The 72,089-nt window shown below is 42.7% G+C and overlaps 1 protein-coding gene across 1 annotated transcript; it reads right to left on the reverse strand.

Moving 5' to 3' along the window:
• Positions 1–3,142: 3,142 nt before the first annotated feature.
• On the reverse strand, positions 3,143–31,948 carry TRIB2 (tribbles pseudokinase 2). Its single transcript, XM_056124201.1, has 3 exons — positions 31,121–31,948; positions 25,911–26,203; positions 3,143–5,579 (listed from the first exon to the last, which is right to left on the reverse strand). The coding sequence occupies exons 1-3, from the start codon at positions 31,388–31,390 to the stop codon at positions 5,111–5,113; spliced, it is 1,032 nt and encodes a 343-aa protein (XP_055980176.1). The 5' UTR covers positions 31,391–31,948; the 3' UTR covers positions 3,143–5,110.
• Between the last annotated feature and the right edge of the window lie 40,141 nt (positions 31,949–72,089).

Raw genomic sequence — 72,089 nt, forward strand, 5'->3', positions numbered from 1 at the left:
TCTCCAAAGGAAGATGCATTAGCATTTTTCTTTAGAAACAGGGAAAAGTTTTGAAGATGTGCAACCAGGATTAAAACAGAACACTAACACATTAGACAGAGTCCTTCAATTTGTTCAGTATCTGTGAAGTTTACTTCATTCCTTTATAAGTCTTGCTATATACTTTGAAAGACTGTGCAGTAGATTGAAAATGAAAATAGTGAGTCCTATTTCCTCCTCTTCTCTTAGAACTCCAGAACTCTGTTTCAAAAGTCTGATTTTCTACAGTAGTAGAATGTGAACCCAGGAGGGTCAAAACCCAGAAATGCCAGATCTGACAGGGTTGTCCTAGTTGGCCCCATTTCTGCTATTGGAACACTCACTAGTCAATTATCCAACTGTTATAAATGGAAACATATGAAAGGCACAGATACAGAGTACAAACACTTTGGATTAGACATTCGATGTGTTGACATCTAAAAATCATAGCTACTGCTGATCAGCATCAGATACCTTCTAAAAATTAGTGACTAAACAAGTCAAAAAGAATGAACTGGGTCAGGGAAGACCACCATGAAAAGGACTCAAGATCAAAATGAGAGCACCTAAGTGAATGATGAGACTCATCAAGTTCATGTAAAGCCACCGAATTTCAAACCCGTACATACCTTGCTCTGCCTGTTCAATCCTTTACTACTTTTGGGGTGACTTCAGTAGTGCTCATCACTTCTCCGGACCTTATCAGTTCCTAATACATGGATGAATTTGATCAGAAGTTTCAAAATTCATCCAGCAGCATATTTTTTTCTCCTTCTCTCTGCAAATCTACATTTGATCTCACGTGAAGAACTGTTAAGGGCTGGAGCAATAGCACAGCAGTAAGGCGTTTGCCTTGCAAGCAGCCAACCTGGACAGCCCAGGTTCAATTCCTTCGCCCCTCTCGGAGAGCCCAGCTAGCTATTGAGAGTATCTTGCCCATATGGCAAAGCCTGGTAAGTTTCCTGTGACATATTCGATATTACAAACACAGTAACAACAAGTCTCACACAATGGAGACGTTACTGGGCCCCCTTGAGCAAATCGATGAACAATGGGAGGACAGTGCCACAAAAGAATTGTAGAAGTGAAACTTCTGTTGTGAGTGCAGAAGTCTCAGGGTCCTGTTTACCATTTTTTGAGGGCCATTGATAAGTTCTCAACTTTAGTATATTTGCCTTCTAGAGAGGTCTGCCCTAATAGGCCCTGCCTTTGAGACAGTTATTACTCCAGTCTAGTATAAAACTAGACCCTTGACATGCCCTCAGTCAATATTCACAATACCCTTGGTTTTTAAAATCTAAAAGTGATCCACTGAATCCATTTATAGGATAAAAGTAGAGTTATCTCCCTCACCCCTACCCATCATAACCCCTGTCCCAAGTCCCCAGGCCTCTTGTCCTGACCTAGGTCTAGAATAAGCAGCAAAGGGAAGTAGCTATTCCCAAAGGGATTATAAACTTGAAGACATTTCCTGGCGTAGTTTAGAAATGTTCAGGGTTGGAAGGGGGGCTGGCAGATTCTGGTCTCCTACCAAGGTGGAAGCTCATTAGATAGAGGATAGGAATGTGTGTGCCAGCTCTCTCCCCACAGCAAGCACACATGCGGAGGTTTGACAGAACGTTATTTGAGCAGGCATTCATTAGGCAGCAGGCCCGTTTCTTCTTAATCACAGGCAGCTAAAGAGCAAAGAAATTGGATCGGGCAATATGAACCTTCGCAAAAAGCTACAGGTAGGCTTGATATGTGCAAAACTGTTTTCTCAAGATGCACCTTTTGGAAGCCTGAAGTTGTAAGGACATTTAGCAGCAATTTCCTCTGGAAAAGATGGTACATCAATTTAAAGCTGCAGAACAGCTTCCAAATGCTAGGTCCTGGATAAGGAAACTCAGGGCTACTGGGGTGACATCTCTGGAGGAAAAGATATTTGTGAATTAAAAAGATGGCCCAATTAGCTCTACAAATCTGTGTCAACCGACTCTCCTATCACCACACGTAGACCTGTCTTTGCAAGGGCTTTGAGGGATCCGTCCCCACCGACAGTGTTCTCTTGCCTAACCCACAGACACATCTTACCTCTGATTCCCTCTGTGAAGACTATAGATGCTGTTTCTCTTAACTCTTCACCTTAGACTATTTCTTTCTGATTTGGGTGTCACAGATTCTGAAACTCCTGATGAGTAGAGAGTTGGAAACCCTGTTTCATGCACTCCCAGGTTTCCTTTATTTTTTTACCCATCTTGTTCTGATATTCTGTGCATTTTAGACTAAAGAGATGATCTGCTGTGGAAACAGTTTCTAAGAGTCCAGGAATGTCTGTCATGTCCATTTCCAATCAGATTACGAATAGATGCCACTTAGTTTGGGGAATTCCTGTGAGGTTCTAGGTCCTGAGAACCCAAGGTTAGCCTGGTTACTTCAGAGACATCATTATATTCTCACTGAGAATCTCTGGCTAGAAACAAGATAGTCTGGGGTTCATTTCTGATTCTATTGCCTCCAGGTTGCTTAACCTCAGGCAAGTTACCCACTTGTTGCACTTATTTCTCAATCTTTAAAACGAATGTGATTGTCCCCTTTCCTGGTCAGGGTGGCAATTAATTCAGTGAGATTTTGTATCGAAATTGACTGGCATGAAATGCATGAGAGGGTGGAGATCAAAGAGAATACAGGAGTGCCCAATTGGTGTGCAAAATACAGAGGACTTGAAAAGGCAGCTCAGATAGAGAAGGGAACACCAAGTATGGGGTGCTTGGAGGGCCCGCTTGGGATGAGAGATGCGTGCTGAAAGTAGACTATCGATCAAATGATGGCCATTCAATACCTCTATTGCAAACCACAAGACCCATAAGGAAAGAGAGACAGACAAACAGAGAGAGAGATAGAAAGAGAGAGAGCAAAAGGGAATGCCCTGCCACAGGGCAGGGTGGGGTGGGGGATGGGATGGTGGTGGTGGGAGGGATACTGGGATCATTGGTGGTTGAGTATGGGCTCTGGTGAAGGGATGGGTACTTGATCATTGTATGACTGAAATGTAAGCATGAAAGTTTGTAGGTCTGTAACTGTAAATCATGGTGATTCATTTAAAAAATTACAGAAGAGTAGAAATCCATCATTTACCACAGCATCTTAGTTAAATACGCACAATTTTATTGATTGAAGAGATTAGGACAAAAACATTAAACCAAATACAGGACAAAGCACCAGAGGCCATAGATTCCCGCCATGCATGTCACCAATCTTTCCTCCTTTGGGGTACTGAAAAAATAGGGAAAAGGGAAGAAGAAAAGGTCCTTCTTGACACAGCACCGTCTTCAGAATGTCAAAAACCTCTCTCCTTCATATCTTCCATTATCAAAATAGAATCAAGGGCAAATCCATGGCCGCCTTGTCTTGTGACTATGAACGTGGAGGCCGCCCTCCTAGGAACACGAGGGTCGGGGTCCTGCTGGACAGGCATAAAGCATCCAAGATCTGCACATACATGCCACATACTCTAATGAAGCACAGATTCAAGTAACATTTACACACTAGAGTCCACGTGTTACCTACCCAAAAACATGACCATTTCACAAAACATATACAGGCAGTAAAATTCAAACAACTGAGGTACTGGGAACACAAATATTTATGCCAAAAGAGTTCTGCATCATACAGCAATAGAAAAGCCGTAATAAAAAAAAACCAAAACATTTGCCACTCGAAATCAAATAAAGCTATCTAGAGAAGCCAAATAAAAGGTTATTTCAGGGACGGAAATACTCAAACAAGAAAAAAAATAGATATAAATGTTAACTACAGCATGTAACATGTTATCCCAAGTCAACCCGTAATTGAAGTACTGGCTTAATACATCACAATGTGACATTTTCCTTAATAAATAGAAGAGTTTTTGAAAATACAAAGGTGCGTATTGGGATAGAGAGCTGCTTTTATTTATATCATCCTAGCTTTCAGCTTAGTATCCTTCTTGCTTGTCTCTACTGAGGGTTTTTGTCCAAACCAGAGGGCCTTCCAAGTCACAAGGATCATTCTTCATCTAGAAAATGAAATAGCTGCCCTGTTTTCATACATGTGGGACAACCTGCTTTGCTTCACCGGTTTTCAATCAAAGATCAGTGTTGCAAAAGCTTCAGCTTCCCAGGCCTTCCTGCTCTCTTAAGCCGTTGCTGTCATCTCAGCAAATAGGAATGCCTGTAATGCAGCCTCATCATCATTCAAGAGAAAAAATGAAGGAGTTGAATTTCTCTTTCCCTGGCCCCCTTCCCCCTTTCTTTAAACTATGATAGCAGTAATGCATCTGGAAGTTTGACTTCTAATAGCTTCCTGCCAGAAACCAATTGACACAAAACAGAATAGCTTGTTAAAGGACAGATTTTTTTTTTTTTCCCTTCAGGGAACAAAGCATTACCATGCTATTTCCTGACCAGGATAGTAAATAGTTTATTTAGAAGAAATGAGTTGAAGAAAGTGATTAAGAGACACAAAATGGACTTTTAATTTTCTTTTAGTTTAGCACCCAGGTTTCGTATCAGTCTGTGTGCACCGAATTGTTTTAAGTGAACCCCGTTAACTATCAGATAGGTGGTTGGCTTGTTCAAAAGAAAAAAAAAGAAGAAGAAAGAAAGAAAGTAAGAAAATCCTTGGCCAATTGTACCTTCCCTGAATCGTGACAAGAAGTTAAATGCTAACAGTGCGATGCCAAGATGTGTGTCTGAGGCAGAGTTTCGATTCTGTCAGGATCTGAGACTAGTTTTGAACCAAATGAAAAGTGGGTTAGGTGGAAGTGGCCCAATTGATGGGGATGATCTTCGGGGCCTACACCAAGGGAGAGAAACTCCAGGGGGTCTCCTCTACTCTGCTCACCAGTCCACAGAGCTAGACCCCCATCCCACCTCTCTTGCCCCCGTGCTACATGTTTACATCAGCTCCTTGAAGGTTTTTCTTCTTTGAACAAAGAAACGTGTGAGTGTAAGTGTCTTTCTTGCTACCGAGCCAGGCGATGTGGTGTGTTTCCTGGAAGAATGCCTTTCCTTGCCCTCTCTCTCTCTCACTCCTGGTACCTGTTAAGTCTCTGTGTGTGGGGGGCGTGAGCTCAGTTAAAGAATGGGTCCAAGTTCTCTTCCATATTGACATCCGGCACAAGCTGATCAGACACTTCCTTAGCACCATAGCCTGAATTCGACACACTAAAATCTGTAGAAAACCAAGGATGGTCCAGAATTTCCTGGGAGGTCAGCCTCTCTGAGGGCTCCCGCCGCAGGATGCTTCGGATGAGGCACTTGGCCTTGGGTGACAGAGTCTCTGGAATGTTGAACTGGCCACGCCGGATCTTGCTGAAGAGGGAACTGGGCTCAATGTCATGGAAAGGGTACCGCCCTACCAACATGGTGTAGAGCATCACTCCCAGGCTCCACACATCGGCGGCTTTGCCCGAGTAGCTGCCACTGGTGTTCAAGATCTCCGGACTTACATACGCTGGGCAGCCGTGCTTGTCAGAAAGGGAATCATCATCTCCCCGCAGAATATATGCATCTTCCAAGCTTTCCAGCTTGACCCGAGTCCTGCAAGAGATGGAAGTAAACATAGCTTCAAAGGGCACCGAGACCTATCAAGCCCATTCTCCCACAACAAGAACAATATTTCCAACGAGTCTTCATTCACGTACTCAATCACTCAGCTACCCCTGACTGAGTGCCCAAATACCTTTCCAAGAAAGAGAACACAGGAATGCAGAGCATGGACAAGAACCCTGCCTGGGGCTTAGGATTTATTGGGGGAACTCAAACCTACAACATGTAAGCAAGTCCTAATACTATCATTCTCATCCCATGTTAATGATAAGGCAACAGCAGTGCAAGCAATTTCCTCAGAGCTACATCTAAGTTAGTCAGGGGGTCCAGGAAACTTAAAATTCTGATCCATCCTACGGAGGAGCTAATAGAAGTTGTGCCTGGCACTTGTGGCACCCATAATAATATAGCCCAGTTCCCAGAGATCTTTTGCATTCTTAGTTGCAGTTTGGACTCATGGCAATGCCTTTTGATTTTAGTATGATAAAATTACATGGAAAAATTATACCATTCCATAGTACATATAATTCTGAGAGCTTGACCAATTTGCTCCATAGTTGTTGTTTTTTTTTTTTCCTGTTGGAAATTAGAGATTTGATCTCCTTTTTAATGTCATTTCTGTTGCTTCTTCCAGTCACCAGTCACTATTCTTTAGGGCACAAGGAATGTTGCGATGGGAGCCACCCCATCCACCTGCACCCCCCCCACCACCAGTTTAAGCAAGTCTTTTCCTGGAATTTCCTATTCAAGTTTTCTCCTGTCCATCAAACTATCAGGGCCTATCTAACTTAGGTTATCTGCTCCTGTTTGTGAATCGCCATGTCTGTAATTCTGATTTCTCAACTATATATATATGCCCATGTGTGTGGGCCCAAATATGTCCTCCCATATCAGCAGGAAGGAGTCCAGTATACTTTTCTTTATTGAATCACTGTGAGATTCACACTTATAAAGCTGTTTTTGATTGGGGTTCAGTCATACAATGTTTCAACACCCATCCCTCCACCAGTGTACATTTCCCAGCACCAGTGTCCTGAGTCTCCTTCCCACCCCACCCCTACCCTGTCTCTTTTGGGAATTATGACTTTCAATACAGACACTGAGAGGTTATCATGTTAATTCCTTTACCTACTTTCAGCATGCAGCTCTTATCCAGAGTGATCATTTCCAACTATCACTGTGATAGTGGCCCCTTCTGTCTTGTTCCCAGCACTTGAGGCAGGCTTCCAACTGTTGAGCAATCCTCCTGACCCTTGTTTCTACTTTCCTTGGGTATTAGTCTCATGCTTTTTTAATATCCCACAAAAGAGTACAATCACTTTATGTCTGTCCCTCTCCTCTGACTCATTTCACTCAGCATGATACTCTCCATGTCCATCTACTTGTAAGCGAATTTCATGACTTCATTCTTCCTAACGCTGTGTTGTATTCTATTGTGTAGGACAACATCCTTCTTAAACCCATCACTCTGTTCCGAATCTTCCCCTGCCACTGTGTTGGATGATGGAAATGTAGGATTCTCCTGGGTACACTGAAGAAAAGAGGCATTTAGTGAGCCCCCTGAACCTTTATTTCCACAGCACGGTGTGATAACATTATTGGATTTAAAGTAGAGCTCAGGGAAAATGGGTCAGGAAGACTGGTCAATGGTTGGAAATTACAAGGGTGTCGGAGTAGAGGATAGTTAAGACAAAGGAGGGTCCATTATAACAACATTAGTTGGCAATGATTGCTCTGGACAAGAACTGAATGTTGAAAGCAGGTAAAAGAATACAACTTTACAGATGCTGATAACCTTTCAGCATCTGTATTGCAAACTATAATGCCTAAAATGAGAGAGAGAGAGAGAGAGAGAGAAGGAGGGAGAGAGAGGTGGTGAGAGAGAGTGAGAGAGGTTCCTGCTATAGGGGCAATTGGGGGTGGGGGTTGGCTTGGAGGGGTGAAAGGGAAACTGGGAACACTGGTGCTGGGAAATTACACTGGTAGAGGGATGGGTGTTGGAACATTGTAAGAATGAAACCCAATCATGAACAGCTTTGTAATGCTCTCACAGTGATTCAATTAAAAATAAATAAATAAAAATAAAAATAAATAAAAAATAAAGTAGAGGCTCGAAAAATGAGTAGAATTCTTATAATTACACCTGATTTCTAGTGGACAAAGTTGAGGACAGGAGGCAAAGTGACTGGTACAAGTCTGGGAGTTGGCCATCAACAAATGCCCAGCTCAGCTTTCTCTGAAGCCCAGCAGGGAATTCCTGTTTCCCAACCCAGTGGTCTTCCTTTTTCCAAACCTCCCCACCCTTTCCTGCAATATCTTTCCCCCCCTTCTTTTCAGTCCAGTTTTTTTCCCTACTATATCTTATCGTCCTCCCTCTTCCCTCTTCTCAGACAACCTTAGTTCTCTTGTCAGTATTCACTGGTTTGGTTTCTAATTTTGTCTTGCCTGTTCCTCAATTTTATGTACTCAGAGATCATGGTCATTCAAGACATCTTTTCCTTCCCACAAATTTTGTTTGCATAATTCCCTCAAGCACCTTTTATTTTGCTGTAAATGGCAACATTTTAATCTTGTTTATAGATAAATAGTATCCCATTGTTTGAATGTTCATATCTTGTGTATATTGGCATCAATGAACAGGCATTTAAGTTGCTTCCTTTGAGCATCACTTGCATTCTCACCAGCCAGAACAGGAGTTGCAGAAGATGTGGAGTGAAAAAACTCCTTTTGCATTGCTGTTGGGAATGCAAATTGGTGCAAACATTTTCGAAATCACTAATGGGGGTCCTTTAAACAGTGAAATACAGAGCTACCCTATGGTTCAGCAACTTCACTTTGAGTATCTAATGAAGAACATCAGGTCTCCACTGTCACTGTCCTCCCGTTGTTCATTGATTTGCTCGAGCGGGCCCAGTAACATTGTGAGACTTGTTACTGTGTTTGGCATATCAAATACGTCAAGGGTAGATTGCCAGGCTTTGTGGTGGGGGCGAGATACTCTCAGAGACTTGCCGGGTTCTCTGAAAGGGGCGGAGGAATCAAACTCGGGTCGGCCATGTCAGCAGCATGCAAGGCAAATGCCCTACCCGCTGATGAACATAAAAAAGATGAACAGACAAGGCTATACCTACCCAAGTGTTTATTGCAACATTGTTCACTAGTGCTGCCTTGATATCCTTTGAGTAGAAAGTTAGCAGTGGCTATCTTTTACTGCTTTAAACTCAAGTTCTCCTCTTCTGGCAGAACCATTCCAGTAGTTCCCAGAACTCAATAACTCATCAATTCCCATTTCATCATGCTAATGAAGGCTTGTCATGAAGATGACATGGGGCAGCTGTAGGGGCTAGTGTTAGAGGTTAGGATCTCATGGCTACCACAAGGGTTGCATCATTCACAGTGTTGCATTTTTTATCAAAAAAAGGGCACATCCAAATATCACTCCACTGGGCAAATGAGTAGAAGACAAGAGAACATTAGAAAGACCACAGCTGAACCCTTAAATTGGAACTTGTGACACTGGTTCATCCACTGCTTCTTCTCATCCTCCTTCTGCAGCTTAGACTTTCATGGTGTTCCCCTTCTCAAAGAGACCCAGAAGTGAGAAAGGTTCAAATTAAGCAAAAGAGAAGCACTGGGAGTTCTCCAAGGCCAAAGAGCCTAGCAAAAGTTCTTTTCTTTGGAGGCAAGGGTTTCAAAGAGCAAGGAATAAATACTTTCCTGCGCTCATTTCCACCAGTGAAAAAGAAATGCTTGTGGTCACTGAAAAAGATGTGGGATCGGAGCTAGGAGAGTGATTTCAAAGCCAGACTAGATCCCTTACCTGCTGGGTAGCTGTATGAATGAGTCACTCAGCCTGAAAGAAGAGAGTTTGGACAAGGGAGTCTATTTTTAATATTTTTTGTTGTTGTGGCGAACTATGTATGACATGCAACTTAGCATCTTAATTCTTCGGTGGACTGACTGTCAAGCAGAGTTGAGTCCATTCACACTGTGGTACAACTATCAGGATAAGAGTCTTCAAGACTCTGCAGCCTGGAGCTCTCTGAATTGCTACCTCTAGCCACGTATCATTTTCATTTGCTCATGCAGTCTCAAGCACATCTGCAGTCTACATGTGCTTCTCCTCTCCCTAGAACTTACGCTCTATAAAAATAGGAAGGATCTACAATTAATCTGGAATTAAGCTGATTAAAAACAAAGCTCTTTCCTTCCTTTGGCTTCAACTAATTGAAGGTGGCAGGCAGAGCTGATCCACACCAGCCTCACAGATGGCCCCGAGATTGCAGGAGAGTCCATGAAACCCAACGGGGCAGAGGGCAGGGAGCTGCAAACCACAGGCACCAGAGAATGCTGTCAGTAGCTTCCTCCCCACCCCTTCCCCTTCCGACAGCAGCTCTACCCCAAGAGCCAGAAGCCTCGCTTCTGAGTTCCATGTCTTGGTAGCACAGTAGCTACAGGAATAATGAGAGCAGTGCAAATAATAATAATAATAATAATAATAATAATAATAACAATAACAATAATAATAATAAGGAAGAGCCTTCCAATCTGTGAGAAGGACTTATCTGTGAGAAGGACTGAATCAAAGAATTCAGCTTAAGCAGGGATCTTGGCACGCTCCGGCCCCAGGTGTCAAGGCACCCTTAAGGGTGTCTCAGCTCCTCCAAGTGGCAGGCTGAGGTCTCTGCCATGGCCCCCTGGTGGCACCCTCCCTCTCAACCACATGTTAGTCACACTCCCTGTCCCTACTACAGCCTCTTCACTGTTCCTACAACATATTGACTTACCACAGTCCTTCTAGGCTCTGGACACATGCTCCAACCACCCGCACCTGCTACCTTCTTCCCTGTTTGCTCCCACCAGCTCCTTCCCGCGTGCTTTTTCAAATCTCTGCTCCCAGGAACTCTTTTCAAGAGGTGGGACTGGACAGCGGGTAGGGCTTTGCCTTGCACGGGGTGACCTGGGTTCGATTCATAGAATCCCGTATGTTCCCCCAGCACCGCCAAGAGTAATTTCTGAGTGCAGAGCTAGGAACAACCCCTAAGCATCAGTGGTGTGACCCAAAAAGCAATAAAACAAAACAAAACAAAACAAAAAACAAGAGGCATTGCCAGGGCGATTGCAACAAAGTAGCCCCCCCCCCCACTTCCCAGCAATCCAGCTGACCCTTGTTACCCCCTAGAGTACCAGGCACTCAGCGGCAGACAGTCGCACCTTCACAGTGCCTGTGTCACTGCAGTGGGTTTTTCAGGGTGATAGCCTCATTCCACAGCTACAGAAACTTCTCAGGACCCGAGGCCACTGTGCCTGCAACCAGTCAGAGCTTCCCTGCGATCCTGCATTGGAAACATGCTTAGCTTCCAAGGCGACCCGGGTTCGATTCGGCTCCTCTGAGCTGGCCATGGATTCCAAGGAAGGCCCCCGGGACAGAGACTTTGAAAATGACTGTGTTTCAGGCACTTGTTCCGTGAGGACAGGGAGATGGATCTCTATGAGGTTAACTGCTACTGGTTCAGCTCTTGTGGTCCACAGGCTACATCACCTCAAGCTTGTTAGGGAAAGCCTCACCCACTGCCTTATTTTTGTTGTTGTTACCTCCTATCCATGCCCCCAGTCTCTCCTTTATCCCCATAGCCCAGGGGCTCCTTACCTTGAGGCAGCAATGGCCCTACTTTGCTCACCACCAGTCTCCCCAAATTCTTCTAAAATGGCATTAAAACTGGTTGAGCTCTCAAACTTATTTGGCCTACCATCCCCCTTGTGAAAGAAAATCACTACAACATTCCCCTGGAGAGTTCTGCCTTCAGCCCAACAGAAAGCATGGCTCCCCCAATACAGCTGAGGCTTCAATGGTGCCCCCCAGGCTCCAGCACCCCTGAGGAAGTGTTGCCCACTCTGAGAAAGACTAGTCTATCGTGCCATTAACCCCCTTCGTCCCTGTTCCCCCTTTCTCCTCCACACCTCAGGGTCCCAGAGCAATGCCGCCACTGAGCGAGTCCTGCGTATAAAATAAGGAACCAGTTGCTGCTCAAGCCCAGCTGCCTCTGAACGGATCTGCCTGCCATCATCTTGTCCTCCTTTCCCCCAGAGGCTTTTCATATCTGGCTCCATGAGTGGCACAGTGTCAGGCCGTGCCACAGACACCGGGCCAGTCCAGGGTACTGAAATCAGAGAGAGCTGGTGCCCATTCTGACTCCGATACCAACTCCCAGACATCACCTCTGGACGTGAGTATGTGCAAGGCCTTCACCTGTGCTTTCTGATTCTCGTTAGATCAACCTCCATAGCAGGACTAGTCATGCCTTTCTGTGGATGCAGAGCAAGATGCCCAGAAGATAAGGCAGCTCAGAAGGCCGGGAGGGCAGGTCAGCCTCTCTCTCAGGGCTGCACAAGCCCTCAGCCTGGCCCATCCACTCAGTGGAGCACCTTATGGAGGAAACCACACCCAGGGCATCTCAGTCAAAGGGGAGTGCATGTGTGACCTCACGGTCAGACAGAGCAGTCTTCGAGGCCTAGAGCCTGCTCCTTTGCAGAATCCCACGTTATCTCTGGCAGAGGAGGGGGTTGAGGGAAGGGAAATCAGAAAATGATGAGGAGGAAATGCTGCAGGCGTTCTCAGAACATCCGGGACTTGTTTACAGGGTGGCTAGCAGAGACCAAGGCAAGCGGCCTGGATTCTGTCTTTAAACAACGACTTCCAGGGCGCGCATTGTGTTGGGACCCCAGAGACGTCACACTGGCCGGTTGGTGTTCCAGCTTCTGTCCCCATGGGCTTATTCTGCAGCTGTGGATGGTCCCTGTGTTTGGCTCTCTCCCCTGGGAAATGGGGTTACCACGCTATCCTCTCAAGAGTGTGTGTGTGGACTGCCTGGGGTGGGGGTCAGAAAGGAACTGATGTGGGGGGACCAGCACGAGGGGGCATGAAGGAACAGGCTTTCAACTTCCAATGTTCCCCAAACAGTCTAGGCATTACAAATTTTCTTGGCCACAGAACTGATTCTCATAAAGACCAATAGATTAAGATATTCTACTCACTCATTCTTTGGGTGCAAGGGGAGGAAGATGGTGTATAGACAAAGATACTAGCACCAATTTTCTGGTGGTGGGGGTCTGTGAGGGTTCTGAGGGGCTCTTACATTCTTACATGAAACAATGCAAGGCCATGATCTTTTGAAGAGGTTAGAAGTGGGAATCTGCCCCAAATGGTGGCAACTCTAATTGATCTTTTATCAAAGATCATCAGCCTGCTTGCTCAACTCCAGAGATTGGCGCAGGAGACACATGAACAAAGAAAACACAAGCCTGAGGCAGATCCAAGGGGAGGTGGATTCTGTGGCCATGTTCTTTTCCTAGGTCTCTGCCCTTTTCCTCTCCCAGGTCTTCTTCCAAATATGTAGCCAGCTCACCTCCACCCCTTTTCATCAGTCCCAACTGCATCAATCAGGACAGGCTCCCTGGAGCTGGCAGTACCTGTGATGGTCCCTGAAGGATGCCAGGGTTTTGAAAGGGAGAAGAGATTTTTTGTGACGAAAGGACTGTCAATGACAGTGATTCTCTTCAGCAGCTTCTCAGTGGAAGGAGCCCCAAGTCCCACGCAGAAGCAATTGGGCCAAGAGGCATCCCTGCGTGCAGTCTGTAACCTGTCCCCGGCACAGGCAGGAAACAACCTGCTTTGCTGTCGACCTCTGAATGAACACGGCTGACACAGGGTGCAGCCAGGCCAGCCCAGTGCCAGTCCTCATGTCATTGGATCCTGAGCCAAGAGAGGATGCCAGAAGCAACAGGACACAGTTTCCCTGCCACCTCCCTCAGGCAGGCATTGGCCTGGGAAGCCCTGAGCCCTGCCCGCTCGGTGGGAGATGCCTGGCTCCCTGGAGGTCTCGGAATCAAAAGAAGCCTGCAACCAGAGGTTCTCTCTGGCTCAGTTTCCCTCCAGCAAAATGAAAACAAACAGCTATACGCACTGTTCTGATGCTAGGTCCAATCTAGCTCCGGGATGCCTACTTCTAAGTGGCCCAATATTCTTAAGTTCTAGTGGGATGGCAACACTTCATATGTGACATCTTAATGTAATGCTAGTAATTATAGTGGTAACAGAGAGATTGTGAATTGAGCAACTCCTAAATGTTAAGACTTTAGTTTACATCTCTAATCTTACCATTAAAAGGCACATAGTATGATACAAGAATACTTGTTTTTATTTGGGGGGTGGGAGTTGTCGCAGACAGTGTCAGGTGATTTAGATGTTACTCCTGGCTACTCCCTCAAGCAGATCAGAGGGTTTGACGCTTAGGTCCAGTGGTAGAGTGCTGCCCAAAACCAGTGGGGCTGGGGTCCCCTATGCTACCCAAGGTAGTCTTCTGGGGGACATGTGCTCCTGACCACCAAGCTCTCTCTCTCCTACATTGATATGTGCATACTTCTTAACACACAAGAACCAAGTTAATGAAGTATCATAGGTCATACATAGGGTCATTTAAACACTTTTCTTGACCCCCACATAGGGATTCTAATGTCAGTGATCCTACAAAATTTAGATGTTACTCCTGGCTACTCCCTCAAGCAGATCAGAGGGTTTGACGCTTAGGTCCAGTGGTAGAGTGCTGCCCAAAACCAGTGGGACTGGGGTCCCCTATGCTACCCAAGGTAGTCTTCTGGGGGACATGTGCTCCTGACCACCAAGCTCTCTCTCTCCTACATTGATATGTGCATACTTCTTAACACACAAGAACCAAGTTAATGAAGTATCATAGGTCATACATAGGGTCATTTAAACACTTTTCTTGACCCCCACATAGGGATTCTAATGTCAGTGACCCTACAAAATACATGTATGTGGATGCAACACCACTCATTTACTTAGACTCATGGAGACAATTATCAAGAGAGACCCTGGGATTCTGGAGACAGTATGGTCAGGTTTATCCAACACAAAACCATCAGCTACAGGCTGTAACCACAATCGCGCATGCAATAGAGAGAGGTGCTCATTGATGACATAAAGAAATGGGGCCACAGAGAACAAGCCCCAGGGTTAGATTTCACACTCAGGATCGCAACATCAAACTTGGTAGCTCTACCCGAAATACCTAAAGCAGCCTACACAAGCAAATCCTGCCTTGCTTTGGAACCTTTAAACGCCGCCCTGGACTCTCAGCAGGAAGAGATCAGGACAGGGTGGGCCAGGGTTGGGCCCAGCTGGGAGTTCTGCCAGACAGAGTGGGCTTGGCGGGGACGGGAAGTCCGGTGGCCTGAGGTCAATGGAATCTGAGAAGTCACTGAAGGCCATTCTATGGGGTGGGTCCAAGCAGACAAAGGGTCAAATGAGAAAGATCAACGGCAGCCAGGTTTGGCCTTGCCCAGCCTCTTCAGCAAAGCTCTCCTGTTGGCTAGTCCAGTCGTGCAAGCAGGGGGCACCTTCTGAAGTTGCTGAAGGGTGGGGAGGGGAGAGGGAATGGGGAGGGAGGGGCGGAAGCACAGTCCCTAATACCCGGGGCTGCATCCTGCTGACCTGGCAGTCACCATCCTCTACCAGAGAAGCATCACCCCTTTCATTCTGCTTCCAGTGTGCCTGGGTTCTTTCCAGTCACTTCTGAGAGACCCTGATGTGGAGAATGTGAAGCAACTCATAGCAAAAAGAGGTTTACAGAGGAGCTGCCAGAACAGCAAGTGAGCCAGCAAGAGAAACTGTTCACCACATCTGTTCACCACAGGGTGATGAGAGGTGGCCTGCGGGGGGGGGGCGGGGGGGGGGGCGAGGTCCCAGAGGTGTGGCTGGTGATTTCCACGAGGTGACAGAACCTCTCATTACCTTCTGATACCCCTCCCCCCTCTTGAGAGCTGGTTTGATATAGGAGATAGCAGATCAGAAAGAAGACACATGCTGGGAATGAGCCCAGCTGGGAAAAGAAGCACAACCCAATGCAAGTGTTCAGGTGTGTCCCCAGCACCGCACCGGCTGCCCCACCAGCATGGAAAAATGCAGGTGGTCTCGTCAACAAACAGGTGCAGCCCCCACGCGCCAGCTCCACCAGGCCAGTGGGAGGATGGGGAAGCCATTCTGCTGCAGACGCCTCCCCATTGCAGGAAGAGTCACAGAGAGCAGCCGGCGCCGTCTCCATAGGAACAGACGGGAAACCCGAGAAAGGCCAGGCAGCCTGACTCCTCATTGATGCTCTCCTCCCCTTCATTTAGACCTGCCTCCCCAAGGATCCCGGCCCCACACCACCGATCAATGCAGCCTCTCGGAAAAGCTTCTGCAGGCAACTTATCTCTCAGTGCTGGACAGCAGCACCCCGAGGGCCCACCCAATCCTGGTTCCTCCAGGGAGACTCAGGCACACCCAGAACAAGGCTCCTGCCTTGCCACTTAGCACTTAGGCTGATTCTGAGGCCAGAACATTCCATTCTGATCTATGTACCACTGGTGGGTGGGAGCAGGCCTCAGGCCTGTCCCTCTGACCCAATGCCCCACCCCCGCTGCACCCCCCATCACAGGGATGTTGTGAGCATCTATCCACACCCACAGTCAGAGATGGCCCACTGGCAGGACGCCCTAAGTCAGGCTCTCTAGAGAGGCCCAGGCACACCATAAACACACACAGTTCCCGGAAACTAGGCTTGGCTCTGGGTTATGCTACAAACTCATCACAGGAAGCCCCTTCCCACCAATGTTTGTTTGATCTCTAAAAATAAAGATATAAGGTAAAACTCCACTCCTGATTACTTTCACCTTGATGCCACTGCCTTGGGTTGGATTGAGCCTCAGCATCCTGAAGCTGATGCTCCTTCCTGTCCAGTCTCACCACAAGCTGACCCATCCCGGTGCTGCCTCAAAAAACCAGTCAATGACTTTGCCTGAATTTCAAGTCAAGTTTGAAGTCAAAGGCATGCATTCAAGGGCAGAGGACTCTCCTCTCCTCTCCATTCTCGGTCTGTCTTTCCACTAGATCTGCAGGTCCCTCCGAAACACAGCTGCTTTGGATCTCTTCCCATTGTTTACACAGTTTAGACCCCTGTTCTATACGACATCACTCAGACCAGTCCCCCTACTGGCCGTGTCCCTAATGTACTCTTTGTGGGTGCTCTGCCAACGGATTCTCTCCTGGGTTGAGTGCTCTCTAATGCACACTTCCTCGACAACACGGTCTTCACAGCAACTATTACATTATTCCTTCCATTAGTCAAGGTCTCTCTGGCATTGATTCTTACATCTTTCTTACCTAGCACAATCATGATTAGATAATAAAACAAACAAACAAACAAACAAACAAACAAACACTGTCCTTCTTTGTTCATCGATTTTCTCAAGCAGGCCCAGTAACGTCTCCATTTTGAGACTTGTTGTTACTGTGTTTGGCATATCAAATACGTCATGGGTAGCTTCTCAGGCTTTGCCGTGCGGGCGAGATACTCTCAGTAGCTTGCCAGGCTCTCCAAGAGGGACGGAGGAATCGAACCCAGCTCGGCCAGGCTGGCTGTGTACAAGGCAAACGCCCCACCGCTGTGCTATCGCTCCAACCCGATTAGATAATAGGTGCTTAATAAATGTTTGGATGATTGCTCAACTCCCATGTCCACACCTCATTCCGCCCTACAACATTTCAGGACAGATAGACACATTAACATCATTTTCCATCCACTGCTTTCTCCCATCAATATGCATAGGGTTCATTTTCTGATTCTGATGATGCCTCCAGGGCACACAGAGATCCATACATCCATTTGGTTAAATGTCACACTTTTACTAAGTACTTACAATTCTAAATGCTGTGCCAGGCCCAGGTATAGAAAGATCAATGGAAGTCATCTTGCAATTTTGTAAAGAAAACACAAAACTCACTCTACAACATGGGATGGCAGAACAGAAGGAAACAGCCCACGTGAGTCAACTGCGGCCCTGTATACACAACCATGGCTACTCAGAGAATACTGAGTAAATATAGACACCAGAGGGTCAATCCTCTGGTATAGGCCTGCTGCCTAATTGTGCCCCCAATTTCTTTCTCAAAGTGGTACAGAAAAGATGGTTTTGCACCTGCCATCTGCTTTCAGGAGTCAACCACAGATATTTTAAAGCCTTGATCAGGAGTGAGGTATCTTGATGATTATGAACTATGAACCCCGGGAGAGCCTTGGTTTCCTCATCAGCAATATGGTAGTTAAAAAACTCTTAATTCTTGGGTTTAAATTGATTTATTTACATACAGTTGTCCACAGTAATGCATGGCTACCCAAGCACCAAGGAAAGAAACCAAGTAGAGAGCCAGAAATAGCCCCAAGCACCTCTGGGTGTGGCCCCTCTCCTCCAAAATTAAACAAATCCAATTCTTAGGATTGGATTCCTAATATATGAGCTCATTGGAGTCAGAAGGGGATTCCATATATTGTGATATAAGTCCCACGAGGGCTGGTTTCTGAGTGATCTGACACTGGCCCCTAGACTCGCGCCTGGCACATGATAGGTATTCAGTAAATATTTGTTGGACAAAGAAGCAAATTCAAGGACAGAGAGACTGTTCAGCCATAAAGCAATTGCCATGTAGGTGGCCGAACGGGGTTCAATTCCCAGCACCGTATATGGTCCCCTGAGCACCGGAGAGTGTGGCTCACAAATCAATGAAAAGCAAACTAAAAGAATAAAAAAATAAAATAAAATGCTTGGGTTGTTAAGGTATATGTCACAGAACTATCAGAGGTTGACCAAGAACAATCAAGACAATGTATTATTTAAAAATTTTATTTGTATTTATACTCTACTTTAGATAACATGGTTACAATAGAGCTAACTTTTATAGTTTTATTGTGAAAATTTACCAATTTTTTTTAATTGCTACAGGGGTCTAGGCACTTAGCTGCATACTTTAAGGTCATTATTCCCATCCAAAGCCAGAGAAACTACACCAAGGTCAAACCACAAAGTAATCAAAAATCTTTCTGCTCTGCCTTCTGTGGGGTCCAGAAGCTCATTTACCAAGATGAAACAGTAGACAATTAAGTCAGAGATACTTCTAAATAATACCCACTAGTCTTTTTTTTCCAGAATCCTAAAGAAGTTCTCCTGTTATGTTGATTAGAGCTGTTCTACATAAATAAAATTATACTCCATCATGGACACTGACAAGTACCTGCAATAACCATCACTGTTGCTGGATGCATCATTAAGTCAAAAGGAGGAACATTCAGTTAATTTCTCATTTGGTGTGGTACTCTAAAAATAACTCTCATGGACAAGGGTGACTGGATTATGAAGGAAACTTAATGGTAGAGCATTTGCTGCCTGTCCATAAGGTTCTGGGCTTGAACTCCACTCTCCAAATAAACCCAAATAGGTATCTACATGGATATTCATAAAATTTAGTCCTTCAGGGTTCCTCTTTTGCCAAGACATAGGTGTAATGAGCTGTATTTCACCATCCCTGTCTCTCTTTGTCTCATTCTGCCCTTTGAATCAATCCACTAGGTTGCTCTTACTCAATAAAGCAGACGTCACTCACTTACAGTCCAGTTTTTTCCAAAAGCAGTGACCAGGACAGTCTCTGTCCGCAAGAAAATCCCTTCCCAGCAACAGAGGGGGACTGCCCGGACAGGTGCTGGCTGTCAGAAGAAGGGAGATACATCAGAGGCAAGTGTGGGAGGCAATGGGATCATTGGGATCATTCTCTCTCCTGGGGAGAACCAGTGAGGTGAGCTGTCCCTTAAGGTATTCTACCTAAATAAGGAAATTCCAGGCATGCAGCCTCCTTCAAAAGGAAAAAAAAAAGGTACTCTGCTAAATGATGGTGAGTCTATGAGGGAAAGAATGAACAAAAGCCATCGTTCACGATAAAGCAAAATGTGGTCTCCAGAGCTGCCCTACCTGTCCTCTGGACTTGGAAGCTTCAGCAGAGGCAGGGGGAATGTAAGAGCTAAGGCAAAGCCTCTGCAGATAGTCACATCCCCGAAGAGCACCCTGGCCGCAGCTGATGAGAGAAGGAAAAAGCAGCAGGCCCCTCCCCACCAGCTCCACATACGCAGGGCAGCCCAGGTCTGTGTCTCCGCAGATGGTGTTTATTACGCTGAAATCCCCCAGGGCCGCCCGTGGGTTCCTGCAGAGGGTACCAGCTTCCCTCCCGCAGAAGCAAGCACCGAGCAGCTTCCACAAAGCAGAGGAAATGAAACCTGTGACGTCAACCGATAAAGATCTCTTGAGGCAAAGAAGAAACATGTACAGAGGCATGTTTCTCTGTTCACATGGGATATTTCTGTGCCATAAAATGTCAACACTGAACTGCAATTGGGTGCACGGCATGACGGGGGTGGAGGGGGTGGGGGAAGGCGGGGGATTGTAAGAACCCTTATCCCAGGGAGAAAATACAAGTTGGAACCAAACAAAGGTCTGCTATTAGCAACAATTACCCTGTCCTCTATTGCAGCCTCTGGACTGGAGCCTAAGCATGGACCGCCTTAAAGGGGGCTCCCCGAGGGGTCACACGGAATCCAAAGGAGGCTAAGGGCAGACAGAGCTAACCTCTTGCTGGCAGGTGATTATGTGTCATGAGTCAGGCCCGCTAGCATAAATTCATTTCATTCCAGAAAGAAAATCTTCCTGTTATTGCTACTCTGCAGGTGAGGCAATCAGAATCTAAGAACAGGTTGGGTCACCTGTCAAGGAGAAGCTTACTAATAAGTCAAGAGTAGAGACACGAATCCAGACAGACAGAGACTCTGTCCCGACACAGGAGTGATGGGAGTGATGGCTAGCCTTCCTCAGAGAGCAAGACCCCCTCAGAGCCTCCAACTCTAACAGACGGCCTCCAGGAATGGCTTCTGAGGCAGACCACTGCGAGGCTAAGTAGGGGCGGGGGGGCAGGGGCAAACCCCCTGAACTGCCTTACTGCCTTTCTTAGGCTTAAGGGCCTCACCTCTGTGGGTTTCTCCTATTTACACAGACCATTTGAGAATTTTTGTTTTAGTGTTCATTTGGGGGGGGGGGGCACACTTAGTGGTGTTGAGGGCTTACTCCTAGGTCTGTACTCAGGGATCACTCCTGGTGGGGCTTGGGGTGGTGGGAATCGAACTGGGCCAGCTGTTGTGTTCCAAATTTCAGAGTTAACTCTAGGAACTCTAGACATGAAGGTATATCCAGGGCAAATTCAATCCAAGTAGAGATTAACATCCTCCAAGAAGCTATTCAAGAACTGAGGGCCCTAGTGTTCCCTACGTCCCCCCCTTAATCCGTACAAGCCAAAGGACTAAAGGTTAGGCCTGCAGAAACATTCCAAGGAGAAGTGGCGACACAGGGATGGGAAGACAGTGGCCCCTCCCTGCACACATCCTGTTGACTCCCCAGTCTAGTTGAGCTACAGATTTCACAGCATGTGTATGTGAACTGTGCTCTCCCAGTACCACAGAGGCTCTGATTCGGATTGAACCACAGAGAGGAACAGGAGGTTTAAATCTAGACCCTTCCTCTCTTCATGGCAAAGGCCACCAAAGCGTTGGCCCACAGTCCCTGTGAGCACACAGAGCCAGGGAACTGGTCCCCCCAAATGGCTCTGTTTGTCTGAAGATGCTCCTAGCATTGCCCAATGCTTGCCTCTGCATTCACAGAAGCATCTAACTAAACCCTCAAATTCACCCTCCAAGGATTCTATTACTATTTCTGCATTGGGAAAATTGCAGGTCCCAAATAGGAAGTGATTCATCGAAATCAACTGGCAAATACGTGGGAGAGGCAGAAATTGAATCTAGAACTCAAATCCAAACAAAATAAAGCAGAAAAATCTGACCTGTTGCTCCTTGAAAATGGAATCAGAGAAGATCCACAGACATGAGCCTGGATCCAACACTGGGAATCAAGTGCTTACCGTGTTTGCAAAGATGCTTTTGGAAAACTAGACTTAAAGCACAGACAGCCCCACTGGGGATATTTTCATGAGAAGCCGGAGGTCCAGAATGAAAAATCTGTGCATGAGAAGTCAGATCATGGGCTCATTCTATACCAGTTGCAACTCACTAGCTTCTCTGACTACTGCCTTCACCCTCAGCTACTTTCAAGATCATCAAAGAGCAAGAAGCATATCCTTGAGGGAGATAAGGCTACAAAACAGGTGTCTGGGGTTGGGAAGCTCAGCACAGCAGCACTTCCAAAAGTCTGTAACAAAGTGTTCTCCCAGTGCGGTGCAGGAAACAGGTGCAACCCCCACAGCTACACTTTTCAAAAGCTGTTCCTAGTCAACCTATCATTTCCTCCAGCAGTGAAAGCTATCTCAAGAGGGAAGCTTTAGACTAACAGATAAAACCTATTGATTTGGGTGCTATTGTTATGAATAACGTAAGGGCAGCCAGCAAAATGTGTGTGTGTGTGTGTGTGTGTGTGTTTCTGTGTTTGTGTGTGTAGCGGGTTTGGGGTGCGGTGGGAGGGACCCTTTGGGTGCTATTGTTACGAATAAGGTAAGGGCAGTCAGCAAAATGTGTGTGTGTGTGTGTGTGTGTGTGTGTGTGTGTGTGTGTGTAGTGGGGATGGGGTGGAAGGGGGGTCCCTGGCTCCAGTTCCCCAGCAGTGAGGTGGTCCTGGCAGGCTGCCTGGCAGGCCAAAGAGGGCCTTTGCAGTGAAACTCGCCAACCACTGGGCAACACAGAGGCAGCAATCATTGAGTGACACTATCCAGTATTTGACTTTAAAATCCAGGGGTCAAATCCAAAAGAAGAACATGCAGGCCAGGGCAAGGAGACTTAGTGTGTTGGAGCACACGCTTTGCAAATGAAAGGCCTGTGTTTGCTCCTCCAACACTGCAGGGTAACCCCAGCACCGCCAGGAGTGACTCCCTCAACACTGAGCTGGGAGAAGACACCCACCGGCCCTCCCCAAGTACAGCCCCTAAATCAAAATAACAGCAATACTAAATAAAATAACATGGAGGGAAGAAAGTTTACAAGACCGTTTTCTCTTTCCACAGAGAGTTGATTAATATGGCAGAGGTGAAAAAGTTTTTTGTCAGCAAATGAGAAGAACATCTACAGAGTCTTTGAAAACAGAAAGCCCTGCTCAGAGCTACAGAAATGCTTGTCATGTTTCTGGATGGAAGATTCGCTGGGACTTTCTTCTTCAGTCTGTGGAGCAGAGAAAGTGCTTTGGGGTAAAATGGCATGATTGCCTGGCTGTGTGACCTTGAAAACAGTCACATTATCCCTGTGTGGCTTGGTCACCTCCTGCATCAGATTGGGGAGTGACCCTCCTCCTTTCTGGTCTTTTGGAGTTGCTGGACGGTCCATCGTAAACAAGCCAATAAGTTCCTACTGATCACAGAACAGTTTCTTTTGCAGAAGGAAACTGCTTTATGATATGAAAAGGGATTGAGCTCTGAGACACTGGTTCCAGTCAAGTATTCTCTAGTTTCTGGTTCACGTAAAATACTTCTTTCTGACCTCTTTTTAGAAAGGGTTATACCCTGTGACAAAAGTCAAACAAAACTCCAGACTGCTCCTCAGAGACCCACCATCCTTGTTCTAGAAACTTCTTCATCTTGGTACTTCTTCCCTGGGCGCTAGGCCATCCAGGATTCAGGCTTCTGCTACAATATGCTCTTTAAATTTTTTACAAATCATCTCCTAAAGGACATGCTAGGTCTGGGGGTGGCTGTGGGGGGAAGCCAGTCCCCGAGTACGCTCTGACTCAGCCTCTTCTGTGTTTCTAGAAATCTGTGGGCACTGAGGCACCCTCACCTTGGAGATCGGCTTCTTGGCAACACACTCAAAGACCTGAAGCCTCTTGTACTCTCAGGAACCTTGGAGGCCCTGTCCTGCTCCCACGTTCTGCACCCGGGGGACAAATCCATCCCACGCTGATTCATTTCACAAACATGATCAGCTAGAGGTGCTTTTGCTGGCCCTGCCACCCTGCTGATGCCTGAAATTCCTAAAGAGAAATCATCAAAGATAACACTTATAATCTTTCAGACCTTGTGACAGGCATTCACTGGCCTCACTCCCTCAGGCAAGCAAATTAATTTCTTGTGCACTGACTTAAGCAGAATCGGCTCCTCTACTCTTTCCTGCCCGAGATGGGGAGAATTTACCATGCAGCACTTTTGTAGCTCTCCCCAATAAAATGCACATAATACCTCTCCATATTAGTAGAGAGAATTAAGAACATTGGAACAATATCCTCATAGAGGTCATCAGCTATTATTTCTTATTTTTGTATGATAATTTTTAGAACTCTCAGAAAACTGGAACCGAGAAGGGCAAAGAGGGGATCTTTGTCAACATTCTTTGGGGAATTGGGATGTATCCAAATGCTACTGTTCAACCCAGTGCAGAACTGAAAGTCTCTGAAGGATCTGACTGTCGATGTAACCAATTCAGGGCAATAAAAGATGTGGAAAATTGAGGCTGAGGGATGAAGAAGGAAGACAGATGGTGGGGGCGGGGGAGAGGAGAGGCTGGAAGCATGAGGTCACAAATGAATTAGAAGCAAATCAAGATAAGAACCTGGATGGCAAGGCTCCCAGGATGGAGCATCTGAAATAATGACTCAAAAAAGGCTAACAATGCCCCATACTCTTAGTCCCAGAAGTGTTGTCACCTCTCTTCACTGTGTTAATAAAGATCCAAGCCATCCATTATGAAAGACCAGGATATTAGCTACCGTCAGTACATTTGATGCCCCTTTATTGGTAAAAATATGAAACAATAACCACTTTCTGAAGGCTTAGGAAACTCAAATGCTACCTGCACTTTGTATAGTTGGCTGGCTTATAAATACATAAAATCATTCCATTTGTTTAAATGACAATGAGCCCTTTACCTTCACTAATCCCCTAACCATTTCCCAGACATTTACTTCCCCATTAGATGCACAAATCAGAGCACACTGCTAGAATATTTTCATTTGGAGGTCATCAGACTTCTCTAAGCAATAATCTAAAAATATCACAGAGTAAGTGGTAAACTAACCGGAAGGCAGAAAATCCTGCTAACAAGTATTGTCCTTGCTGATACATAAAGGTACGCCAAAAATGTCTGCTGAGTGAAAGAATGAATGAACTTCACCAGTGTTCTTATGATCAGATGGTCCCGAACAGCTTTGACAATGGACCCTCCACTTCATTAACCACAGGTCTAGTAAATATGAGTGTGCCCAATGCAACCATAAGAGGTCCGTGATCTCATGAATGCATAAACAATTCTTGGAGTATAGTCAGCAATGAATATAAGTTAGCTTCCTCCACTTCATTTTTTTTTCTTTTAAAAGCATTGTAGCACTGCAGCACTGTCATCCCACTGTTCATTGATTTTCTCGAGCAGGCCCAGTAATGTCTCCATTGTGAGACTTGTTACTATGTTTGGAATATCCAATACATCACGGGTAGCTTGCCAGGCTTTGCCGTTTGGGCGAGATACTCTCGGTAGCTTGCCGGGCTCTCTGAGAGAGGCGGAGGAATTGAACCTGGGTTGGCCAGGTCGGCCACATGCAAGGCAAACACTCTACCCTCTGTGCTATCGCTCCAGCCCTTTAAAAGCATATTCTTTAAAAAACAAAAAAGTACCGTGAGAGAGTCTTTGTAATCAAAGTCAGCAGGAGAAGAAAGCAGTGCCTCAGTGAAGTCTGCTAATTAGACTGTAATGAGTTATGGAAGAACCATGAATAGGACCCAGATGCCTAGTATCCTGTCCAGCTGTCTACTGATATAACCGAGGCCTCCCATTCCTGTGCCTTTGCACAGGAAGTCCCCTCACCTGAAACACTGGTCCTTCTCACAATACCTACCACTATGAGTCTCACATCTTCCAAATCTTGGCTCAAAAACCCACCTCTCTTGAAAGAACTTTCTTGACTCTCCGAGTCCTGGTTGGAACTAACATCCTTGTCCCTCTTTCCGATCTGCAGACTTCATTTCAGGCATGTAATGCTTCCTTCTGGGGTCAGCTGACTAGCTAATTCATCTTGAGATTCACATTGTTAATAACAGTGACTAAGGCCTATAGTTAGAAAACATTCCCTGAATGAATGACTGTCGCTGGGCTCTCAACATTCTGAAAATAGGGTTTTGATACCTTTGCCTTACATTGTCCCCTCCAGTATTCATGGCACCAAAACAAAGGAAATAACCAGGTTACTGATCATCCTGGCATCCATGCTTTGAGCATTTGATAGCACTGTCAGAGTAACTGGCAATTTGTTTTCCAAGGGCACTGAAAACACTGCAAATAAATGCCTCCCCTTGTCCTCTGTATCCAGAACCGGACAACTGGCAGCAAAAATTGCCCATTCCCATCTTTCAAGTTAGTGGCACTGAGCAGCTGATAGTTCTTGGATTCGAGCAGGAACAAGACTTACCTTTCTTCATCCTTAAAGATGAATTTCCGCAACTTGAGATCCCGCAGCACCAGACCCCCATCATGGCAGTGGGCCACTGCTGAGGCGATCTGGTAGAACAGTCTGGCTGCCTCCTCCTCCCTCAGCTTCTTGCAGGTGCGGACAAAGGAATGCATGTCCCCATAGCTGCGCTCAAAGAACACATAGGCTTTGGTCTCCCCCAGGATAATTTCGGTGATTTGGTTGATGTTGCTATGGGCAGACAGGCAAAAGCATGGGGCCAGGGACTCCTGGTAGCAGCTGATATCAAACACCTAGGGCAGGAGGAACAAGACCAAAGTCAGAAGTGTCTTTCATGCAACCAAATCACAGAATCTGAACACCTGCCATCGGCCTGGGATGTTAAGATGACAGAAAGCATGTGGCACTTGGACCCAGACCACAATGACCAGCTGTGTGGCACTGCATAAGTCACTTGGCCTCTCTGACCTTCGAAATCTTCATGTGCAAAATGAACAAATGATACTTGACTCCCCCATGTTGGGAAGATTAAATGAAAAAAAGAAGGTAATTGAGCTCTGTAAGACAAACAAGCCTAGTACTCCAATGTTACTACTTTTCCTCATTTCTAATCATCCTTGTTTATAGAACTAAAGCAAAAATCTAAAAAAAAAAATGTGGGCTATCTCAAGTTACACAGAAACGTCTTATTTGCCTTTTAAAAATCTACATTAACACTATATAATTGTGGCAACATTATACAGCATAGCAGATGCTAAAAATTTGCATTGTATAGCAATACAACATATTAGAAATGTCTAAACTAAATAGCTAGACTTTTGCCTAATGATGATCTAATTCAACACCTTCAGTTTAAAGATGTAGAACTAGGGGCTCAGTTGTGAAAACACCACATCAAGCCCCCAGTGGCAGAGCTAGGATGAGGACACCGTCTTCAATTGGGAAGGAAAGCAGATGATTCTTTCTCTGATCCCTCCACAGAGATCTAGTTCAATGAATCTGTTATGCAACGATTTTCTATGAATCAAAATTAGCCTGCGAAATGCCATCTCACTGTGGGGTTCTTTCAAAAGAAGATCCACCCTCAATACCTTTTTTTTTGAAGCAGACTTAACAGGAATGAACACTACAGAGAATATCTGAAGTTAGAAGAAAAAGCTTTCATTCATTTTAAGAAGGCCTCCGTTAAAATGGGAATACTGACCCCCAGGTTTGGAATGTGGTCTTACTATCTGCTGGGAATGTGGGTACTGTTCCAGTCTTTGTGAGTGGGGGGCAGGTGTGAAAGTGTTTCTCTGGGAAGCACCTCAGGCCAAAGCATTAATGTCATCAATGCACCATCCTTCAGCTTCTTACATCTGTTTTTCTCAGTAGTTAGAATATATTACCCTTAAGTATCAGTTTGCAATGTGGTGAGAGAAAGGTTGGCCTAGAAATCACCAAACCTGAGGCTCTAATTAGCCACCAATCCTTTGGATGAGGTCACTGATAATGGGCGCTTTGTTGGACAAAGCCCAGGATCTCCCCCTTTCGTCTGAACTGAAGACACGGATTGCGAGCACTGTTAACCTTTCATGGATCCAGGTCTCTCATGATAACCTTATAAAAACAACCACTACCACAACAACCACCACCAACAAAAAACCTCATCTCTCTTAGCAAAGGAGGCCAGCCCATTTGCAAATGCAGGCACAATGCTAGATTCATTTTAATGGGACTCATGTCTCCTGAAAATCTATTCAGGGATACAGGCTATCATTTGAGAATCATGAGTTAAGTCACTCTCTTAGATTCAAAGGTGGGGGGAAAAAAGAAATCTGTGCATCCAACAGAGCTGGTGAGAAGCTCTTCCTTGCCTAACCCTGGGCAAGGAAGCAAAGTAACATTGTGAATGAACTATAATGAGGCATCTCAGGAAAACGGCACAGCTGCTGCCACCCTAACCTAGAATTTAAGAATGAATACTTCGACATCTCCAGAGACCACAAATCACACCCTGAAACTGTCAAATGATGACCTACGAGTGGTGACCTCAGAGATCCGTTCAATTAGGAATCTGAAATGCTTGAGTCAACTTTCACACTCAGACTGTAGGCAGCAGAAACCCAGGAAAACCTCAAAAATTTCAGAGAGCAATAAATACTTTGCAGAGGCTAATGTAAACACACTGTGTTGTATAATGAGGATATGTTTGGAAGCCGCAGGCTGCAGGCTCTCTCACCAGTGCTTATGGAGTGAGGATTATAATGTACTTCCTGCTCTGAGTTGCATTTAGAAAATAAATGAAAGATACTTTTTGCTCAGCCCCTCTAGCTGATGACCTCACACCCCTGCTGAAAAACTAAATGTACACAGAATTAAATGAAAGATAAGATTTTAAAAAAATGAAACAAATGATGGCAGCTTCAAAATGTAGGCCATCCCCTTTGTAGAAAAGACCAAATTCCAAGATGGTGGACAGGGTATGAAAAATAAAGCAAGTACTTAGGTTTTCCCAAATGAGTAGGAGCCAAAGTTTTATTAGTAGCTATAACAGGCATTTATGGGTTTGCATTGGTATTTAAACCATCACCTTCAAGTGCAAAATCAAGTCATAAGCCTGGTTGCCAGCTTCTTAAAAATGTTTAATTTGGAGCCTTAGTTATATAACATGATTTAGCTAAGGCACTAAGACGAGGCCATCATTAATAAATAGCATGTGCAAAAAAAAAAGTGTCTCTTCTGCAATGATAGTAATTATGTCTCTATAAGAATTAGCTACCAACTATTCCTTGAAATAAATAAACTAAAGCCCCTCTCCAGCCTCCAAAGCTCCCTTCCTTTGATGAGCTTAAAGTAGACACAGGAGACAATAAACAGGCTTAATTGTTTTAGACACATGACCCTCAAATCTCTCTGCCATATCCACTAAAAATCTCTATATATCCTCTATAATAAGAGGCATCTTTATATTTGATCAGTTTTTGCAAAGATTCTCCCCTCCCCTTTCAGCTCCACACTGAGCTAAGAAACGTGAACTCTCTATGTTAAAACAGCAAAAGGAACTTGACTTAATTTGTAGATTTTACTGAGCATTGTAGTGAAAAAGAACCCACAGTCTATGAGAGTAGCTCACAGAAGCAACCATATAAAACCACTTGGAGTCTCCTAAGATATATTCAACTATGCTTGCATAAGTCACCCACATCACCTCTGGTAAAAAGGCAGGAAAACAGAAGCTGCTGTGTCTTAAAGGGATGACCTCTGTCAAGCAGAACAATGATACTGCACTTAAATCCACTTGCAGCCACACAGTAATTGGTGAGGGGTTGATTCAATCTTTGCAATAACTAAACCGGCAGATTAAGTAGAGTTTCGGGGCAGAGAGCAAGTCTCCGAATGACACGGTAAGGTCAGCCCTAAGTGAAATATGTCTTGAAGTATCTGAAGGGAGAAAGAAAGAGCAGGGGCTGGAGTCACCTCTGCTTTTAAACAAAGAAATAACAGCCAGATGCTTCTGCAGAATTTGGCAGGGGAGTCCCTTTACTTAAAAGCATCTCCAGTCTTTGAAAAATATTAAAATACCATACTGAAGTTGAGCAAAAGGAGTGAAAACACACACTGCTGGATGATTGTGCATATTTCATAGGAGAGCTGCAGCTCAGTGGAACTCATTCATTTCAAAGGATGACTACCCTATTGTGCAACATTGTAGGTCTTCTGAGAATTCAACCCAGCTCTGAATAGCCTACTGAATTTTGGTTAACAGGGCACAGTTGCTCTGGGTCTCAGTCACTTGGAGAAGATGCAAAATACCAAACGCTCAGTACTTGCAGAGAAAAATCTTTAATGAGACTCTGGTTTTTGCCCCCTGAGATCGGAACCGAACAACTGCAAAACTGAACCCGAGACCTCCAAAAACCCCATTCTTTTTTTTTTTTTTACTTGAAATACTTAGGTCCCCTGTGAAATACAGCAAGTCCACAAAGCAGTCTGTGGTTAATAGAAAAAGTGTGAGGCATTATGTGCCACACAGCTGTGCACCGTGCCCATTTCAAAGACAGTGGGGAGGGGGGTCCCCACTTCTGCACCCCCCCAGAACAGGGAACAAATCTAAATTTACGTGGCAATGAATTTTTGATAACCACAACCAGTTCCTAGGGAGACATCCAGTCTTGTGCTTTCTTCCCTTTTTTTTCTCTTTTTATAGCAATTTCCCTGCTCATCCATTCTCTAGAGCCCTGTGGGTGCACAAAGAAACACACACATACACACACACACACTCACACACTCACACATCCACAAAACAGTCACTGTTCAGGGTCAAAGACAAAAAGGAAACTGAAGTGCTGGATCTGTGTATTAGCCCTATGAATCCCTGGGACTCCAAAACCTTGCAGGGATAGGGGGCGCGGGGGGGGGGGGGGGGGGGCGAGCGCAGGAAGAGCACAGTGAGGTAAGTCTGCAGATGAGAAGAAAGGAAGATAAGAAAGACCCCCCACCCCCTCCCACCCCCAGGGATTCACTAGTCCCTACACCCAAAGGTGCCTGGCGCCTTAGATTTCCATCCACATCCACATTCACATCCCCCTCTCCCCCCATAACCCCCAATTCTGCTCTTCAGGGCTCCAGGCAAGAGAAAGCTCTTTGTAAACTGCTTCCCCGCGCGGGGCTCCGTCAGAAGGGACACCTTTGTGTGTCTTTATTTAAAGGGCACCTTCGGAACAAAGGTTTAACACCTGCACGTTGCTAAGAACAATGGCTGCGAGAAGAACCCAGTCGTCAGTGCCTTAAAATTAGCCCGGGATTCCCTACTCCAAGTGGGAAGGGGAGGGGGCTAGACCCAAGGAGAAATCCCCTGGGCAGTGGGACCCTGCCCCGCGCAGAGGCGCTCCACGAGCTTGGGGAAGCACCGGGGTACGTGGCCCCCGCGCAGTCCCGCCGCCCTTCCCGCCCCGGACTCTCCCCTAAACGCCCCCGCCTCAGCCCGCCCCATTGTCTGATTGTCTGCAACGGTCTAAAAACTTCTCAACTAGTCGAACATGAACATAGAAATAAACCCGTTTCACGAGGCCACGGATGATTATCCCCTGAATCTCCTTCCCCTAGACCCCAGGGTTTGGGTGACCTCCCGCCCCGCTCCACTGGTCAGAGAATCTTTTTAATAGACAAAAAAAAAAAAGAGCAAAGAAACCCCGGGCTTTTTTTTTTCTTTTTTCTTTTTTTTTTACCTTGCACACCAGCTCCTCTCCACTGTGCAGATGCACGGCACGAAAAACGTGGTCTCCCTCCAGAGGTTCCAACAATAAGTATTTCCCGATGCAAGAAACGCAATGCGACAAGTTCGGAGTCTCGGGCGGGCTCGGGGAGCCAAGGTTCGGGCTGAAACTCTGGCTGGGTTCGGCGGACCTTATAGACGACAACTCTTCGAAATCCTGGGTTTTGTTCCGCGATCGCCCATATCTTGCTATTGTGATAGGGGTGGACCTGTGTATGTTCATGAGTGTGGGGATCGCACACGACCAACCAAACCAACAAACAAACAAACAAAAAAAACCCGCTGGAGAGATGAGTCGCGGGCGAGAGCTGCTGCAGGCGCCTCCGTGCCACGGATCTTAAAAGGGAACGAGAGGGGAGGGGACGGGAAGGGGACTACGTTGGAGAAAGAGTTAGAAGCCCCAGCCAGAATGGGCGCCGACGGGCACCTAGTCCGCTCCGAGCCCGGCTCCCGGGGGGCACTCAGTCGGCAACTCGGGTCCTTTTGTTACCCCAAAGCAGCCCGCAATTTGCAGAAATCTCCAGCACTTTTTTGTTTGTTTCGCTCGCTTGCTCGCTCGCTCGCTCGCGCTCTCTCTCTCTCCTCTTTCTTTCCTCTCTCCCTCTTTCCAACGTGGATCTAGACGCGTCACCGGCTGGCTAAGGTGGGGAGCTGCAGCGCCCGGACTCCCGAAGCGATCCCCACGCAGTCTTCCGAATCGCAGACGGGTCGTGCAATCTTCGCCGCGCGCGCCGCGGCGGCTAGGTCTCCCAGCGTTAGAGACCCAGCAAAAAAAAAAAAAAAAAGAGAGAGAAAGGAAATAAAGCACGGGTCTACCGGCTCGCGCCGCCAGGCAGACAGAATCCGCGCGGCACCCCCTTTTTTGGTGGAAAGGGTGGGGGGCGTGGAAGGAGGGGGGGGCGCGTTCTGGAGAGGGTAGTTACCTACGTTCTAACTGTAGGTGGCGTCTGAGCCTTTTCCAAGATTGCCAGAGCTCTCCAAAAATTAAACAAACAGACCAAAAAAAAAAAAAAAGCAAGAGAGCATTTAACTTAAGAGCGGTCAGCGATGCCAACAAAAGATTGCAAAAGCTGGGCACGGCAGTTGCAGCGTGGCCCGGACGCAGGTACCGGGACAAAGCCAGCACTTGGCCCGCCAGGCAGGGGTCAGCACAGGCTCATGCTGTCGCTGCTCCCCGGAGCTCCAGAACGTCCTCCAAATACTGCGAGAAGTGCGGGCAGGGACAAGGACAGATCAATGGTCTCCGATTTCCTCGGCATGAGCTTCCGGGGGCGGGGGGAGTAAGGGGTCCTCCAGGCGCGGGTGGCGCCTTTGCCAACCTGCAGCGTTCCTTCCCCGCGGTAGGCGGGGATCTCTTGCTTGGAATAATTTGCAACCACTCCGATTTCCCCTGCCCTCAACACAAATTGCCTGCTAGGGTTTGTTTGGGAGGAAATTGACAGCTTTCCTTCTTTTCTTTTTCCTTTCTTTCTTTTCTTCTTTTCTTCCTCTACACAGAGGTAAGAGGACTGAGTATTTAGAATTGAAGATGGGAAGGGGGGTGCGGGGACGGCCGACAGTGTCCGAGGCCAATCCCCGTGCTCAGCAAGCCCGCATCTCCCGGCGAGGCGGTATTAATAGTTACTTACGTGGCCGGGGATCTCGGAGCGCGCCGGGCTTGGTGTGTGCGCGTGTGTGCGCGCGCGCGCCTCGCTCGCGCTTGGTCTCCCCATTCAATGTCACCGACACAATTCCACGGAGTCTCCGCCCCCCGGCCCCCCGCTGCGCCCGCGACTGGCTCAGCCCCGAGCCGGCCCGCCCCACCCCCCTGCCCAGGCCCCCCTCATTGAGCCGGTCACCCATCAATCATTCTCGCTGTTGCCAGTCGGCGGCTGGCGGCTCCGGGAGCCCGGTGGCGGCGCGGGCGGCTGCCTCTGCCTTTGCAGCTACGGGTTCCGGGCGCGAGGGCTACCCGGGCCGCTCCCTGGCTTAGCCTTGGCGAGGTCAAAGTGGTTATTTATAACCTTCCGCACCCGGGGAAGAGCAAGGAGAGCACCCGGGACTCCCTCCCGGGGGTCTGAGAGCCGCCGCGAGGTCTCTTCGGACGGCGCGCACGGCTGCAAGCTGCTGACTCCGAGTGGAGTCAGGTAGCAGATACTGATTAGTGGTCCTCCCCAGCAGCTTCAGCAGCAACTCGTGTACTACTTTATATCCCGTTCATCTGTTCATCTTTCCTACATTATCCCCGCCCCCTCCCCCCAGGAAGTCTGGCATCCCCTGAGCGTCAGTCACCGGGACTCCTACTCCGCTGAGCTGGGAGCTCTTCTCTGGTTCCAAAGAACACTCTTGCATCGGCCCGTGTTGCTGCACGAAGTTTCAAAATACTCGTTTCACTCTTTCCAACAGCGTCCTCCCCATTGAAAAGGAAACCAATTGCTTATTTTTAGTAGGCGTCCCCATTCCACCCGCCTCCAGCTCTCTACTACCGACTTTGCTCCCCTCCACCCCCCCCACCCCCACTTATGCCTTGAGTATTTTTCAGCGGACCGGCTGAAAGCACCTTTTGACTCAGTAGAATGTAATCATATTTTTTCTGTGCCAGGGCAGAGCCTTGAAAACCCAGTGAAACAAACCTTCCCACCCACCATTCCTTTGTGCCCTGATGGGCTGTAATAGGCCCTTCGCCCACCTAGCCTCTCCAGTCCACAAGGGTCTCAAAAAAATGCATTCGCTATTGAAAATCAGATGAGATTGTGGTTAGCTCAGGAAAAGCAGGTGAGGTTGTTCACGTGTTGCCTTGCACATGGCTGTCACCTGTCTGATCTTCTGAGCATTACCAGGAGTGATCCAAAGAGGTGGTATTGGTACATCTCTGCACTGGCCTAGGTTATGTGGTCCCCCAGGCTATCACTTTAGCTTTTGAGCTGGAGGCCTTAATCCAGTATTTCCCCTGAGACTCAGGTGTGCGCTAGTTTAAGGACAGATCTGAGTGAGAAAGTTCGCTTTCCTCTCTTTAGTGACTACCAAGAAGTAATGATAACTAGACATGGGGGAAGGGTTCTTGTTTCAACCATGGCTGAGATTCTGAGTTCAAATGAAAATTGAGCCAAGATTGCTTTTTTGTTTGTTTTTAATTTTTCTTGCTAGATCCCAGTTTTTCAACTGTAAAATGTGTAACACCCCCTTTAGAATTGGATTTTCAATTCCAGGAAAATTATGGAAGCTTACTATAAGAAGGGTCCTGTGCTGGATGTTAAAAACCCACAGACTTGGTCTCTGTCAACCAGGATCTCAAAGTCTGGCCCCCAGAGAAAGACATGGAAACAATTTCATTGTGTAACAATGTGGCAATTATAATACCCAGACAGCAGAGGAGCATAGAAAAGGAAACAACTATTCCTGGACTTCAGGGAGATTTCCCCAGAAGATGTGACGGTTTTTTCCTTTGAATTAATCCAGATATTTATTGAAACCTACTATGTGTCAGACACAAGGTGTGGAAGTTCATACCTATGATTTAAAATAAGTGTTTCCTGCTTTCTAGAACCTTTAAAATGTCTTTGCGTCATAAAAATAACACAAATAAGTATTACATTTTAGACTTTTATCATTTTATTAGCATTCTCATTTAGAAAGAATGTGAAAATGGAAATAGGTAGAATAATCTGAAATGTTTGGTAACTCATCAGTGCTCCTGTATTGGCTGTGTGAGGGCAGTGACCAGGTATGTACTAATCACGTTTATAGGAATTAGAATGGGAACTAATCAATCAATAAGAAACCTTAGTCGAGAAGATATAGAGTCAATATTGGAGACTAGTGTGTTGACAGAGCAAGTGACACTTGAACTGAGGTTTTGGAAATATAATACTGAATATCATATGGAGTTAAAGGAACAAAGAAACTGCAGCCAGGAGAGATTGGAAAAATTCAAATTTACAGTGACATATAATGGATGCTATGTGTGATTGATACTGTATCACTTCCAAAGAAATTATTCAGTGTCCACTATCCTGTCCACTCTTAATGACCAAATTAATAGCATTGAATTGCAGGACAAATTAGGTAATAGATCCAAGCACCTTAAATACTTCTATGTATATTGAGAGTAATTCTACTTAGATTATAAATGTTTTTAAATGTATTAGAAAGATTTAAATGGTAATTTTGTTTCACTCATTCATTGCTTAGCCATATGACATTAGATGAATTTTGAATATCTTAATTATAAAGTAGAATTGTTATTTAGAATTTTCCCGGCATGTGAAAATTATGGAAGTTTTGTGTAAAGCAACTAGTGCGATGTCTTTCATTTACTATAAATTTTCACTATTATTTTTATAATGGCAATAAATACACAGAAAGGGCAATAATATATAATAGTAAAAACAAAACAATAGATTAAAAGCTTATATTATCTAATATGTGTTGATATAAATAATAATTTATAGTAATTTTAAAATACATTACATAGCAATGATAAAATATTAGCTGGCAATAAAATAAGGGTTAAGTAATTATGGGGAGGCACATTTTAACTACTACAATCTGTAGGCCAGTCAGACTAGTTGATTTAGGTCATAAACTACTGTACGTGCTTTCCAGAACATTCTCTATCCTGAAACATATTTAACTTCTCTTCCATTTACTTTGTGGCTCATTAGTTCAATCACATAATAAATATACAGTGAATAGTTGTTATGTGTAAAACCCCAAGCTAAGTGCTGTGCTTGCTAACCAAATAAATAATTTTGGAAAATAGCTTCTAATCATTTTAAGACTGTTATCTACAACTGTTGATGTTATTTTTTCTTTCTTACAGTAAGTCATATGTAGACTGAAAAAGTGTGACAAACTTCCAGGGCAGGGTTGAGGAGAGAGCTACGAGGGCTGGAACCACATGCTTTGAACACAGAAGCCCTGGGTTTAATCTCAGCAATACATGGTCCACAGGCTCTGCTGCAAATGCCCCCATAACAGTATACCCTATTCCCAAATAAAAATAAAAATACAATTTGTAGAGAATGAACCCTTATGTGCTGATGTGCAAACTGAGTCTGCATGTCTCTAGACTAACTCATTCTTATTGAGGTCTCTGAGAATGGCATCCATGGAGTTGTACAAAATATCTTATGAGTCATGCATGGAATTTTAGCCAAAGACATGTTTGACTTGTAGTCAAGAAAATCCCAACAACTCACCCCTCATTCTTCTCAAATACATTCCCACTACTGACTTATCATGCTAAATTCCCACTTCTGTGCATCCTCTTCCATGGAGGATGCCTTCATGCTTTCCCAGTTATCCCTTAATAGGTTTTCCCCTCTACCTTGCTTGATGATTGGCCAAGGTTAATGTTTTCCAGTTCTCTTATTTGTTTTTTGATGATGCTTTTCATTTTAAACAGTATGTTGTAAATTCAGAAAGCTTATTCAAAATCCAGGAAGACTGGGTGTGGTTAGCAAGTACAGAGAGATTTGTAGTGGTAAATTCATGTTTTGTCCTCTAGATATGTCTGATGACAGAATCTATATGTTGCTTAGCATCATTCATTCATTCATTCGTCGATTGCCTCGAGCAGGCCCCAGTAACGTCTCTTTCATCCTAGCCCTGAGATTATATTCAAGGCTCTTTAGGAGAATGAGACCCATCATTGTTACTGGTATTTGGCATATTTGGTACACCATGGGGAGTTTGCCAGACTCTGCCTTGTGGGCAGGCTACATTCGATAGCCTGCAAGTTTGTCCAAAGTAGAAATGAGATAATAAGATGTCATAAAAAGATGTCGCACGGTTCCGGGAGCTGGATTTTATAGTCTCTGAGTCCTGGCCCTTGATGGGATTACACGGCGCCAGGAGGCCAGGTGGTGGGTGTGATCCCCGCCTACTGGAATTTGGAGGATCTGGGTGGAGGATGCTCAACTCCAATCCGAGTAGGCTTGGAGATCTCGGCCCCGGAACCCCCGTGGCTTTGTCCCTCTGCCAGTACCTTCATGTGTGCGGAGAGTGGTCTCAGCATGGTGGTGGCTGGTCCTGGAAGTCTTCGGCTGCCGGAGCCCTGGTCAGGGCGGGGAGGAAAGCTCAACCCGCTCCCCTCCAAGGGACCCCGCGAGTAACAGCCAGGCGCAGGGACAAGAGATTGCACTGGTCTCGTCCGGGAGCTGGATTTTAAAATCCAGCTGCTTAGCATCAAAATCAATAAAAATGTTCAAGAAGTAGAAAAGGGGACTTAACTCCTCCTCCATGGAAGAAATAACTAAGTAATGTATGCTAACCTGAATTAGGGTATCATTGCAAGTTCCTGCTCTCTAGTGGGTCTAAGAGATCCCGTCTCTTAAACTGAGATCTTTATTGTTGTCTTAAATTCCAGCTTTTAGGTTACATTACTTTCCTTCAACTTTTTTTATCTCTTTGTTGCCTTTCATGAATGTTGTGCTAACTACAGAAAGAATTTGTGCCATCATTTTGTTAAAGGAGGAAGAAATACATTTATGGAAAAGGTTGACCACTGTTACTCCAACCATCAATGATGTTTTTGCTCAAGTTCACATGACTCAAAGTTTCACATATCATTAAGATGGGGAGGTGCATTTCCAGTGCCACTGAGATCTTAGTGTGCCTGAGCCTCATAACAAATCATGCTATTACCTGAGGATCTATTCCAATGATAAATGTTTAATATTTGCACATTAATTATTTTTGAGTGGTAGATCAGGTACTTCTTTCTCTTTGATATTTTTATAGAAACTGAAAAATATTTCTTTTCACCTCTCTAGGACTTCACAGATGAAGGAGTCAAAACTCAGAGAGCATTTATCTCATTATTCCATGATGGCTTCACTAATCAGTGATTACCGTATGCAATGTGTGTGTGTGTGTGTGTGTGTGTGTTTGTGTGAAGAAGCAGGGGGGAGAAAGTATTATGAAACCATGTGATACTTACTACATCATATGGCTTTATTTTCTGAAAGAGGTTTAAGTCTTTGGCTTTTATGACTCACTTAAAATCCTTCCTTCTTGGTGACTTTTTGTTTGTTTTAAAAAGGTGCATTCAGATAGCAGTCATGATTTTTAATAGTATCATTCAAAGATGAACTTTTGTTTGTTTGTTTTACCGTGGGTGGTTAGGGTACACATATTTATTGGGAAACTGATCCACCAAGAAAGTTCAATGTTTAAATACAGAAGAAATTATCACACTGCAACCATTTCCTTCCCCTCACACCTTGGCTTTGTGTCTCTGTAGTTGTTGAATGTTCACACGTAAATGAATACGGGGGAATTTTTGTTGTTGACTTATATTAGAGGATGTTGGGAAAACAGCTTATGGGAATATTCTGGGTATTGCAAATTGTCAACCATGCTGTTAAGTATTGCTGAACAGCTAAAAGAGAAAAGTGAAAACAGGTATAATGAAGCAGCTAGTTCAGAAAGTGCTGCAAATTTGCATATTATCTAAAGTGCTAGGTTACTGTAAAAGTGACTCAATTTGAAGGGTTTTCTGGTAAACCTCGTGTGTTTTTCTGTATCTGTTACCCAGGCAGACCTGAAGAAAAGAGACAGATAGAGCTCATGGCTCCCATCCATCTCTTACATAAGATTTAGTGTCCAAATGACACTTAACTTCCCTGCCCTTCATGGACAGGGGACAATATCTTTCTTAGAAATAGAATATAGTGAATACAGTAATAATTTAAGCCCCTCTCTAGCTTTTAAACTCAAGCCTGTAGTGTGGGAAAAGCAGATTTGTCACAAGTAGGCCAATATCTGAACAGTAATACGCTAAGTTTTCACCCCATTTAGATTCCCAACAGAGCCAATTACCAACCTGAGCTAGATCAGGACTGACTGTTCATATTAAGATTTTTAAGAATTAATATGTGTACCTTCCTTGCCAATTGACCAGTATCCATGTATTTTGTCCCCTTTAACTCTCCCATTAACTCCATAAATCAAGTTTTATCATTTCTTTCAGTAGAAAAACTGAGTCTCAAAGAATCAAAATTATTACTTTATGGGGATAAGCCTGGTACTTAGGTTAGCAACCCTGTGCTCATTTGATAATGTAGGATAATGCCAGGGATGAGCTGCCTACCAGCCCATTGTCCTGGCTTCTTTCACCCCCTTCTCTCTATTGCCTTCTGTGATCAAACATTATAAATTTAAAATAATTGTGGGGTAGTGATTTGGGGATCTTTGCAGGGAACTTCATTTGGAAAAAAAAATAATGGTTTGTGAATCAGGATAGTTTGTCTGGCCAAGGAGGTTGTATCTATAATAACTTCCAACTTGCAAGCTTTGGATCCCCAGGTAGGTACAACACAGTGTGATGAACAATATTACTCAGCTTTGCACAGGGCAAACAATCCCACTCATAGCAAATAAATTCATGTTCAATTATGCATTCATGCTCTTATGGATGATAAAATATAAGAATGCAAGCAACTGATTTCGTGATATTATTCTCTTCCTAGTTAAGCAATCAAATATACATTTAAGTACCTCCATTATTTTTATATATGATATAAATTTTACAGCATTTATCTCAGGTACCAATATTCAGAAAAACCGAGTCTTATTTCCTTTCTATGGATATTGTTCCTAGCAATTAACCCAGATATTTAGAAAAATGGGTACAGAGATGAAAGATAGTGTGTGATCCTAGTGGGTGTAATAAAATTTCACCTACCCACTGGTTGATGAAATAAAAGCCCTCTCCTAAATATGAAGACTGCCTCAGGGACCCAGATGTGTCCTCTTTACTTACAAAAAAGGAAACCTGCTGATAGATAGAAGGTTCTGATATGAAGAAGTCAAGTGAGTGATTGTCCATGGCAAGGTTTCTTAGTGACCACAATGGGCTTGGGCTTGGCAGACTCAGGGGGGAAAATGTATTACTTTGAAACCAACAAAAATAATTCCTAAGTCCCCAACTCTTAAGAGGAGTCACTCCATATTACATACCACAGCTTGCCTAAATCTGGCATGAAAGGACATTTAAGAGATTAATATTTAAAAAGAATCTTCCACCTACAGTGGAAGAGGGTTCCTCTTTCACTGCACCTCCACTAACACGGGTGTTTTAGGCTTTTTTGTAATAAGTCATTCTCACCTGTGCGAGATGATATCTTACTGCTTTTTTATTTGTATTTACCTCATAATAGGTAATGATGAACACATTTTCATATGTCTACTGGCAGTCCACATGGCCTTTTCATGGAAGTTTGTGTTCATTTTGGATACTTTGCTGGAGGTGAGATGCAGTGAATGTACATCAAAACTGCAATGTTAATATTACTGCAAACATGTTACCTAAGCTGCAATTAAAAAAATAAAAAAGAAATAAGAATCTTGATTTCCTTTCAATTCAGAACAGTGAGTTAGTTAGTGAGGGCCCAAATTAAGGTAATGAGAGCCATTCCCTTCCCTCAGTCACAAAAAGTACCAAAGTACCAAAAAAACTGATAATGAAAAACTAAATATTTAATGTAAATGAAAAAATTAAAGCAAAAAATATAGATTTTAACTGGTGAATAGGTAACTCTGTAGCACCGTCCTCCCATTGTTCATTGATTTGTTCTAGCGGGCACCAGTAAAGTTTCCATTGTGAGACTGGTTTTTACTGTTTTGGGCATATCGAATACGCCACAGGGAGCTTGCCAGGTTCTGTCGTGCGGGCAGGATACTCTCAGTAGCTTGCCGGGCTCTCTGAGAAGGACGGAGGAATTGAACCCAGATCAACCATGTGCAAGGCAAACTCCCTATCTGCTGTGCACTGATTTTATTTTTTTGCCTCAGACTACAAATAGTTGGCCTACTTGTTTCTGATCTGTTCTTGCCTAGGAGAGGAGAGAAGAAACAAAAGAAAATAAATGATACATTGTTCTTCTGCATTTTGTTCATTAATCAACATTGTTTTACATTTTCCCCTAGATCACAGTGAGATAAAGCAAAATTAACTCAATTTTCTAGGAAGACAAAAGAAAGTGGAGTATGGGGGTATGGTGCCACCAGCAGCTCAATCTGTACCTGTGAGGCAAGTGCATCAGCAGTCTGATGGCACCATCAGGCTTTCAGATACCACCAAATTGCTGCTGTGCCTTTGGCCAGACCCCAAAAACTTGGGGCAAAGCTTATCAAGAAAGTAAACAGCCAAAAGTTAGGTATGTGGGAGACACACCCACAAACCACCTCCAGCTCAGCTATATAATTGGAAGCATGGCCTCTCTGGTTCCTGATCAAACTGGTTAACGGCCATGATCCCAGAGACTCAGAAACGAATCTCAGAACCCAAAGGCTTTTGGCAGAAATTCGTCCTGTTCCTGCAGTAGGTTACTGGGGCTGGGCCACTCCAGGTGGGAATAGGTTTTGTGTCTTGGCCTGTTCGCCCTGGCGGCCCAGTGACCACCATCCTCCAGAGGCCACTGGACAGTCAGGTTTGGGCCTACAGTGACGAGACCATTTCATCCCCAACCTAACGAGACCCAAGTCTACAAATGGCCTCTCTGGCTCCTGATCAAGCTGATTAAATTTCAGGATCCCAGAGACTCAGAAACAATCTTGAAACCCAGCGGCTTTTGGCAGAAAATCATACAAGGACCGCATACAAGGTGGCCGCTGCCTCAGAGCTTATAGGAAAGCCAGGTATGAGCCGGCAGTGATGGGGCAACCTCAGTCTCATGGGAAGGGGCACAATAACAGCTCATCCTTCACGCTCTACCGAGGTCACAAGTTGCCCCCCACGAGAGGCTGTCGGCACAGCCAGGGCTCCAGAGGCAAAAGGACTTAATCCAGAGCCCGGCAGCTTGCAGCAGAAAAGTGAATGGACCATGTGTTAAACTCTGGCACCATGCCAGGAGGGAAAGGGTGGTGCTCCATTTCCCCTCCCCCTGCCCCCATCATTCCCCTGGCAGCAAGGTGGCCGCTGCCTCAGAGCTTATAGGAAAGCCAGGTATGAGCATGACTGAAGCCCCACAGAACAAGATAAGCAGAACTCTGAAACCTTGGACTCCAGGCTCAAATGACCCAGGGGACAAAGATACTCTGCTTGCTCCCACCAACCACAGGTGACGAAGAGATTAAAATCAGAAGCCCCACCCTACCCTGCCCTGTCTGCTTCCACCAACCTCCAGAGACCCAGGGATTGGATTGCGCACAGAAGACCCACCCTACCCTTACAGTACCAGATAAATCCCACCCTACCTCTACAGTACCAGATAAATACCTCACCGGCAGACCTCCACTACCTCCACTACCTCCACTACCCAGCCTCCGCCACACTCCAGGATGCTTTACGGATGCTCCGGCAGAAATGAAAAATAAATAAATAAATAAATAAATAAATAAATAAAATGATGTGGGAAAAAAAAGAAAGTGGATTAGCAGAGAGTTACTCTGGATGACTTGTAGAAGGAGTAAAAGGAATTTAGACCCAGTAGTCTAAATCTAACTAACTTTGCCTCCTTTACGTCAGTCTGAATTTACCTAGTCTACCATGCTACTTGGCTGAGGCCTTGGCAGATAGTAGTGTATAGGAACTTGGGAAAATAACCCAAATCAAAATGCCTCTGACTGGTTGACTTAAACATCAATTAATTTTCCCATTTTTTTTTTTTAGAAATTGGAGATAAATAGGTCTAAAGGCTTGCTTTTTCCCACGGCCTCTCTCCTTGCCTAGCAGGTGGCCACTTTCTCATTGCACTCATGTAAATGTTCTTTAGTGACTGAACACTCAAGAGGTCAGTCGTCATAGCAGACTAAAGCCCCTAATCTCATGACTCTTTTAACCTGGTCACCTTCTTCAAGATCCTATCCTTGAATACGTTCACATTGGGAGTCAGAACTTAAAGCCATAAAATAGAGGGAACACAGTTCAATCCATAACACAGTCACTGTGTTTGGGGGTTTTGTGACTACACACATCACATATATTACAAAATCACATCTCTGCTCTCAGAATTTATAATTGAATTGAGGCACAGAAGCTTTATAGAAAATAATATGACCATAAAATCAAGCACAAAGACCACATTTAGAAAATATAAAATTAATAAAAGCAGGGGACTTTTGTCTGTCACTGTATTTTTTAGAATAATTCTTGGCACAAAATAGAGTACATAAATAGATATATTATTATATCAATAGTACATTATTTATAAGCATAAATATGTTTGAAAGCTATGTAGAATAAAAATTAAGAAAAAGAATATTTCCAGTCAGGAGCTAAAGCAAGAAAAGCATGTGAGGTGGTTTTGAAGTCTAACAAACTAATAGCAGGTTAAGATCCAAGGGTGTTTCTAAGAAAGAATGCCTTACCAAATTTTTGAGCTAGGGATTCACAGAGTTTCTGGGATAAGAAACAATAAGGTTTTCTTGGGTCTGAGGCAGCTACTTCAGGTAGGGGAAGACAAGACTTCTTTCAGACCATGTGGAAAACTGAATGCCAAGCTAAAATGCTACAACATCATTCTCTTGACCAGATGATGCCTTGCCTCTGAGTGAAAAATTCCAAAATCATATATCATATATAGTGGAAGTGCACCACATCAAGAACCAAATGACTAGTGTTTTCTTCTTTGATGCACTTGTATTAGTTATATATTGCTGCATATTTAATTAAAACTCCCTTTATAGCTTCTATTGCCAGGGTCAGTTATTGGCAGGATTCAGGTCCTTGAATGCATTGCCGGAGGATTTCATTTCCTCCCTGGTTTCAGACAGAAGGTCGCTGTCAGTTTCCAGGAACATGGATTACTCTGTTAAGCAGAGTGATCTGCTTAACTTCCTTCATTACAGTAAACAACAGAAAGTGCAAAAGAAAGTACAAGACATATAGAAGTCAGATCTCAGAACTGAATCTTGGAAGTGAAGCATGATGTCACTTTACAGTATTCTGCTAATTAGATACAAGCCATCCCAAACATAGTAAGAGAAGATCACACATGGGTGTGAATCATTACAAGGAAATGGGGATCTTTGGGGGAATTTTTAAAAATGCCTAACTTTACATTCATTTGGGTGACATCTAGAATCTTGGTGGGGAGATTATGTTTAATAGGAAGGGGCATCTGCTATTATCGAGTTCTGTCAAGAGAGTTTTTACCCATCTAAATTCTTTGAGAATTTGTCAATCTGGGATGGTAGTTCCAAGGCAATGCTATGATTATTCAATCTCTCTAGCCTGCTCGCTACCACCATTCTGAGTTAACTCTTGACACCCAAGAAGTTATTCAATTATAAAAACTCACTCATAGAATGTCTCTACTCTGAAAACATGGATATCCTATAGGGCCCAACCCAGTGTTCATGCTCATTTCTTCACTGTCTAAGGACTCATGGTGGTCATCATCATTACAATCATTACTTTCTACATACATCACTGTAGGAGCTTCATGGTTTTCTTTCAGAAGACTAATGTTGTAGGAGTCTGAACTTCAGAGTTACGCAGAGAGGCCTAGAGTTAACCCAACTCTGCTCTGTGTATCCCCTACACCCTCAGAATGTGCTTGAGAGAAAGGGGCTACATTTTGTTATGTAGTCTTTAAATGCTTCTTGGATATTTCTATGGGATTACTTTTTAAGCCCACATTTCACAACTAAATGGTTCCATTGTGTTCTGAAAATCTCCTTAATTGAATGTTCTCTTTGTCAACCCAATAAACTGCTAGTTTTGCAATATGATTCCCTTGGCACCTTTCCAGGGAGGTTTCTTATGAGAAATTCACTTACATAATAACAAATATAGTAACAAACGCCTGTCAATTAGCTCATTTCCTTTGATGGATCATTTTCTATGTACCAATTACCTTGTTAGATCCTGGGCAAAGCATGGTAGATTGTATAGTAACTCACAAGATACTAGCGAAGATCTCATATACTCTTCTCATATGAGATTTTTCTTTTTTTTCTTTCTTCCCCCTTTCTCTGTCTCTTCCTTCCTTCCTCCCACCCTCATTCTCTCTTTCTTTTCGTTCCCACTGAGCCTATAAATGACTAATATTTTCTTAGACGTATTAAGAGACAGAAGTAAGAGGTAAATGTGCCAGATTAGAAAGTATCACAAAGTTGTGTCACTTCTTTTCATTCACAGGCTTAATTCATACATTTTCTCTTAAATCTGGACTGGTTTGATATTCGTTGGACCAAATCACCAATTTTGTGAGTTCTAGGCCTTGCCATTGAGAGGACCAGAAGATTCTATCTAAGTCTCTTGGAGAAATGAGCTTGTCGTTTAATTAAGCCAATCAACTATTCTTCTAAAAGAAAAATGTAGAGGAGGGCCTTAACCTATATAAAGATGGTGAAGAACTGATGGATGGAGTCCTCCAACCATAACTTGAGATAACTTCACACATGTAGATGAAGTAATCTTCATTTCTCATCAGCAGTCAAGAGAATACTGCAGATGATTACATTTTAGCCATAAATCCCAATTCCTGTCATAATAAAATTGTATTGTTAAACACATTCAAACTCAGAAAACTGGAAAAACATTTTGTCATCTTATTTGGTCTTCAAGGTCGTTCCCCTACGAAGTCTTAACCACAGAAGTAAAAATTTTTATAGTAGTGTATTTAGTGAGGACAGGGGTCTGCCACTTTCAAATAATTTTTCTTTTAATGAATATCTGAGTGATATCTTCATTCCTGATATGCATAGCATCAGTTGACAAAAATTTTATAATAAGTTTTATCGCTTTGTCATTACTTTATTCTGAAATTTTCTTTCTAAGTGGATCAGAAATTCCCTGAGGACCAGAACTGCATCTTCTCCTTTCTCTGATACTGCATTTTTCACAATATTGGGTACATATACATGCAGAGAGAATTCACATCTATTATGACAATAATGATCTTGCCTACAAGTTTTAGAATTTATCCAATCCTTAACTATCATTGTCTTCTTCTGTTTGCCACAAATTTTATCAGAATTCTATGATCAAGCCAATTTCTCTCACTACAATTCGATTATCTCTTCTGTAAACAAATATGTTAAAATAAACTCAATTTCTTCATTTCCTATACTCAGTATTTCAGTGAGAAACATGATTGTTCATTGATTTTTCTAAGGCTTAGTGGCCCAACTATCAGAGAAAGATTCATTAGATTATAGAAGATAATGAAAAGGAATCTGGGAATAAGGATCACATGTTCCTTCTTTCAGTGTATATGCTAAGGACCACTTATATAAAGTAGAATGACTCCTTTCTCTAATTCTCACATGGTCAGCATTTTACACTAAACAATTACTGTAGAAGTGGGCACAATAGTTGCCACAGAGTTGGTGAGAGGTAATTTGTTGCTGCCATAACATAAGGATTCTTTTTTTTATTTTCAGAAAATAATGATGCTATGAGCTTGTTTGCAGGTTCTAGCAGGGGAACGTAGCTACTCGACCGAAGACCGAAGACTGGTTAGGCTCTATTTGTGGAAGGCTGTCCTCTTCGACCAAGCGTGCAGCTTCGGATGAGAAGTACATGGAGCGGTGAGGAAGAAAGGAGACACCTGCCTAGCCAGCCAGATCAGCTGGATCAACCCTGGCTATCAATGGGGTGACTGATGTCGTAGCCAGATGGCCCTCAGGAGCCATATCACAGTGGTAGGACATTTGCCTTGCAAGCTGCTGGCGGGCCGAGCCAAGTTCAATTCCTCCGCCCCACTTGGAGAGCCTGGCGGCAAGCTACCAAGGCATCTCGCCCACGTATCCCACCCTCACACCAAAGCCTGGCAAGCTACCCTTGACGTATTCGATATGCCAAACACAGTAACAACAAGTCTCACAATGGAGACGTTACTGGGCCCACTCGAGCAGGTGGATGAACAATGGGAGGACAGTGTTACAGTGCTAATCCATTGGTGCGATAGTAATCATACATGAAGTTTCAAAATTGATATAACTATCATTTTCCTTCATTTTTCTCCCTATAAGGCGTAATAATCTCCAGTAACTGATATTCATGCTTTTAACTGTCTGGAATGACTTTCTCGTCTCCAGAAATTCTGCTGAGATTCATTTTGAACATCAGCTTTTTTAGAAACTCTTGGGTTGAGCTAAGAGTCTCACCATTGCGCATAGCTCAATCACAGTCAAGCCACATTTTATTGAAGGGTCTATACATTGCTGTATTTTCAATTTGTTAGCTCATTGAAAGTGTGAACTTCATTTTACTTGTGGTTGCATACATAAAATTTAAACAGCGCCTGCACATCATAAATGATGGAACTAGCACTTAGATATTGTATTATCATTTATAAAGGGTGCTCATTTTTATCCTTGTTGAACAATTGAATTGTGGTTTAGAGAGGAAAGTGATTTTCTTATGATCATCCAACCACAGGGCCCCCCACACAGAAGCTTGCTAATATTCTTCCTCAGAATGTAAGAATATGGGACTTTTCCCGAGTGGGAGGGAGAGAGCTCAAACCCTATCCTCCTAATGGATACATACCCTTTGTTTTCAATGTCTGGGAAATGCCCCAGGATTCCCTGCTGCATTACCCTGGGAGACTATTGCTCAATCCCAGCAGCTGTTCTGGAGGAAAAGAAAAAGCAGACATTCTGAATATATCATACATACAATGCAATATTGAATTGAAGATTACTAATGAGCGAGAACACTTTTATTGTGCCGTCTACTTCCAGTGAGGTCTAGCTCTTAATTTTCAGTAGGCGTAACAGGAAGTACTCGGGTGAAAAAATAAAACATATATATTACTAATACTGTTTCTATATAAAACAATATTTGGCCAAATGGTTGAGATGTGATTCAGTCCTTGTTCATCAAGTTGCTAAATATTATTCAGTGAGTGGTTACCATATGGTTTAGCTTGAATTTCTCCTTGAAGACTGGGCAAAATATTGTGTCGGATATAGAACTTGGAATGGTACATATTTCTGGACCACCAGTTCTGTCAGGTTTTCGTGCAAAAACTGTCATGCACACGGAGAATGGGAATAGCATAAACCTGCAGCTATCACTCTGCAAGGTTGGTTTCTCTTAGAAACGAAGAGTGGGCAGAGCCGCACACCTAAACAGAGATGCAATCTTTCAGAAAAATGTGTGCAGGCAAGCACAGTACCAGCTGGGAAAGTCTAAATGACTGAAATCTATGACTCAGAAGTCTTAAATTGCTTTAAAATTAATGAAACTCTGTGGGGATGACTCAGTTCATTCATGTTCTTAGTTTGCAGACTTTTGTAGCTATAAAGGCTTGCAAAAAAGGAACATTATCCAAAATTTGAAAGATCAGACCCCACTGGGAGGGTCCTCACAATGAAAAGTGGTCTGCAGTACATATCACAAGAGTCTAGACTAGAAAGGGAGATGTCTGGGAGTTGCTGTTTCCACTGTCTGAGGGAACCGCAGGAAGGTGAAGCTCTCTAGCACTTGATCTCTGTCCCTGTTTGATTAAGTAAGAGATCAGATGATTTCTAAGTTTTCACCAGTTTTTAATACTTTGATTGCCTAATGGCCCACTGAAAATTGGACATTGTCAGGGACCAGATACATAGTACAGTGAGTAAGTAGGGCGTGACCTACACCAGTTTGATCCCTGGCATCCTATATTGCCACCTGGCTCTGTGCTCTAAGGGTCATCCTTGAGCACAGATCCAAGAATAAACAGTAAATATCCCAAAATATAGCACAGTGGCAGGGCGTTTGCCTTGTGCACAGCCAGCCCGGTGGAGCCGGGTTTGATTCCTCCGCCCCCTCAGAGAGCCCGGCAAGCTACTGAGAGTATCTCACCCACACGGCAAATATGCCAAACACAGTAACAAGTCTCAAAATGGAGACATTACTGGGCCCCGCTCGATCAAATCGATGAACAACAGGAGGACAGTGTTTGTTTTGTTTTGTTTATACAAAATAGATTTTGTTGCAGATAGTTTTTTTTTTTTGCTTCTTGGGTCACACCCGGCGATGCACAGGGGTTACTCCTGGCTCATGCACTCAGGAATTACTCCTGGCAGTGCTGGGGGACCATATGGGATGCTGGGAATCGAACCCGGGTCGGCCGCATGCAAGGCAAACACCCTACCCGCTGTGCTATCGCTCAGCCCCAGAACAGTTGCAGATAGTTCTTAAGAAGACTTCCTTTATTTTGGGTTGCAGAAGTAGTTTGGACAATGCTTGGCTGGCCTAAGGGCTCACTCCTGATTCTGTGCTCAGGGATCATTCTTGGTGGTGCTTAGGAGACCATACGCAAATCAGACAGAGGTTGCTGTAAAATAAATCAAGCACTTTTATCTCTGTACTATTTCTCTGGTTGAAAATACAAATGTTGTTTGTAAATGAAAACCATTTCAATGAAGGAAATTCTTATAGATTTATATGCCAAGTTAACAAATAAGGGAGAAAGCCAAGGACCCCACCGTGAGTTAAGTTAGGGGGACATCATCACCAGAGTGCAATATCAGAGAAGGAAAGGAATGTTGCTGAAACTCAAGAGCCAGTCAGAAAGCCAGAGATGCCACATAGAGTCATTGTTTTAGGAGGATGCAGCCCCACCAAGATAACCAGTGTTGAAACTGGTACAACATAATCAAAACTTTCTTTCCTTTTAGTTTTTGAATAATATTTCTCATTGGTCAAACCTAACCGGAAACCTTGATGCAAGAGAATCCAGATTTTGAAGGCCAATGGGAATGTCCTCCACAGACACAGAGCAGTGTGCAGAATGGAGGATGGCCACAGAGTGGGTGAAATCAGGCATCACAACACATAGTTGATGACTTTGAAGGATAGCCCTTCCCCAGGTGTTTAGAGGGAACACTTCCAGGGCTTTCTACTTTTACAGATTGATTATTTTGAGCGGAGATCAGTTCAGACCTTGCAATTTTCTAAGGAACTTAGACCACTCCAATAGCAGAAAGAATGAAAGTCAAGATGCAATCCAGAATTAGGGTTTTTACAAGAAATAATACTGACAATGGGGAGACCTATCTATAGAGCAGGGCAAACATCTCATTACTGGCCTTTGTCACAGGAGTTGCTCCTTTCTTATCATGTGCCCCCTACTCAGTTCCTGAAACCACCATTCACTACCCTATTCCTCAGCTCTGTATATGCACTTTAGTTTTGTCCCATTAGCACTGGAATATATTTATCTGTTGTCTATTTCCCTTATGTCTGTAGCACTGTAGCACTGTCCTCCCTTTGTTCATCGATTTGCTTGAGCGGGTACCAGTAAAGTCTCCATTGTGAGATTTGTTTTTACTGTTTTTGGCATATCGAGTATGCCACCGGTAGCTTGCCAGGCTCTTCCATGTGAGAGGGATGCTCTCAATAGCTTGCCAGGCTCTTGGAGAGGAATGGAGGAATTGAACCCGGGTAGGCCTTGTGCAAGAAAGACTCCCTACCCCCTGTGCTATTGCTCCAGTCTGTTAATTTCATTAATTGTCAGGCTAAACAGACCCTCATGGGTAAGGGAATTGTTTAATTTCCTCCCTAAAAGTTCATATATTTTATTATACATATACATTAGATAAAAGAGAGAGAGAAGACTTTTTTTTCTTGAGAAAGTGAAGAACAATTCTCAGGTCACAGAGCTCCTGAGAGCAGAGACCAGGTTTTACTTCTTTCTTTAACAGATCAGAATGTCTGGCACATATAAGATAATAAAGATTTAAAAAATAATTAAAGGCTCATCACAATTTTATTTTTATAAGCATTTACAAGTGTACCGACCATGATGAATGGTGGCTGCTCTGTTAAAATCTGTTGAATGAATAATGAATGTGTAGGTTCAAAACAAATTACATAATCTGTCGGATGAAAGGTTCTGCAAACCTTAGACAGCTTTTGGTATTTTTGTTCTGAGTTGTTTTGATTATGATTTATGATTGTCATTGTACTATCTGTTCAGACTTCCATGACTATGAAAATGGGCTATACAGTGTGAGACGAGTGATGTAATATATTACTAAGCAAAGGATTTCTTAAATAGGATATATTATACTGTGAGAGTGAAGTTTTACCATAAAGATGACTGATAAATGTAGAATATTTGGCATATTAAAAATGCATGCAATAACCTCTTAACATGTAGATATTCTAACAGGAGGATTGTCCTTAGAATAAAACAGGTCAAGGGAGTATGCCCAGCTATACCATCCACCAAATCTTGACACAAGTATTTGACCAGTAGCCTCAGTTTCCTTTTTCATGGACCAGAGCACACATTAAATGAGAAGTTAAGCATCAAATGCCTAGGGAACATCAAATGCCTAGAGAAATTTATATGCTCACCTCTTCTAATTCTATCTTTCTGGTATAATCATGGGTTTTTTGAGAGTATATATAAGGTGTAATACCAAGGGAAATCATTTCCCTGCATTATGTAAATAATACATGTCTTTTAAAAGTTGTTTTTATTATGAGAAAATCCTGTGCTATTTAGAACCCTAGTTTCTGAAATAGCTCTAAATTTTTGAAAGTGAATGGATGTAGTTTGTTATCCATAAAATTCTCTTTCAGTTATACCTGAGCTTATGCTGAGGTGAGTTTTGGAAATCCCCCAAAGAAATGGGGTCAGTTTGGAAGGAGAACGAATCTTGAGTAGAAGATTAAGGATTTCAAACTCTCCTCTTCTCCTAATCTTCAAAGGAGGTAAGGGGCTGGAAATAGAGTTCAATCATCAATGATTAATGATGGTCAGTCATGATTGTGTAATAAAATCTTCATAAAAACCATAAAAATTGTAAATTTGGGTTTAGAGAGTTTCCAAGTTGGTGAACATGAAAATATCCACACCCCAGGAAGGTGGCCATGCTAAACTCTGAAAGGACATTCTGTTCTCAGAATTCTTCTGGATTCATTCAATATCCCTTCTAATAGAACAGCAATCTAATAAGTAGATTTCCCAAATTCTGAGAGTTGATCTAACGGATTCATTGAACCCAAGGAGGGTGTCTTGGAAGTCTGATTTAACATTCAGTAAGAAGCACAGTGAATTCGAGATTTGTGATGAGCATCAGAAAGAGGGCCAGTCTCCTGGTACTAAGCACTTACCCTGTGGATTCTGATGTTTTCTTGAGGTAATAACAAGACTTAACAAAATAGTAGAACACCCCGAGGTGTCACATAATTACTTCATGTGTGGAAAATCTCTGTCACACCTGGAGGCAGAGAGAAACAGTGTGTGGAAGAGTTGTGTGAAAGTAAGGGAAGCACACACCAGAAGGGTGTTTTCCATTATACAAGAGTATTGGAGAGAAGTTGCCCAAAGGCCTGGTATAATTGAGCTGTGAAATAGCCAAACTCCTATCTGAGAATTCATGCCCTTGGAGATTGATTCATTTACAAATGCTTAATTGCTTATGATACTTTTTTTAGTTGTGCATTCTATTATGTGCAGCCAAAAAAATTCTGACGAAAAACACAAGTTATCACCTGTGCTTCTGACTGAATGACTCAAAATCAATCTCCCAAGATCCCCTCTAGGGTTCTATTAATTTGCTAGACTGACTCACAAAACTCAAGAAGACTTACTTACTAGATGACTGTATTACAAAGGATGTTGGAAGATGCTTATAAACAACTCAAATGGGTGTTGGAAGACATATATTTCTGTTTAGGGTGGCCACCCACTTGGCATGTGTTGGATATCTGGTACCTCAGATCCCTTTGTGGAGGGTGGTTGAGTTTCTGTATCTTTTCTTCATCGAGTAAGTGAAAACCTATGAATAGGAAATCACAGAAATCATCTTAGACTTTTTTGATTCTTCCATCCATCCATTTATTTATTCATCCATTGGATCTACCATTCATTAATTATTTAATCAAGTCAATATGCATTTACTCAATATAGAACTATTTTTTTATCACTATAGTTGGCTTTTGCTAGTCCTTTTAATTTCTTCGTCCCTCCACCCTTGCACTCTCCCCACACATATAACCCGTATTTGACTTTTGGAAATGAGTGAATGGCCTCACACACGAAATGAGCAAATGGCCTAACACATGCAAGTCTATCTCTTCATGACTGAGCCATATCCCAGGTCATTTTCTGCTAGACATTAGAACTCTACTCCTGCACCAATCCCTTGAAATGGTCTCTGATACCCATATACTTAACAAAATGCCCTTCTGCGCATCCTATCAATCAGTCTTAGCTTTTATGGCATTTACCATATTATATCAAAATAATTTGCTTATCTTGCATATTTCCAACTAGAATTTACTTGTCATAAATGTAGGGGCTAATCAGTTGTCATCTTTCTTGCCTTCTCTTCCTTCTGCATGACCTTTTTTTCTCTTCCTCTCCCTCCCTTTCTTCTTGTGTGTTTAAAGTATAGACAAACTTTTAGCCATCAATGAATACGTCAAACGTTTCATAGACAGAACTAAATTGACTTTTACAGGGAATACAGAAGAATTATAGTTATTGGTAATTAAGGGTAGAGACTGCACTTTTTAACTTTGCGATCCTAGTATATGACCCTGAGAAAGTGCTTCATAAATGTTTGCTGAATATAAAACCTTAGAGTCAAGGAGAATCAATTTTACTGAAATGACAAAACTGACATTAGGTTCATTTTGGATATGAGTCAATGCTACTTTGAAGCATTAGGTAATAGTGATGTTTCATAAATATGTATTAAATAATTTATATCTTTAATGCATCTACAATTTAAAATTTTGTGTTTTATAAAGTATGCCTCTATCTTTGGCTTACTTTATGAATAGTTTACTTTTATTTGATAGATTAACTACATTAAATATTAAATATTTGTATAATATAGTTTCCTTCAATTTTATTGTATTCTCTTGCTCCTTCCAACAATATTACATTTTCAATTAGTGATAGTGTGTGAGCATACATCACACATCTGTCTTCCTCTTATTCACAATTATTTTCAATAGTTCTAAAATACTTAGAAATCTAGGTAAACTTTGGGCTAAAATCTTAAACTTCATGAATATCTTAGAATGATTTCTTATAGCTGAGGTAGCATTAAATTTAGAAATTATGTGATGCTATTTGGCAGAGTCAAAATAAAGTTTTGGAATAAAATTCTTAGAACTGGATAGTTTACTTTTACTTGATAGATTAACTATATTAAATATTAAATATTTGAATAATATAGTTTCCTTCAATTTTCATTGTATTCTCTTGCACCTTCCAACAATATTACATTTTCAATTAGTGATAGTGTGTGAACATACATCATACTTCTGTCTTCCTCTTATTCAATTATTTTTTGAAATACTTAGAAATCTAGAGAAACTTTGGGCTAAAATATTAAACTTCATGAATATCTTAGAATTTTTGGAGCAATAGCACAGTGGTAGGGTGTTTGCCGTACTTGGAACCAGCTCAGCCGAGCCGGGTTCAATTCCTTCGCCCCTCTCAGAAAGCCAGGCAAGCTACCTAGAGTATCTTGAGAGTATGGCAAAGCCTGGCAAGCTACCCGTGATGTATTCGATATGCCAAACACAGAAACAAGTCTCACAATGTTACTGGGCCCACTCGAGCAAATCGATGAACAATGGGAGAACAGTCAGAGTGACAGTGATTTCTTATAGCGGAGGTAGTATTAAATTTAGAAATTATGTCATGCTATTTGGCAGAGTCAAAGTACAGCTTTGGAATAAAATTCTTAGAACTGAAAGGAAAGCTTTATAACCTCTAACCTATGATCTCTGCCAAAACAGTGAATCAGTTTGTTCATTTTTAAAATAAGAATAGCACTGCCTATCCATAGGTGACAAACTAGATAGAATTAAAAAATCTATATAAATTTTGTATCCCAGAATGTGGTGGGAACCAATTTATAGGAAGTATTGATTCCTTCAGATTTTTTATGATTTCATGAGTCTTTGGAACTACCTAGATGAGGATTGCTGCCCTAGAACTATAGTTATGCACAGAGAGCATGGTCACTCCTATGGAAATCAAATGAAGCAAATAAAAGATGAATAAATGCAGGGATAAGATATTTGAGGTGAGTTTCCATAAAGAAACTTTACTTTCCATTTCAGGAACCTTAATCCCCATGAAGTCTGACAAAGATATATGTTACTTGTCCTTATCATTAAAAAAGAAGTGTTTGTTAACTTAAATTTCCTTTTTAGTTTCCCAAATTTGTATATCCCTTGCAAATCCAATAGCGTTTAATTTTTTTTATTGAATCAGTGAAATACAGTTACAAAGATGTTCATGGTTGGGTTTCAGTCATATATATACTATAACACCCATTCCTTCATCACTGTGCATTTCCCACCACCAATGTCTCCAGTTTCCCTCCCTTCTCCCCCACCCCAACCTGCCTCTGTGGCAGGCACTTTTCTTCTCTCTTTCTCTTTAATTTTGGGCATTATGTTTTGCAATACAGATACTGAAAGGTTATCATATATATCCCTTTACCAACTTTAGGCACTCAGTGCTTGTCAGAGAGTGATCATTTCTCATGATTATAGCCATACTAGTCTCTTATCTACCTAATTGTTCTGATCCCCCAGACTTCCACCTGTGGAAAGCTTCCAATCAATGAGAGGTCCTTCTTGTCCTGGTTTTATCTGGCCTTGGATATTAGTCTCACACTATTTTTTATATATTATAATGAGTGGAGCCATTCTATATCTCTCATTCTGACTCATTTCACTCAGCATGATACTCTCCTTATCCAACCATTTATAAGCAAATTTCATGACTTCTTTTTTCCTAACAGCTGTAGTACTCAATGTGTAGATGTACCGTATTTGCTTTATCTAGTCATCTGGAATCCAAAAGCTTTGGGTAGAGAAAGGATCTAATTTATATTCTGAGCTGTCCAGTATATTATTTTTAGGATCAACTAAAGTAATGCAAATTTTGAAAAGGGGCAATGTGGTTCTTTTTGACTTTTCTATAGAACTATAAGGAAAATTATGGTAGTGGTGTGTCATTCACCAGACACTGTGAAATTAAAAAATATAAAGTGAAAATACAGAAATTTCATCTAAGAATAAAAGGGTCACAGCAATGAGAGAATGCTAATTACATTGTTCACGTGTGCTGAAATTATACCTAGAAGGTCAAGTTCAGAAGATTCGGTAGATAATTGCTACTTGATTTTGTTTGTCATAGTGCTTTTATTTTAGTTGCAAAAGTTTCCAAAGTAACTATAATTTTTAGAACATGTGTGCTCTATAATTCGAAATATACCTTTGGATCCAGTGACACACATTGAAATTCATGTATCTTCGCACTAAATGGGCATAAGCATTATTGTCTAAGGTAATTTATTAAAGTATCAATCCTGATACATTAATAATTAAACTTCTAATAAAGATTAAAATGACTAACAGAAGTCTCTGATAGGGAAGTACACTTTTCTACTGTATGTGATCCAAGGTTTACAGAAAATACTTTGCAACATACTTATTTGATTAACAATTCAGATTTACTTTGAACAATAAAGAAAAAACTTAAATCACTTAACCTTTGTGCCAGAAACTAACACATTCCATGGAACTTTTTATAAACATTGTCCACTGACTTTATATAACTGCTACCATGCCAAAGTCCCCATAAGATGCTCCCTTTTACAGAGACAAATGTTAGATATGAATGGCCCTGACACAAAGCTGTCTTTTGTGCTGTTGCTTTAAAGCTTTCAATTAGCTGATAACTACCATATAGGTAAATGTACGCTGTTAAAGTAAGGATTTAAAAAGGTTTTGATTTGTTAAAATGAAGAGCATTTTATCTTTTACCATATCTTTGCTACTTTCTCCTATAAAATAGAAGTGTTCTCTTGAATGATTATGATAATGATTTTGGGGAGGCACGGTAAGGAATAAATTAGTACACAGAAGGAATATCAAAATATTCTAGTATCATACTGTTTCATTGAAAACATTTATCTAAAACTACTTACCTAGTGCAAATACTGGATATTTGAATAGCAAATTAAGAACTAGTGGGGGGAGGGGACAGTAGGTAGCTAGCAAAGGAGAGGAGAGAAGAAGAGGAAGAAGGAGGAGGAGCAAGAGGAGAACAAAAAGGAGGAGGAGGAGGAGGAGAAGGAGGAGGAGGCAGAAAAAAGAGAAATATGAGGATGAGACAAAGGATGGTGAGGGTGAGGATGAGGAGGAGGAGGGAGGAGGAGGAGAAGGAAAAGGAAGAGGCGGAGGAAGAAGACCTTCACTTCTGCACAGAGAAGTATCTGCCCTAGGTTTCTGAGCACAATCTGCTTAAACAACAAAACATTCTTCTGGACTCCTTTGCTCTGAACATTTTTTTTTCATAGTTTTATTTATTTATTTATTTATTTATTTATTTGGGCTGTAGTGATAGCACAGCGGTAGGGCGTTTGCCTTGCACACAGCCAACATGGCCGACCCGAGTTCGATTCCTCCACCCCTCTCGGAGAGCCCAGCAAGCTCCTGAGAGTATCTCGCCCGCACAGCAGAGCCTGGCAAGCTCCCCGTGACGTATTCGATATGCCAAACACAGTAACAACAAAGTCTCCAATGGAGACGTTACTGGGCCCACTTGAGCAAATCGACGAACAACGGGAGGGCCTTTACCTTTTACCTTTATTTATTTATTTATTTTTCATCTTATATTTATTTATTGAATCACTGTGGGGAAAGTTACTAAGCTTTCAGGTTTAAGTCTCGGTCATACAATGATCAAACATCTTTCCTTTCAGCAGTACTTGCATTTTACCACCAAGAACCCCAATATACACCCCCTCCCACCCCACCCAATGCCTGTGAGGCAGATGATTTCTACTTAACTCTTCTCTACATTGATTACATTCATCATTTTGACAGAAGATGCACCATTATTATTTAGAATTTCACCCCAAAAATCAGAATTGCTGAAAAGACATTGTGAAATACTTTGTTTTCTATAGCTGGTTATGAGAATCATATAATGTTACATGGCCACTATAGCGACCACGCAATTTTGGATTTCTGCAAAGAGCCAAATCATTTAGAGATTGGTTTCTGTGCATCTGGTGTTATGACTGTGCCGGACAGCCACTCATGGGGTATAACTCAAGACCTCGGTAGGGCTTGAAGGACGAGCCAGTACCACCCCCCTTCCCATGAAACTGCAGTTGCCCCGTCACTGCCGGCTCATACCTGGCTTTCCTATAATCTCTGAGGCGGCGGCCACCTTGCTGCTTGAGGGTGCGGGGGGAGAAAAGGCGGATGGAAGCAACACCATTTCCCTCCCGGGAGGCATAGTGCCATAGTTTAACGCATGGTCCATTCACTTTTCTGCCGCAAGCTGCCAGGATCTGGATTAAGTCATTTTGCCTCTGGAGCCATGGCCGTGCCAGAGAGTCGCTTGTGGGAGGCAACTCATGACCTCGGTAGGGCATGAAGGACGAGCCAGTACCACCCCCCTTTCCATGAGACTGCAGTTGTCCCGTCACCATCAGCTCATACCTGGTTTTCCAATAAGCTCTGAGGAGGCGGCCACCTTGCTGCTGGTGGGGAGGAAGGCAGAAGGGAACAACACCCTTTCCCCTCCGGGGAGGCATGGCGCCATAGTTTAACACATGGTCCATTCATATTTCTGTCGTAAGCTGCCAGGCTCTGGTTTAAGTCCTTTTGCCTCTGGAGCCATGGCTGTGTATGCGGTCCAGATACATTTCTGCCAAAAGCTGCTGGGTTTCGAGATTTGTTTCTGAGTCTCTGGGATCATGGTCATTAATCAGTTTGATCAGGAGCCAGAGAGGCCGTTTGTAGGTGGTGACTCTAGGTCTCGCTGGGATGGGGAGGAAAGGGCCAGTTCCACCCCCATCTGGTGAGGCCCCGCGTGTCTCGTCACTGCAAGCCCAAACCTGACTATCCTGTGGCTCCTGGCGGATGACGGTCACCAGGCCGTCAAGGGGAACAGGCCAAGGCATGAAACCTATTCCCACCTGGAGTGGCCCAGCCCCAGTAACGTACTGCAGGAACAAGACGCATTTTTGCCAAAAGCTTTTGGGTTCTGAGATTCGTTTCTGAGCCTCTGGGATCATGGCTGTTAAGCAGTCCAATCAGGCACCAGAGAGGCCATGCCTCTAATTATGTAGCTGAGCCAGAGGTGGTTTGTGGGTGTGTCTCCCACATACCTAACTTTTGGCCGTTTACTTTCTTGGTAAACTTTGTCCCAAGTTTTTGGGGTCTGGCCAAAGGCACAGCAGCACTTTTGGGGTATCTGAAAGCCTGATGGTGCCATCAGGCTGCTGATGCACTCGCCTCACAGGTACAGATTGACCTGCTGGCGGCACCACACACCGTGCTCTGAACAATTTAAGTGGGAATTTTGAACAACTCTGACTGCTACTTCTCAAGATGAAAAACAAATAAGAATTTTAAAATGAAGTGACTTCCAAATGTATTACTCAAACCAGGCTATAGTTTGAAATAGAATGATTATTGGCTAAATTATTACTTTTATAATATTTATACCCTATTGTAGCTCTATTCAAAACTATTTTTTAAAATAAATCTTTAAAAATAAAGCCATTGAAAGCAATATATCGAAGTACATTCAATCAGATATCATTTCTTTATATTGACCATTTGAAACAAATAAAATGTAGTCTAAACTAAATAGAATTAGGGCAGACTTATGCACACAAAGTAGCTTTGTTAAAAATATACTTATTTTCCAAGGGAAAAGGTTTGGGGACACCCAACAGTGCACAGGAATGGCTCCCAGCTCTGTTCTCAGGAGGCAACCCTTGCATTGCTCCAGGGACCAAATGTACTGTCAACGATTTGAACCAGGGTCACAGTTGATGTGGCTGCATGTGAGACAAGTACCCTAGTTTCTGTACTATTTCCCCTCCAAAATGTTTTTGTTTTATTATGTTGTCACAGCCAGTTAGAAACAAGTGCCCTGGAGGCTTGTGAGGTTCATGTGTGGCACCTGGGATCCAACACGGTTCAGTCACATTGCAAAGCAGGTGCCCTACCTGCTCTACTCTCTCTGGCCCTTGAAACAGTTTTTAAGCTATTTGTGCTCCTAAATCATGTCATAACATTTTCCGAATTTTTTCCAATAGTCTCATTATCTTTAATTTTAATGAAATTGCTTCCAATCTTTTGCGATTTCCCTCTTAAAATAATACATCTGAAATTATTTGACACCTCCAACTGATTCATTCCTCTGGAATATATTTTTAATTGTGAAAGTACTCTCAGTGGATGTTGATGTACGTGGTAGGAACAGAAAAAGTCAATATGTGGAGAATATTCTTAAAAATGTCTTTAATTGTGTTTCACTTCAAATCTTGCCCCAGGCCTTATCTTAGCCAGCTTAAAATATTCTTCTTCCTTTCATGATTTATCAGACAACTTCCTTAAATACGTTATTTCTATTCATATTTTAAGGATTTCTGTCAAAGATATTAAGGAATTTTGGAATTCAAACTTGCACCTCTAGCTTTGTTCAGCTCCTACCTTTGGTAGGGATCAAATTAAATACCTTCTTACTTGTAAGGTTTGCTTTAATAATTGCATCTTCATGTGCACTTTAAAAGCAATAAGGGGTATTTGTTGTTGATATTTGGGGTTTTTTATTTTGTTTATTAATACTTTGATCAAATCTTTACACCTTATTTTAAACCAATTGTAATCAAAAGTTAGAGGCCTGACTACAAAAAGCATTGTAGGTCTCTTATGTTGATCTTCAGAGTAGTCTTGTGAAAATTGAATATCTGTAAACTCCACTAAATAAGTTTAAAGATGGACATAGGAAACAAAATGTGTTTTCTGAATAGAGATTTTGGGCTCTTGGAGTAATTGCCAATAAGTGGTATTGCTGGTCAGCTGGAAGTTCAGTTCCAAGTGTTTTGAGAAGTCTCCATACTGCTTTCTGAAAAAGTTGAGCAAGTGGACATATCTACTAGCAGTGAGTCAGGGTTTCTTTTTTTCCCCACATCTATGCCAACTTTGGTTGTTTTTCTTCTTTTTTATGTATGCCAGTCTCACCATCTAAGCTGATATATTATCGTTTTGATTTGTATTTTTCTGATTTTTTTTTACGTATAAACTCTAATTTATTTTTTTCATACTTATTGGTCACCAACATGTCTTCTTTGAGGAAGTTTCTATTCATATCATCTCATATTTTTCTATGGGGTTAGTTTTCTGGTTTTGTTTACAGGAGCTTTATATGTCTTGGATATAAACCCTTTGTCAGAAGGTTGGTGGTGGGCAAATATTTTCTCCTAGTCTGTGTGATGCATTTTTATTTAAGGTACTGTTTATTTTGTGGTGTCACGGATCATGGTCCTCCCGTTGTTCATCGATTTGCTTGAGCAGGCCTAGTAACGTCTCTATCATGAGACTACTTGTTACTGTGTTTGGCATATCAAATATTTTGTGATAAAGAAGTTTTAATTTGAAATCACCTCATCTGTTTATATTTTCTTCCATTTTTTGTCTAATGGCATTGAATTGTTGAACATTATTCTAGGTTCAATGTCATAGATCTCTTTAATATATTTATAAAGGTTTTTTGGGGGCCATATTCAGTGATACTCAAGAGTGACTCCTGGCTCTGTAGTCAGGAATTACTCCTGGCAGTGCATGGGGAATCATATGGGTACTGGGGATCTAGTCCAGGTTGGCTGCAAGCAAGGCAAGTGCCCTACCTGCTGTACTATTTCTCCGGAGCCATATATTTTAAGGTCTGATATTGAGATCTCTGATTCAATTTAATTTTTCCAGCTTATTTTTATTTTTTATTTGGGGGCCACATTCAGCTGTATTCAGGACTTTCTCCTCAATCTGTTCTCATGGATCACTCATGGTGGGCTTAGAGCACCATTTGCAGTGCCAGGAATCAAACCTGGATTAGCCTTGTACAAGAACAAGCACCTTCCCTGCTGTACTATCTCTCAGTCCCTGTCATTCATTTCTAATTGAATTTTGTTCAAGGTTTGAGAGAGGAGTCTGAGATTAATTTTTTATATGTGACTGACCAGTTTTCTCAGCACCATTTTATGAAGAGGATTTCCTTTCTCTACTTCATACTCTTAGATCCTTTGTTGAAGATGAGCTGTCCATATAGCTCAGGATCTGTCCTTGGGATCTGAATTCTAGTTAATTTGTATGAAAGTCTGTATTCTAGGATCACACTTTCTTGAATATCAGAGCTTTATAATATAATTCAGGAAAGATATTTGCATTCCTATATTCACTGCAGCACTATTCACAGTAACCCAATTCTGCAAACAACCAAATGCCCAAGAACAGATGATTAGAAAAAGAAATTTTTATACATGTAATCATTGTTATATATGCATATATAGAGAGATAAGATATAGATAGATAGATAGATAGATAGATAGATAGATAGATAGATACTACTTGACTGCAAGAATAAAGATGTAAACATGCAATTTGCTACTAGATGGGTCCAACTGGAGGTTATCATGCTGATTGAAGTCAACAAGACAGATATAGAATGATCTCTCTCATATGTAGGATATAAAGAAGCATAGTAAAGAAATAACAAATGGCCAAGTAACCAGAGAATCTGGGGACCTGTTTACAGATCTGAGCTTATCCTAGCAGAGAGATGGGTTGGAGATGTTCTGAGATAATGATCTTGAAACGATGGTGGAGGGACACTCTAGGTGGTGGTGGTGGTGGTGGTGGTGGTGGTAGTGGTGGTGGTGGTAGGGTGTTTTTGGAATACTGTACACATATAATCCTATCTTTGACAGTTTCATAAGCTGGTGCCTGAAGAAGAAATGCTGCTCAGTCCTGTGGTGCTGGGAATCCCCAAGAAGACAGGGGTGATGCTCACAGCCTCCAGGGTCACAACCAGAGACATTCAGTAGGTCACTTAGTGCCCAGGATCAAATTAGTTAGCATGTGTTCTAATAGCTTCCCTATGCCTGTTGCCTAAAAGCATATTTTCATTCAATCATCAAAAATTCTAATAGGTGAGTGTATTACATTTATAATATAGAAATAGGAAAATAGGGACATCATGAACTAATCCTTCAATAGTAGATGAAAGAAATCAAATTCCTGAGGTCTGAGGGATTTTGCCATTCTCTCCTAACCCTTGCTAAAATGCTTTCCCTAATTATTTGGCACAAAGAACTCATCTTCCTAACTGTTGCTCGAAGTCCTGCTAGCAGCTTGGAACACATACTCATTTTCATTTGAGCAGATATAATCATTGATATAATTGTGAGCTCATGTAATTTCATTCTACTAAAGAAATCACAGCATGAATCTGAAATATTAGGAAGACTTCAGGGCTAAAGAAAACAAAATGTCTGGAAAAAAGCTGCCATATGTACAAGATTCAAGTGGCATCTGTGTGTGCTCATTACACCTCATCACTCTGTATCTGTTCAATTTGTTCACCAGGTAACTCAAACAGCTCATGGGGTCAAAAGTATGGCACATCAAAGGCCCTCTGTTGGTATCTAGCTTCTGCTTGACAGAACAGTTCATTAAGTTGCCTCATCCAAAAAGGCCATATTGCTTCTCTTAGACAACAGGATATTTAATATTCCAAGATATATATTTCTTATTATATAGTACTAGAGTTATTATAATATACATTTCCTTGCCCACGATTCTAATATAATTGTATTATTTCATGAGTGGGTTCAGAGGACAGGGCTTAGCAATAGAAATTGGAGCAGGATTGACAGTGAAATACATCACTGATGAGGAAAGGAATTTTGTAAGAAAAGGAAAGTCAGGCAAATCTAGAATCTACATATTACAAACAATAGAATGTGGATCTTGCTAAGATTTCAAAGCTTGAGGTAGATTTTGTATTTACAGTTAGAGAAATATAAAGCACCGTGAAAGTTAGTGCCAAAGGCCAAACTCGACCAGTACGCCTTACTCCATGAGATGGTCAATTTTGTTCATCAGTCTGATTAGATTTTGATGCCAATTGTTTGAGAGAACATTGGATGTTATGGAGAAACAATTTTGTGGATGTGATTAAAATCTATGACAAATTGATTTTAAGAAGAACATTATTGCTACAAAGTATGAGGGTGGGCCTCACACAGTCAGTTTGAGTCACTGGATAATCAATCTAGATAAAGCTCTAAGATCAGTGGGACTTGGGCAGCCTCTAACTGCAGCTTCAGTGCTTGCAGACACAAAGCTAAGATTGGCTGATGTGTCTTTTGGGGCAAGGCTGGTAGCCGAACAGTGTGAGGTGGTAGATATTGAAGCTTAATGTTAGTCATCTGACAATAAGTTGTTTATCTATAGGAGGGGACTCAGAATTGGAGCCCAAAGGAGATGAAGTCCAAGACTTATGAAACCTGAAAAGAAAGTGAAAGGAATTCAAATAGGATGTCCTAGAAATGTGTCTTTATCTTTCTATTTCATGCACTTGGAGAATCTGCTGGCTCTATTCAAGAATCAGAAGCAGATGAATCTGACAGAGGCTTGATGCTCTGTTCATTAGTCTCATTGGTGCCGCGGGCAAGGCCATCCTTCCCAGGAACTCTCTGGAACCCAACTCTTATTCTTTTCATGTGACCCTGGTCTCTATTTCTCACTATTTCCTAATGGTCTCACCAGAAGCCTGGGCAATGGACAGAGTCCATAAAATAAAAATGAAAAACTCCCTGAGAGCTCTGGGTTTGAATAAATCATAAGTAAACAATCTTGCTTTCACAATTTGGCTGACTTTGGAGAGGGACCTGTGATCGCAGAGGGAAACACAGCTACCTGTCCCTTTGTGTGGCCATTTGGGACTTCTGATTGTGCTTTTGTAAAGCTTTGCATTCAAAGCTCTTTCTTGGAATGTGAAGTATCCAGTGGTCCCCGTGGCAATAAAATTTCTGTGGATCAAAGCCAGGGCACTTTCATATCAGGATGTTGTGGACTTGTTTTTGTTGTCTGAGTCCAAAACCAGAAAACTCCCCTAACAGTTATATTTCCCGTGCAGGCCCTTGGAGAGACATAACTCATTGAAAATGGAGTCAGGGCTGGCAAGAACCCTCGATGATGGACTGGTCACTAGATCCACATGTTCTTATTTTCCAATTTACTCATACTGTTTGCCATTTGAACTAGTTTGCAAACTGGAAAGCATTGGTAAATATCAAATAATGTGATTTATTAATTTGTTCAACAGATATTTTCTGGGGATCTGATATGTGCCAAAATCTGGGCAAAGCTGGCTGCACAGATCTGAATAATGTGTTCACAGGAGCACGGAGGGCTTGGGAGGGAGCTGTTGAGAATGGAAATATGTAAAAATACACACCATGTCATTTCTAAGCAAATTGAAAATGCTCATGGGATCTCTGCAGCCTAATCCTGTTGGAAGTCAGGCTGAGATGGAGAGATTTACAAAAGGAGGAACAGGAAAGGAGATTCCTGAATTAAGTATTGAAAATAGTCCACCTTGTTCAGTGGAGTGGGAAACATTCTCAGCAGAAGGAAAGGCAGGTGCAAAGACATGAGGCAGGAGGAAATGTGTGGGTAAAGAAGTGTTTGGACCACAAGATCTCAGCATACTGAAGTACCGGAAGGAGTAGAGTTGGCTGTTCAGTTTAAGAACAGCCACAGACCATGATAGATAGCTTACAGAAAGGAGCTTGTACTGGAGTGATAGCACAGTGGTAGGGCATTTGTCTTGTGCGCAGTCAGTACAGCCAGCTGAGCCGGGTTCGATTCCTCCGTCCCTCTCGGAGAGCCTGGCAAGCTACTGAGAGTATCTCGCCGGCAAAGCAAAGCGTGACTTATTCAATATGACAAACACAATAACTACAAGTCTCAAAAAAAATAGAGATGTCACTTTTGCCCGCTCGAGCAAATCGATAACAATGGGAAGACAGTGACAGTGATTCTATTTATTAAGTGTGAGGTATTCTAGATTTTGTCTACTACCTTTGAAAATAGGATTTTTTGTTTGTTTGTTTTTGGGCCACATCTCACGGTGCTCAGGGCTTATCCCTAGTTCTTTGCTTGGGGTAATTCTTGGCTATGCTCTGGAGACTACATACAGTGCAGGGATTAAACCAGGGTTGATGGCAAGCCAGGCAAGTGCCTTACTTGCTGTACTATCCCTCTAGTGTTTGAAAATAGGTTTATTTATTTATTTATTTATTTTTTATTTTTAGTGAAACACCATGAGGTACAGTTGTAGATTTACAATTTTTTGTGCTTGGGTTTCGATTATACAATGATCAAATACCCATCCCTCCACCAGTGCCCATTTTCCACCACCATGGATAATATCCCTCCCACCCGAAAATAGGTTTTTAATCCATCACCATAAAATTAAGCTTCCTCTTCAAATTTACCTGTCCCCTTCTCCATCCCCTTTCCTCTCTGGTAAGCATGCTTTTGTTTTAAGAGACTAAATTATTTAAAAGTAACTCAGATATTTAAAATTTTTAAAGAAATAGAGTTTAGCCATTTGTGGCAAAATGAAAGAACCTAGAGGGGTCATGCTAAATGAAGTCAGTCAGATGGAGAAAGACAAATTCTAAATTATTGTGCTATCTGTGAAAGATGAAGAACCAAAGCAAACTGACCAAAAAGCCAAATCAAAACAACCTTCCAAAATTCCAGCCACCAAAAGATTTAACCTGTTTCTGACAGCAGAACATCCAAGCGTGTACAAACAGTGAACTCAAAGGTATGACTGACCTCTAGGGAGTAACACAACTAACTAAAAAGATGTTTGAGCACTTCAGTGAAGAGTGAGGATACTTCTACTCCCCCCATCCCACTAAGTACATGTATGTAAGCATTGCATAGGCACCTGTGGTTATACTCTGAATGGCCAGAGGAAGGGGCTGAAGGGGTTCTGTTGGAGAAGTTGATAGAGACTGTAACCACACATTAACCAGAGACTAGACAGGTGTTTTTCAAAGTCTCTGTGCTGGGTTCTGACTCCCCTTTTGGCTGGGATATCTTCTTAGACTTTCTTCAAATATCTTTGTCCTCAATATGTTCCAAAGTAGACTACCACAGTCTCTCAGCATCAACAATGCAAATCTAAAGTTTATGGGATTGAAACTTCAAGATCAAGGTGTTGGTAGATTTGGTTTCTACTGAGTGCTGAGAAGGGAAGTTTTTTCATGTTCTTCACTTACTTCTTGTGGACTTGCTGGCAATCTTTGGAGTTCTTTAACTTGTTCAAGAATAGTCTTCTCTCTGCCTTCATCATTAGTAGGGATTTCCTATGTATCTGTGTCTTAATTTCCTATGTACTGAGTTAAAGTCCTCCTTTATAAGCCCATTTAAACTTGATTGCCCTTATAAAACCTATTCCCAAACTCTGGGGTGTGAAGTCTTCAACATAGAAATTTGGGGGATACAATTGTACCCATAATTACTTGGAATATATTATTTCTACTTCTAATTTTGGGCATGAAGTCCAAATTCTGCATAACATTATCTTTATTCCTCCCTCCTCTATTTTACACACACACACACACACACACACACACACACACACTGTTCAATAGACAACATGAGTTTTGTTTTAAGAAATGAAGAAACCAAACTGCAAAGAGGCCTTGTAACTGGTTGGTATTGTAAGCAGGGAGCAAAAGGATTTCTAATCCAGATCTAATTTTGAGTAATCCATTTCTTTTCCATAAATGGTGGGGCCTGCTGGGCCAAGCTCTTAAAGTCCTTGCAGGTTTCTCAAATCCGTATTTTTTTTTTTGTAGAGGAAAAGTGAAAGGCTTACTTAGCTTTGCCATTCTCAAGAAAATGCAACTCTGCAGGACTCACGGGAAAGGTATGCACATATTGAATTAGTAACAGGATCCTGAAGTACCAGCTGTCTTTCTTTATTCATAGCTTTCAGAGGTAGAGGTACAGTATACTGCAGGAGGTTTGGGGTGGGGAGGATGGAGGAGGGGAGGGGATGATAGGAGATTGTGTAATTTTTAAAGGAAGAAAGCCAAATAGGAAAGGGAAAATGCAAGCAGCCCTGCTAGAAAGGGCGACTTTACAGAAATGAGATGAAAGTTCCACGGTGTCCTAAAATGGCCATGGAGCCAGGGGATGGAGGAATTCTTGCCTTTTGCAGTTTTCTTGGAGGAATGCAGTAGGCTTCATAAATTGTCAGCTGCCTTGTACAGCTCCATGCATCTTTTTTCAAGAAACATGGACAGGGAAGTTGTTTAGATAGCAACTCACTGACACAGACCATGCACTGCCAGAGCTGCAGTCTGACAAAGAACTGACCATGAAACCACGTGAAAAAACATCAGAGCCCTTGGAAAACTAATGGGAGAGGTCAAGGAAGGCTTCTCTAAAGAGGTGGTATTTGAATCTTCAAAGATAAGCAGAGTATTAGAAGCGAGAGAGCATAAGCCAAGAAAACATAAGCAGAGTCTCATGCTTGGTTTCAGCACACATGAAAACTAGCATACGTGAATATTCTAATTGGGTTAAAGGAATCTTCTCTGATGAAATTAATAGTGCCAGTCACCTCCTCTAGGGTTAGGGCAGAAACCCTTCCTTACCTCTTCTACTTGTATGACCCCTCCAATATTACAATTTTGGTTTGGCACAATAGACTTAGAGATGCCAAATATATACTCAGCTGAATAGGAATCAGAAAAATCAAAGCACTTTAAGGAAAAGATTAATTATTAAGAGCATATCTATTATAGCTTAGCACTTAGAAACTAACTACAAATTGGTTCTGTAGAGAGAAGTGGAGAAATTCTGGATACCTTCATTAGGTTCTTGTGCTATAACATCTTGCAAAGTGTGAGCTGACTCAGGTTAGTAAAAAGAGAAGAGAAGTTCACATAATCCCTGCAAACTATTAAAATTCTTCCATTACCTTCTCTTGAGATCACCCAAAGATTTGCCAAACATCAGGGAACATATCCTGTTGCTGCAAAATTTTATGTTCTGGGTCTTCCTGCTGGCAAAATGATGCTTAGTTTGGAAAAGTGGCAAGAAGCAGTCAGAAAGGGTTTGTTGTTAGTATAAATATTCTCCCTTCCACTCTATTATGCTAAGGAAGAGTTCAGATAAAACAAGCACATCCCAGAGATACATTTTTGCCTTGGAACAAAAACTGCTTTCATTGTAATATTAATCCTAATGCAGTTTTTGAAGAAAAATGAAATATTGATGAGCCCTTTAGAAAATTTTTGAATGGTAATGTATCTTAAATTATTGCAAAAACTTTTAAAGAACCAGATAATTATTCCTTCAAGATTACTTTTTTAAGCAACCATGAGTTCTACTCAAACAAAACCTTCACTGTTAATAAACCTGATGGCAAAATTCCTTCTAATAACAGGTATTTTATTTATTCAGTTGATGTATTGTTAGTTGTGAGGGTCATATCCAGCAGAGCAGAGAGTCCCCAGGGGCTTGATTTTCTATCATTTGAAATCATGCTTGTGTGCTGTTCAAGAAAGGCAGAAACTACCCAGGATCTAAAACGAGAAGAATTTAATCCTAGAAATTAACAACACTGTCAAGAGAAGCAAAATAGGACAAATAAGGAATAGAACAAAACAACAAAGAAATTAGGAAATCAAGCAAGGAAATCCAGAACTCTCATCCCAAATTGGCAGAGGATAAAGGCTCTGCTAGTCAAGGTCAGGGGCCAGGTCACTAACCAGTCTGGAAGGATGCTCTAAGGCTAAAGTGAAGAGGGAGACAGGAAACAACATGGGGTTCTTCTACTCTCACTCTTACCTTGTATTCAAGATATTCTGAATACTGAACCTAAAGCCAACAGAGATAAAAGTCTGGAAGTTACAGTGACATCCCACTGCAGTGCAGGCTCTGGCAAAGGAAAAGCTAGATCTTCATCTAGGTCTAGAATCTGTACATGGGTGTTCACTGAGTGCATCAAGGGAAAGTTCTGCTTTTAGGCAGTATGCTTTTGGCACTGAAGTATTACAACTTTCTACTTTTAAATTTCCCTCCCACTGTTGGTTTTCAACATAACAGCCAAAGTAATCTTTTTAACAGCTCAAGTCAGAACTCCGGGTCTCACCACCCTGTAGTCCTGCAGTGATATCTGTTGTCTTCCAACTTACAGGTTTGACACCCACAGTCTATGTCACTTGGTTCCCATTATAGCTGCTTTTTGTGTTATCTCCCCTGCTCTCCCTTCTCTTCCCTGGTACTCCTGCCTGCAGAGACTACCGTTAGCTTAAATTACCCTCTTCCCTGATATCAATGAGCTGAACCATCATCTCCTTCAAGTCTATGTGTAAACATCCCCTCATCACTGAGACTGTCTTGATTCTTCTGTTTAAAAATTGCTACTGAGAAAGCCAGAGCTTTCACCTCAACAAGTGAAGGTCATGGTTTGCATGAAGAAGGCCTTGATTCAATTACTAACACTACACATGTTCTATCCAAGTAGTCAGGAGCATCCCCGAGTACAGAGCCAAGAGTAGCCCATGAGCATGGAGGGGTGTGTCTGCCACCCTCCACCCCAAATAAATTTTACTTGATCCTCAATACTTCACCCAGAATTTTTGCACTTCTGATTCTCCTTCATCTATTGAAGTTTCCCTTTCCTGACAGTGAAGTTTTTGAAAATTTACCTATTCGAATACCACATGAAGTAAGGTCAGAAATCCACAGTGCAGAGTAAGATAATCACTCTAAGTTGGTCAGCACCCAATGGTGTTGTGTATAATGATGTTTTCTCTTCACTTAGTCCTACATGGTTTCCAACCTTTCCTACCACAGCTTCTTTTCATTTTTTTTTTTTTGCTCTGGGTCCCCATGGTCCCTTCTCTGCCCTTCTTTTTTGATTTTTAACTATCATTGGATAATATTTGGAAATAGCATGTCTCACCTTCTCCTAATCTTACCAGAGATTAGGTTATGGTTCTCCTGCTACAAGAGGGGTAGGGCTGCTAGGGAGTATTCCAGAATCACAAAGAAAGGTAGTCTAGTTTATGATCTTCAAGTCCCCTTCAGAATTTAAATCCTATGGAATTAACCCTGGCGCACATTCGAGATACCATCTGCACTTCAAGTGGAACACATCTGTATGCCACTCACACATCTGCCCTGTTGTCAGGCTGAAGGAAGAGTGTTAGTAACAAGAGACACTAAACACAGAGTTGAGTGAAAGCAAAGGGAAAAGCCTTTCAAAGATCATCTTGGCAGGGACAGAGCAGTGAGACCCAAGCAATATCCTCTGATAGAGTTGCAAGTTAGTTCATCTATTTATCTGCCCGCTCAATGATTGGCTTATCCAGTTATTCAGTCTATTGTCCTTAAAGCACCAGGTGCTTTTATGAAATATCCCTGATATTATTACAATGTCTCCCAAATAATTATTTTCTGAACTATTTTTATTATTTCTTTCCTTAAGCCATCATTTATACTGTCTGCTTAGTCCTCAGGATCTTTGTCTATAAAATTCCTCAGCATCTTTGTAGGAACTTAGGGAGAGATGAGAAGTGTTTGGACACTTCCCAGCCCTCCCATTGTCGAGTTATTATTGCATTTGGTTGTTTGATTAGCTCTGGTTGCAGGACTGTGCGGGACAATGAGTTTTCCCTTGATCCACTATGCTCTCCAGCTGAAGGCAGAAGTCAGTTGGTCTACTCAGGCCATAAAATCATGAAGTCATGAGATGAACACAGTGGAGTACCTGAATGAGCACTGGAAGGTAGCCAGTTACTTTGTGAAGCTCCATGTGTATGTATAAGGGAGAAGAGAGACTTGACTGTGAAAATCATTGTAGAATTTGTGGTCATGGCTCTAAATGAATGAGATACATGAAAAAATAAATGAAGTGGACCTAAAACTTTCCTCCAGGGAGCTTGTAGTCAGAATATGAGATAGATTTTCCCCAAACATTTTGAATGATGTGTGTGTGCACATGTGTGCATGCCCATATTTTTCATGTGTGTGTACCTGTGAACTTTAGGAAGTTCAGAGAGAAACTGCAGGAGTGAAATTAGAAAGAGTACATTTCCCCTGGAGGAACCAATGAGACCAATTCCAATTTGAGATTCTAGAAGTATTTTGGAATAAATGA

This window comes from Sorex fumeus, unplaced genomic scaffold (assembly GCF_029834395.1).
Source record: "Sorex fumeus unplaced genomic scaffold, SorFum_2.1 ptg000006l, whole genome shotgun sequence".
NCBI classification, from domain to species: Eukaryota; Metazoa; Chordata; class Mammalia; order Eulipotyphla; family Soricidae; genus Sorex; species Sorex fumeus.

What these genes read in the sequence shown, in the direction of transcription:
- TRIB2 (XM_056124201.1), bottom strand. Translation starts at nt 31,390, where the DNA reads ATGAACATACACAGGTCCACCCCTATCACAATAGCAAGATATGGGCGA. An exon ending in GAGAGGAGCTGGTGTGCAAG is followed by an intron (nt 26,204 to 31,120) that starts GTAAAAAAAAAA and finishes CTCCTGCCCTAG; the next exon opens with GTGTTTGATATCAGCTGCTA. An exon ending in ATCTTTAAGGATGAAGAAAG is followed by an intron (nt 5,580 to 25,910) that starts GTAAGTCTTGTT and finishes CATCTCTTGCAG; the next exon opens with GACTCGGGTCAAGCTGGAAA.